The sequence below is a fragment of the Lepisma saccharinum genome, chromosome 15 (assembly GCF_977018435.1).
Source record: "Lepisma saccharinum chromosome 15, izLepSacc3.1, whole genome shotgun sequence".
Lineage (NCBI taxonomy): Eukaryota > Metazoa > Arthropoda > Insecta > Zygentoma > Lepismatidae > Lepisma > Lepisma saccharinum.
In genome coordinates, this window is record NC_139243.1 from 18,203,982 (window position 1) to 18,258,396 (window position 54,415).

The window sequence follows — 54,415 nt, forward strand, 5'->3', positions numbered from 1 at the left end:
CTTATATTTTTTTCGAAGGAGATACTTTGAGTGTCGTCGCAGAGCCGCAAAGGTATTGTGCGTGTGTTCACTCGGGAAGCCCTTCCAAAGTTGCCATGCTCGTGTCTTGTTGGCCAGTACATCCCGCACTTCGGAGTCGAACCAACACGGAAATCTACGAGAAGATATTTTCCCTGTAGGCACGTGGTCCGTCACTGCCGCTTGAATGACACCTGTAAATAGGTTAGCTGCCTCGTCGACGGTCCCGTCTTCCAAGATGCCCAAGGGGAAGAAGTCGAGGGAAAGTCTTATCTCCTCCCACGGCGCTCGGTTCCACAGGTAGCGTTTGTTCTGGATGGAGGGGCGATGACCTCTTCTAGGGGGTGGGGGGATGAGAATAGAAACATCCAAACTGTCGTGGTCGGAGGTCAGGAGGTTCTTACGTGGCGTGATACTAATATATTTTAGGGTGGACAGAACATAATCCAGGTTGCTGTCCTTCCTGGTGTTGAACAAATTATGTTGTTTCAGGTTTAAACCACAAATGAAAGTTTCAATAAACCATGCGTCGTTCGTACATTTTGCTGTTCCATTCACAGGGTCTTGCCAGTCAATTGAGAGGTTGAAGTCGCCGAAAAGCGCAACGTCTCCCAGGGCAACTGCCGCAAGCAAAGAATCTCGACATTCTTCGAGGAGGAACAAAGGACTGTTTTTATGTGGCCTATAGTAAGAGCCAAGGAGAAGCTTCTTGGCACCGGACACTGAAACTTCCACCCACAGTATTTCACAGTTCCGTTTTAAGTCGTGGCGTACTTTGCTTGGCCATTTTGAGTTAACACAGATCATAACGCCCCCACCACGAGTCGTACGATCGTTCCGATATATGGTGAAATGGCTTGCGAATGGCAGCTCACTGTCACAAACGTTTTTTGTCAACCACGTTTCAGTAAAAATTAGGCAGTCATATGCCATGAATTCACACGCAAAAATTGCACAGTCGCCAAGCTTATTCTTAATGCTCTGTGTATTTTGGTAATACACAGAGAAATTTGCCACCGTTTTCACAGGCTCCGGATTCACATGTATGTCCCCGCAGATCAAGGCCATGCACAGGAGGTGAAAGTACCGGACCGGGGTCCCCTTACCTGCCGAGCGTTGTTCCCTGCTGCTGGGCGAAGCCATGGCGGAGACACGCACACGTGTCGCCGCGAGTGCCGGAAAAGAAAATCTCCTCTGAGCACATCTCCACCGCAATAGTTCAGAATCCTTTGACACAGCGGATGGAATGCTACACTGAAGCCACGAGTACACTATGATTAAACACAAGCCGAGAAAAACCACTGAAAACTCTCGAAACACAGGACGACGATCAGCACCACTATTACAACTTGCCGCCATCTTATTGACGAAACAATTTTGTGTTCAATATGACGAGGCAAAAAGCTGATTTTAAACACGCCAAAATGTTTCTCAGTATAATGGTAATCATTTTGTCTGTCCAAAGCCAGGAAAAAGTGTGATGGGAATCAATTAACATAAATAATTATATGTTTGCAACATTGGCACATGCAGGTGTTGTCCGCTTATGTCGCTTGTTAAAATTTGAGTGACGTTTCGCTCTTTCCCCTGCGGCCCTATAGCGAAGCATTGTCCGCTTTTGTCGCGGAATTTCCTCTTGTCCGCATTTGTCGCGGCTCCAAAAATTTATTTACCAAGAGCAGCATTCCACGCGTATTTTTTCTCCCGTATTATTAATGAAAGTATAACGATAACAGGACGTGGTCGACTGTCTAGAATGTTCGTAAATATCTTCGCGGCCACTGTACCAAGTATCATATCAATTATCACATTCATAGAAATGCTTCATGTGAAAGAATCGGACGTTGCAGCGAAAACTCCATTTACTGCCATTATACGAATACCATGCACCGAGACCAACACCAGCGCCTCTAGCGGTATCATATTCGAGTGCTTAGAACCGTGCCGTTTTCCACACTACGTTATTCAAAGCGCTGTATTTCAAATAAATGTATATAAGAAATGGTGAATAAACGTTAGAATTCTGTAACAGACAACCGTCGTGTATTAACTAACTATATTTAAGAAAATGTAATAAAAAAATAATAAGGTAGTGTCTGTTGCCACGTTCTTTTTCTGCTGGAACCTCAAAAGAGATGAGCATGGCAGCAGACTCGGTCTTTGTTTTATCGTGATTTCATCATGATATGTATGCAATTACGTCTGTAACACATACTGTGAAATTGTAGCGATTACTTTCACAAAAATGTTTTAAGATTAGGTCCCTTCTTCTAATAATAAACATAAATTCTCTCGTAGTTAGGTTAGGTTCTGTTAGCATTAAAATAAGGTCGAGTCTGCTGCCACGCACGTGTCAGCAGTAAGAATAAGCGTCAAATTTGCTCCTGCCACGTAATTCGTCTGCTAAACGGATGTTACAAATCTTAAGAACAGATTAATACGAGAAAAATGCAAGTTTATGATTAGTGGGAATGAATGTACAGTGGGATCCATGAGTATTACCGTGCAAATTGTCCATCACCATGCTTGTGCACTTTATTTGACCCAACAAGAGCTTCAAGAATGAGAAGAAAACTCAAAACAAGCTTATGACAACTTCCGCACCAGCATACAAAAAATTCCATCGCTTAAAAACACACAGGATGCGAGAGAAAAATTAATGAAAATAGTCATGGACAATTTGCACGATAATACTCACGGATCCCACTGTACAGGTAATTTGGAACTACGAGAGCATTTAGGTTTATTATTAGAAGAATGCTAAGGGACCTAATCTTAAAACATTTATGTGAAAGTTATCGCTACAACTTCACAGTATGTGTTACAGACGTAATTGCATACATGGCATGATGAAATCACGATAAAAGAAAGACCGAGTTTGGTGCCACGTGCATCTCTTTTGAGGTTCCAGCAGAAAAAGAACGTGGCAGCAGACACTACACAAATATAAGTTCTAATCCGGGGTCTGGGACTAATCGCACAACCATTCAATGGTCACAGACTATAACAAATGAAAAAGAAATCGTTTTGATAACATGTAATTTCTTAGTTATCTATGAAGAAGAAATAAGTTTCTTATAAATGTGATTTGTGTGACATTTTCTGAAATGATGAGACTCAAACTACTGAATAAAAATATTCATCGTCAGACAGAAATCGGAGAGGACTATCATAATATATGTAGACTGTGTTTGACAAGAACTAGTTTGAAACTTCACTTGTATCTAGAAGAAGGACAGAGACGAGATATTCAAGGAAAAATATTAAATTGTTTATCCCTTATTGTGAGTGTATTATATTTTTCAACACTTGTTCATTCGTTACACCCTCCAGCTGTCCCGGTACAGTGGGATCCATGAGTATTACCGTGCAAATTGTCCATGACTATTTTCAAGAATTTTTCTCTTTCATCCTATGTGGTTTTAAGCTATGGATTTTTATGTATGCTAGTGCAGAAGATGTCTACAACTTGTTTTGAGTTTTATTTTAATTCTTGAAGTTCTTATTGGGTCAAATAAAGTGTACGAACATGGTGATGGACAATTTCCACGGCAATACTCATTTATCCCACTGTACCTGTTTTGGAGTTCACCATCTAAGGGTCCACCCCCCCCAACCCCCTGAATTTTTAGGACTTCTTTTTTATCTTCCCAGAAAAGTTTTGGGTAACAGTTTCATACAGCGGAGACACTTTTCTTCAATTTTCCACAAGAAACTACTTACGGAAATGAGTTTCTCCAAGGTTTACAACGTTCGTCAAGGTATTTTCTTTCATCGTGGAATATATTTGACCGGTAAATCATGTATTTTCAAGAGAAATATCTCACTGACGCACAATTGCCATTGCTTTCATTTGCTTGCCCTACAACAACCGGATGCTGCATACGTTTGATGATGTAAACCCCTGTCAGTGTTTCAACTCCTCCTTTTTTTTTTTACTATGCTTGCCTAACGTAACCAAACCTAACCTAACCTTGTTGGAAATAGTTCGTGAGGCTATCGGTCAGCTACCGTGCATAATGGTTCGTGGGGCTATCCGTAAATGGTTTGTGGGGCTATCCGTGTATGGTTCGTGAGGCTATCTGTCAGCTACCCATGCATGATGTATAATTTCCACCAGTGACGAACATGATAGTAGGTATTTTTCGGTGAAGAAGGTTGAAACACTGCATACCCACAACATGAGTCAAGATGTGCCTGCCATATTGTGTGTTCCGGAAGCGAAGAAAGGAATAAAAAAAAGCACTCAGAATGTGAATAATTGCATTTGTTTTCATGTAAAAAGCATAATTGCACCTTGAACTATGTTCCGCAATACACAATTTGTAAGTACGAACCATGCGAAACACAAAATATCCGATTTTAATGTGTTTCCAATCTCTGAAACTGGTACCAAGTTTTGGGGTCGAAGTCCCGAACGTTTAATTCTGAATGTCGAATGGCGCAGAGACATTTTGTTTTCCATTTTTTGTTTTCTAATTATGTCTGTTAACACATACTTCAAAGTCTTCATGATAACCTACTGCATGTTTTCTGGAGAACAACTTTTCCCTTCTATATACTTCTGCTATATATTATCCTTTGTTTGCAAGCAGCCATTTGTTTACTGTAGTCTTGGATATGGACTGCTGCTACCATCTACTTCATGTGTGTTGGGTGTGAAGGGGTAATTCATTGCTAAATGCTTTCATTGTTAGGTTAGGCACAATATCTTTAGAGCTCTTAACGTTAATAAAATATCCTTAATCCTTTCATTGTTAGGTTATGTGGTTCTGGTTTAGGGCTCTTAGCATTAAAATAATGTACCTAAATACTTTAAACACCTAATCATGTAATATTTGGTCTTGAGTATGAAACCCCCTTTGAGCCTCGCATGAAAATTTTGTACAAAGTGTCTTGAGTTTACCGGGAAAAAAGATTGCTTGCTTGCATAGGCTATATTTCAAATCATAATTTCTCTGGTAACAATAGTTAGTGAAGCTTTTAACTGTGCTAATTAATTTCTCTGAGCTTCAAACTTACTCCCACAATTTTTTCTACTATTCTAAAACACTTCCTAGTTCTACTATAAAACAAAGAAAAATCATTAAACATTAGGAACTGTTACCAGGTTTGGTTGTAAAGGCCTTATCAAAGTTTTTAGAACTCGGAAATATGTATTTATGCAGTTGCGATTCAGAAACAATCACCCCCCCCCCCTTCACAACTTAAGATTGTCGGAATTATCCCTTCATTGTCCTTACACTAAAAAAAAGTAAAGTGTTCCCCTGTGCTTAGCACCACTCCATGAAGGCATATATGGGGTGTGGGGGGTAACGTGCAACACTTTCTTGATCCGGTCGTGAGTGGGGGTGATGTGATCAGCACCACGCCCCTGACTGCCTTTACCCCCCAGGTTTCCCCAGGTACCCATGTTATTCGATGCTGGGTGGGCGCCGGGGCCGCTTCCAACGTTAGAAAAGTTCCCGGATTTGAACCGGCCGGGGATCGAACCCGGGACCTTTAGCATGGTAGTCAGATGCGTTACCGACTGAGCCACCTGCTGTGGTTTATGAATTATATCTACTAGTTACAGAAAATACTCCACAGTAAGGTAGGGACTAAAGAGTAACTTTTTTTCTTTTAGGTGTTGGCCCTCCTTGTAGCTTTTGAATTATACAGTAGCTATATTGTCAATGATTGATTTACTTTACTTAATGTTGCATTTCTGCCACCCTTGTCTAACTGTCTAAATATGGGTGAATTATGATAAGATTAAATGGATGAAGGGACAATGGGCCTGGTCAAAGCAAACTATTGTAGGTGGCAGCACCCCTGTTGTGTCCCCACTCTTTTGATGGGCAATTGTTCTCCCATTGAAATACATGGGGAATTTGATGCTGGGGGTGCTGCTATTACATTAAATTGCAAGTTTAATTTCATCTTAACCTCAGAAATTATGTCTGAACATGGTAGATAAATAATCATTGCTGTGAAACTAAACATTTTAGTAAGATGATCGTCAACAACAGAAAGAATATTGGAACTCAAGAAAACCTTAAAATTTGCACAGCACTTGTTTATGTCACTTGCAATTTTCACAATTTAAGTTCTTTATTCTTGTGAATCTGGTCAAGAATAATAGGCCTACATAATAATACCACACGACTGTACTTTTATTTTTATAGTTGTTATTAATAACTGACTCCTTTTTTACGTGATGTCATACTTTTCCTCATGGCTAGAAAATATAGTTCTCTATTTTATACATACACATTTATCGAGAAGAATAGTTATTACAAAAAATAATTTATATTCTGTTTTGTGTCTCGCAACCTCTAGAGCTTTCTTATTTACAGGAATTATAATTTTAAAATTTGCTGTAACCCAACACAAAAAGGACAAAAATACGAGGGGAAAGTGTCTGCTTAATACAAAAAATCATATGTTAATATTAAGTTATAGGATAGGGCATAGTGTTTAATAATAAATATCATGCACTTATTCACTTAATACATTTCTTTCTTTGTAATTTGGGGAGTTTTTCCTTCCGCTGTTCAATTACACATACTCGCAAGAAGAGGAAACATAGAAGCGTAGTGTAAAAATCTAAATGTTTGTATTATAGACCCATGACAGCTAGGGACGACCAAAATTACGTCAAGTTTGGTGCTCTTTGTGCATATATATACTAATTGTAATATATATATAGTCTATGGGCAACGTGGCCAAAATCAAGAATTCGGTATAATTTGGGGGGTACTAATTTTCCTTTATGCCACAATTATGTGGATGTGTAAGGATATCAAAAAAAACATGCTTGCCATCTCAAAGAGGTAGCTAATAGAATATACTATATTTAGCCCGTCTGAGCTACCCTGCCATTGCACTTTAATATATTAATTCTTAGGTTCAGGAGAATGTAATTTTCGGTAACTTATTACTTGCTATATAATCTTAAAGGTTTGCTAAACACATTTCTGTTATCGATTTACATGAGAAATTCTTACCTTCGTTGAAAATAACATTTGAATAGCCATCCTATCATGCTGCAATGTAAAGCTTATATAGTCTATGGGCCAAGTGGCCAAAATCAAGAATTCGGTATAATTTGGGGGTACTAATTTTCCTTTATGCCACAGTTATGTGGATGTGTAAGGATACCAAAAAAACATGCTTGCCATCTCAAAGTGGTAGCTAATAGAAATGGTGGCCAATCCAATATGGCAGATGTTGACATTTGAAAACTATATCTCAGAAACCAACGGCCCGATCTCAACGAGCTTTATTTTAAATGAAAGCTTAATATATGTTCTATATTTAATGTTATCTTAGGTTTTTCGATAGGAGCAACTGTTAAGTAGTTAATTTTTTACTATTAATTTTATATTTATCATTAATTTATTAATAATGTAGGCATCTGAGAAGAAAATGTTCCAAACAAACGTTACAGCGTAAACACCTTTAATTTGACATATTACGCTTGTTGGTTTTCACCATACAACCGGGTCCTCTTGATCACAAGGCGACGACTTTACACTAAGCCATCAGGGAGGCTACCTTTGTATGGTTGTATGTATGGTCTCCTGTGTATTGCTCATAGGAATATATGTGCTGAGTGCTCCAGTACCGCCTCGGTTTTCACCTTTGGTAAGGAGATTTTAGAGACACGCATGGTTATCTTTTATACATTGTAAGGGGCTTGGCCTCATATAATATGACGCGTGAAAATAGCCTAAGTGCTGATGCATACAAAATTTTAATTTCAATCAATCAATAACATTCTTCCATGAACATCGGTAACAATTAAACAAAATTAATGGCTAGTTAATACTACAACAACAAAAACAACTATTATTATTATGAATATTATTATTAATGATAATAATAACAATAGTAATGTCAATTATTATGATTATTATTAAATGTTATTGCATGTATATAACAATAATATACTCATGGGCGTTCGGAAGGAGGAGCAAGGGGAGGCCACAGCCCCCCCCCCTTGGAAAATGAAAGTCAACCAAAAAAATAAGTATTTCACACATATAATTTCATTTTAGCCACAATAATATGTGTTAATTATTGCATGAACACCATAAATTCAAATTTAAGCAATGTTTTTTAGGGAACAACACTATTTTTGGGGAAAATTTGCCTTCGTTTGCCCCCTCCCTGGAAAAATACCTTCGTTGCCCCTCCCTGGAAAAAATCCTGCGGACGTCCATGTATATACTGCTCAATAGTCAATGCCAGTTACAATACGTGTAAGTAAATAGGACTAAGGACACATGCTGCTAGAAGAATTCGATGCACACACTACATAATTCCTTTGTTTTATATGAATTCTATGGTAGAAACCAACAAGTGTAATATGTCAAATTAAAGATAAGTGTTTACGCTACAATGTTTGTTTGGAACATTTTCTTCTCAGATGCCTAGATTATTAATAAATTAATAGGGCTGAACGGATGCCGATACTCTCACCAATACCCACCGATACCAATGCCGATACCGATACTTGTTTGTATAATTCCAAATTTAAAATGACAGAAGGTTATATATATATATATATATGTGTGTGTGTGTGTGTGTATATATATACCGGGTTTTCGTAAATGATTGTCGGGGTTTCCTCATTGTTGTAATCGATCTGGGTGAATGACACGGTGAACACAAATGCACCATATTGTTGAGAAACTCAACAAGTTTCCGGATTCTGCCGCCAGGCGGCAGTTTTCTAAAATGGCGGATATTACTAGTGAGAAGGCGTTCTGTGTCCTTGAATATCACGCAACGAGGTCCGTTACAGTTGTGAAACGACATTTTTGTGCGCGATGTCGGAAAGATGCACCGTCAGACAATTCGATTAGAAGGTGGCATGCACAGTTCAAAGAAAGAGGTTGCATTTGCAAAGGCAAAAGCAGTGGTCGACCATCAGTGTCGGAACATGATGTGGAGCGAGTTCGTGAAACCTATCTACGGCACCCGTAGAAATCGATTCCTGCTGGATCCAAGGAACTCAACATTCTGAAGACAACATTATGGAGTGTTCTACGAAAACGGCTAAACATGAAACCATACCTCCTAAGTCTGCATCAAAAGCCAACACGTAACGACAGTTGTGTACGGGAAACTTTCGTCAGCGATATGCAAAATCTCATGGCTGACGATGACAATTTCATCGGGAATTTCGTTTCCACTGACGAGGCGACATTCCACCTAAGTGGAAAAGTAATCACACACAATGTGCGCATATGGGGAACGGAAAATCGTCATCAGTTTGTTGAGTTGGTTCGGGACTCGCCTAAAGTGAATGTTTTTTGTGCTGTGTCACGAGAAAGGTGCACGGCCCATTCTTCTTCATGGAGAAAACGGTTACGGGATTGACATTACTGGATATGTGGAATGAGTGGCTATCTTCAAGTGGAAGAAGATTCTAACACCTTCATCATGCAATTGGATGGAGCCTCACTTCACTTCCACTGTGAAGTGCGATCATTGCTCAACAGAACATTACCACAACGTTGGATTGGGCACGGGAGTGATGAGGATGAATACCTTTCATCATGGCCACCTCGTTCCCCTGACCTTTCTCCTTGCAATTTTTTTCTCTGGGGATATGTAAAAGATACAGTTTCCCATTACCCACTACCATTGAGGAACTGAAAACACGCATAACGAATTCCATCAACAGTGTTACACGTGATATGCTATCCCGAGTGTGGCAGGAAATGGACTATCGCTTAGATATCTGCAGGATATCGCGAGGCGAGCACATGGAACATTTGTGACTTTGTCATAAAAACTTGGTGAGTTTTCTAACATTTTGCAAAAAATTGCATGTATCTATCTTTATTATGTAAAATACAGTGCTTGTTTGTAACCCCGACAATCATTTACGAAAACCCTGTATATATATATATATATATATATATATATATATATATATATACATACACACACACACACACATATATATATAAATTATATGTGTGTGTCTGTGTAATTATTATTATTACATTATATCAGCCGATTGACTTCAATACAGTGGTATTCCGAAGTGACTTTGCTTTCAATATACTTTCGGCAAATGATTTCTAAGAAAAAATAAATGCATAGTTCTATCACTTGGCGTGGGAGGAAATCCAAACCCATCATTGCACTTTCCAGAAACTAACTGTCGTTCAAAGAAAATTATCCCCCTGCCACGTTCTTGTGCCGAAACACGCCTGCTGAAACCCAGTCGGGACAAACAAAAGTCTAAAGTTGGAAAGGAAAAGGGGGATTAGCCCAGGTATTTGAATTCCCAGGAAAATGCTATGTACTATGTCTGAGACACGTCCACCACTTTCATGGGCGATGACCTTTTTGACTGTGGGAGGTCTCTAAAGAAAGTGGAAGGATTACCAACAGGTGCATCGTTGACTTTCGGGACCTCATTGGTGTTATTGTTACAGGAGACCGCATCTGTACGAACAAAGCCTGGTAAACTTCGAACAGAACTAAACAGAAGCAGCGAACTCCTATTTGGATAATTTCTTGTTATGCTTGATTTGCAAGATACTTGACCACGAGTCTTATCTGCGTTCAGATCTTTGTATCACGCACTTGCTGTTCCTGGAAACTTGAGTACAGGTTCATTTAACAAATGCACAACTGTTTTTCATTCTTTTCAAAACCAAAGGTAAGTAGGAAAAGGTGAACAAAACTTTGAAATGGAAAAAGACAATTGGTTTTGGCCGCGCCTCTAGCAACTCAAGAAAATGGTATCTGCTAGTATTGGTGCAAAAATACCAACCGTCGATACCGATCGACTCAGCACTATAAATTAATGATAAATATAAAATTAATAGTAAAAAATTTGATTTTGTTTTACTAATCTGTGGTTAACTGCTTAACGGTTGCTCCTATCGAAAAACTAAAGATAACATTATATATAGAATATATATTAAGCTTTCATTTAAAAAAAAGTTCGTTGAGATCGGGCCGTTAGTTTCAGAGATTTAGTCATTTTTTCAAATGTCAACATCCTCCATCTTGGATTGGCCGCCATTTCTATTAGCTACCACTTTGAGATGGCAATCATGTTTTTTTGGCATCCATTCATAACCATGTAAGTGTGGTATAAAGGAAAATTTGTACCCCCAAATTATACCAACATCTTGGCTGGCCCATTGACTATTAGGGCAACCAGATGACGAACAAAATTATTTAGGGACACACCAGGAAAAGTTTGGCAATGAACAGCCCCATTACGAAGTTATATGGATGACAAAACAACAAGTGTTGTAGATGATTATACTGTGAGTCCAGGTGCTAGAGACTCTTGTTGCATTTACCATGGTGCTTTACATGGAAGTGAAGTTGGCATTTGGGTGTCATTGGAAAGGGTAACCCCTGTATATTGGCAACAATGAGCTTAGTCATTTCATTATCAATGCCCAGTCAAACCTTCTGTGCTGCTGCCAATAGTAATTCTTGTGGAACAGCAGTTGTGCATTATAGTTTTGTATATCCCAAGTTCACTTCTCTGAATTGTCATCTTACTACCTTGAAATTATGTACACGTACATACCCGTAAACTGGTCATTAAACCTGAAAGAACTGTTACGACATAGAGTTTATATTAGTTTGAGGTTGAGGAATAAATTGTACCAAGCACGAGTAAAGATAATTACCATATCATAGAAGATAATTGATAATAAAGTTCTTCACAATCATCCATGTTACCACATGCAATCAGTAATTTAATTTGTACAAATGAAATAACATACCTTATACTTGTTTGTATTGTCATCACTTGTTGATCCAAGTAGCCAACCTTAGTGGCAGAGTAGTTAGCACAGCAAGCTACAGTGCCAGGGGTCCTGGGTATGAATAGGTATGGGTGTTCTATGTAAGTGTCCATTCATCAATTTTATCATAACATCAGTCCTTATCTTTACGATCAGCCAAAAGTGGCTGAAAAAGTGAAGTAAAAGAGAACAAATGAATCAATTATTGATCCAATACAATAAACATGGTCTTCTTCTGGTAAAATCACATGTTTTAAAGGGTTAAATTGTTATAAGGAATATGCAGTGTGTCCAAGTTTTATCCTTTTTAATTTAACCTGTTATCGGTTGCGTTTGCTTGACTCACACCATAAGTCAGGCGTGAGTGTGGTGCTCACTCTTACTTTTAAGGCACATTTCACTGAATCTTATTTTTTTGAAGTTTATTTTTTGTACACTTCAAGTGATCTGTTTATTATATCCCTTCTTCTTTATTACACATTTGTTTGAAGATGTTTGTTTTCAAACAGCATAATACCGTATGTCATCTAAGTGCAAAAAAATACCACACGTTCCTCAAAGCTGCCATGAAGAACTCTGGGGCAGTTCCATCTGTGTTCCACAAATCTTATATAATATAAAATCACTTAGACATATATAATATAAAATCACTTAGACATGTTTCGTATTTTTCTATTAACATGTATCATCTCATTAGAATGTGATCATATTGCTTGTGACACATTAAAAGTCAGCTAGAGAGCACCACAGGTCAATATTTTAAATACTGTTAAAATGGCAATTCATTAAAATTGAAAGTGAGTGCGGCGACCACCTGCGACCGATCGTGGGTTGCTTTAAAGTCCACTTTATGCACAGTAATGCTAATGTTGACTGGATCCACAGTTTAAAGTGGGATCTGAACCACTATTTGCCTCCACTGGGTATCGAACCCGAGACCCGTTGATTACAAGGTGACGATATTACCGCTGCGCCATTGGGGAGGCCCTTAACAACACAAGGTTTTTCCTTTTAAAGTTCATACAATTTTCTGCTGAAAACCAATGTTTATTGGTTGAAACCATGAATAACTAGGGTGACCATAATATTTTGACACAAAAATGGGACATCCTAAAGAGATCAGTTTACCTCCCCCCCTTCCTGAAAAATCGGTTAGGCCTAATTATAAAATTATTGTTATTATTAACGTATTATTAATTAAAGGATGGATCTCATAAATGATACATCGCAAACAATGAATGAATTATGATCTCCCAATGTCCAAATGCATTAATTATTATAATCTCGGTATGACTTTCTCGTCCTTTCTGAACAACCTTTGATGTTAGTCCTATGCTGAAGTTTAGTAATGCCAGAAGTATTTAGCAGAAGAACCAATCTTATTAAGAGCAGCTTTATTTTTCATCAACAGTTTGTAAATCTCCCCGAAAACCTTACCCCTCATATCAGAGACACAACTCTAGATTTGTCTTTTGAGTATGAGTCAAGACAACTTTAAATTCTTGTTGCAATTCCGTAAAGAAACTTCATGCTTATTCACTGCTCTACAAATAACTGAAGACACGCATTACAATACACTTTTTTACATGAAATGTGTCTCAAATTAGACTTAATTTTCAAAATAACTCCTAGACTTTTATAAACTGGGACAAATAGTGGTTTTTTAATCATATGGATGGGACGACCGGACTGACTCTGAAACTGGACTGTCCCGGCCAAAACAGGACGTATGGTCACCCTATGAATAACTTAAACAAACCACTATAAAGCATGTTGTTTCATTTCCACAAAATAATTGATTATATGTTCACTAATGTTTTTAATTTGTTTTTCTAGATAACAGAAGATGACTGCTTACCAAAATTCATATGTCACTCATGCATAGGCAAATTAGAGAATTTCCAGGAATTCAGAGACATGTGCCACGAATCTGAAAATTTACTCATTGAGTATGTTTCTGCAGCACAAAGCAAACAACATATTAAATCAAATCTCGAGGTATGTATTTTTATTGGGTACTAAAATTATTACAAGATTGTAAAATTTTGCATGTAATAGTAGCAATATTGCCATTACCATAAGACCAAAAAGGAACTATAAGTAAAACTCATGTCCATGACCAACAGACTGAGATGTCACAACGCATGCTATTGAGAAAACAGTCCATGCAAGTGACGCACAAGCAACATGCAGCAAGTGCAGCTTGTCATGTCACTCCATTATGAAAGGTTGCATTTATTTCTGAAAGTCCAAGTTGGCTTCCATGGCAGAGTGGTTAACACAGCATAATCCTGGCCTGGGCATGTGTGTGTTCTTTGTGAGTGTTCCTCTATCACTTTCATCATATCATCACTCGTCGTCATCTTTGCGAGTAGCCAAAGTGGCAGAAAAGTAAAGTAAAATAAACAAAATCAATCACTCAATCAATCTGATATTTTACTGTTGAATTGTATTTTGTGACGAAGCTATCAACTTAGGCACATAAGTGATGCATTGGTTGTCAAAGGGTGTTGAAATATCAAAGTTATGTTTCTAAGCGTGATGCATGTGCGAATACATGGTTTTTACTGCCCTGAAAAATTGTATGAATGTTAGGGAAACCAACGTTTGAGTGAAGAATTCATGGTAAAGTTAGGGAATTTTGAAAATACATAAAATTTTGTGGAAAAGCAACGGTTTTTTGCACCTTGAACGATTTAGAAATGGGAAAAAATCCATTTTTTTCTTGAGTTTATTGTTATTCTTTTATTTCGATTGATTGAATTATATATTTTTTTAAAGTTCAATTTATGCACATAAAGGCTAGTCAGGACTGGACCTACAGTTTAAAGTGGGATCCGAACCAAAACCACTGTGCCATGTGCCTCCACCGGGTATCAAACCCGGGACTCCTTGATCAGAAGGAAACGATGTTACCACTACACCATCGGGGAGGCCCTTTTTTATTTTGAACAATGCTAGATAAACTTTATTCTCTGAAGAGCAAGAGCAGGATATTTGCTTATTAGCATGTTAAAGCAGAAGAGTCTGGAAATTTATTTTAAAATTTGCTGGGAAAATATGGGAAAATGAAGATGTTAATTTTTCCAAAATAACTGGGAATCCTCGTGCGTGCTTTTGCACCAGCTTGGTTTCTAAGAATATGCTTTTTAAAATTCTTTTCAAAGTATGATTGCCTCACTGAGGGGAGTAAGTTTTTATACAAAATGGAATTATACTGTAAATGATAAGAAATGAATGCATGCAGAGTTTTGTTTATACGATTCATTGGGACGAATGAATAAAATTGAGCACCTACTCATTTCTCAACTTATTACAGCATGTACTCTATTTTGTGTGACGAACAAGCTTGGAACCTGCTCACAGTTTGATGTGAAGCAATTCCTATTCATTGGATGCTTAAATTCACACACAAGTGTATATGAGTGTGTGCGTATGTATGTGTCTACATCTGTTGCAGGTGATAATAAATTTGATGTATGTATGAGAACTTCAATACAGTAAAACCATACATGTAATGTAAACAAGCATATATTTTTTGAATTTATGATGTTTCAATACACATTCATCATATTTATCATAAAAACACAATGAATATACGGGGTGTTTCATAAATAATTGAGGGGCTACAAAAATGTATTGCAAGTAAACTATTGAACTTACGTCCAGAACAAACAGTTTGTGCGTGTATGTTTTGTTAAGCTGAGAGTTCATATCTCTGCCACTAAGCGACACACTCAAATCACCCACATCACTTTCTGTGTTTTGTGTAATGTTTGGTTCCCAAGATCTCCAGACATTACACCTAGTGACTTCTTTTTGTGAGGTTTCATCAAAGACAGGGTATTCGTCTCACTGATACCGCATGATATCGCAGCCTTAAAGGAGCACATCATTGCAGCGATAGACACTATCGACAGGCCCATGTTGATGCAAGTGTGGCAAGAAGTAGACTATCGTGTCAATGTGTGCCGTGTCACCCATGGTGCACACATTCAACATTTGTACGTATAAAAAAAAAAAAAAAAAGGAGTTCCTTGTTAATTCTGAACTGGTTTCATTAACGAAAGTTCAATACTTGCAATAAATTTTTGAAACCCCTCAAGTATTTCTGAAACACTCTGTATTGAAACATTATTAATTAAAACGTAACATATTTGATTGTATTGTATTCTATCATAACTACAAGAAGCAGTGTGAACCATCAAGGCCACCCACAGGATTTTTTCTCGGGGGAGAGGAGGGGGGACAGCAGTGGGGAAAATGTAGGCTGATGCTTTTTCCAGTTAAGAGAATTCTCATACAGCACCCCTGGAACTAGGATAATTTGCATAGGCACATAATCTGCTGTCTTTCATGCCACCCCTCGTCCATGTTTTCAACCCCCAATTTCAAAATTTGAAGTATATGAAGCCTTTCCAGATATCTCAAGGGGGAAAGTCTGCGGGCATCCTTTCACACAATTAAGGAAATTTTGTGTGTGAGAAGTAGCTATTTGGAAACTATACAGGGTGGACTTTACTCCTATGACAATAGAGTACAGGATATGCTGTCACTTCCTGAACATCTACACCTTTTTATCTTTTATCGTCTTCCAGCATTCATCTCCTTTGTGGCCATTGGCGGAGTTCAAGGGTGGCATTGAGGAAAGTGTGTTACCAGAATCTCCAATTCCACAAGCAACTGCTGCCTCTATGTTTATTAAGACTGAGAATGAAGACAGTTTGTTTGTTTCTCCAGAAGAGACAGATCAGAATAGTGTTTGGCTGCAAGATCGAACAGTCACCAAGCACGAGGTTACTTGTGAACTACAAAGTAATGTCCTCGATCACAGCAAGTTGGAACAGCATTTTTCAGCTGAATTGAACTATGTGAACAGATCTCAAGATAATGCTTCTACTATTGTGAGTAGCAAGGTTGTTGGTGGGTCTGAATTTGTGTCCGGTTTTCGACAGAACATTTCGGAAAGTGACAAGTCTAAGTTAGATGACAGTGGTCATTTTCATGATGGTGATGTATCCATTAAGGAGGAGGAGGAGGATGATGATGATTTAGTGATATTGAGTGAGGATCTTGCAGAGTCATCTGTCGCTCATGCAAAAAGCAGTACAAATGAGGAGCAGTGTCAGGGAGCATCTTCACAACAGAGGTAAAATACCTTTCATTTGTTTGCACATGATAACCCCTTAACACGTTAACTGCCATGTGAGTTGTTATTTAACTCATGCTAGTTTTATGCCTGGGCCCTCATGAAGCATATTCAACTCGCATGTCTCTTTCCCTTGGGAGCCTCGTGGTGCATAGGCAACTCATGCTACCATGCTATAACATACATGTTACGTGAAGAGTGGCACCGTGGACAAAATTTTGCAGATGGTTCGTACAAATCTTATTTAGTGATGCTGTTATTATTACAATTAATATAAACAATTTACAAAGCGTGGATAACTTCTTTTATATTTATTTTTGCCTTTAAATGTAACTTAAATCTGGCAAGGAAACAAAAAACCATTTTCATTCATAAACTGCTTTAAAGTTTTTCCAATTGGACATTTGGCCTTGAATTATTGCTGGCCAGTTCCTCAAACGATATCAATACAATAGTATATGACAGAGTCATGTTACAAATAACAAAGGACTCAATGCTCAGAAAAAAAACAAAAAACAATATGCTGTGAGTCAAATATAACTCACGTGATGGTGCTCTGCATCAGTTACTTATGACTCATGCATATAAAATAATTAAAAATAAACAATTTTTCATCTTATCATCAAGAAACATATTGCTTTGAACGTTTTTATCATAGTCTCATAATAAAACATCGTCGCCCCAGAGATTTTTTTTATTGTGGCTGTCAACTTGTTAAGTGGGTAATTTGCAAATGCCAAATCTCTTCCATAGTGTGTAATATAAAAAATTAAAACTCCTTATTGTTATGCAAAAGTACATCTTCCATACTCAAAGCAGATAGAAAACTTGTTTTGCTGCTTTCAGCCATCGTGGTAAAATGCAAGACTTCAAAGTTCAAGAAGTCAGGGGTCCCAGGTTCGAATCCCAGCCTGGATATGGGTGTTCTTTTTAATTGTCCTTTCACCTATCAGTGTCATCACTAGAGCCTGGAAGTTCAGGCATTTATTTTAGTTAAAATAGGCAGGCAAAAAGGCATTTATAATGTGGTAAATAGGCACTAAAAATGGAAAAAAAGGCAAAATAAACCGAAAAAAGGCACATTTAGAAGTCGCTTACTTTTATCTATAATTTCTCGCAAAATGTTAAAATCTAAATTGGGAAGAGCATTTCAATTTTCTCCGTCTTGATTGCACATAACTACAAATTGCTTTTTAAGTTCTCAACATTCATTGATAGTCGTCTGTCAGAGAGAATGTTTTTCATAATAGAAAATGATCTTTCTACTTCGACAGAAGTTATTGGAGCATACATATAACAAGCTAATGTAGCTGGACTCATTTTGGTAACAGCATTTTCACCTTTTAGAATATCACAAATTGTTTTCAATTGTTTCAAGTCCTCATTTGCACTCACTACCCGTTAGCACTTTTCCGCAACAGCTCACCCCTTTTCTCCTGGCACTTCCATCATCTGCTGCATAGATTCCGCGAAGATTTTCATGGATGCTATAATTGTAATTGTCTCTGGCAATGCACCATAATGTGCAAAAGTAAACTTGAATAGCACAGGAGTTTTTTCACTTCACGAATTGAAGCCGCTTCATTTTCTGGAAGAGCATCGATCACCTCACTGATTTTTTGAAGGTTGTTAGCATAATATATAGCTGCTGATATCCAGGTTCCCTATCTTGTCAAGACTGGTTGCTGAGGTAAACTAAGCTCAATCGCAACTTCCTGAAATTTTCGGGTTCGAGAGGGAGATTTCAGAAATATTTTCTTTGTGTTCGAAATCAACCTGTCCACTTCAGCAATCAATCATGCACAAGAAATGTTAACCGAAAGGCAATATCCTGACTCAGCATGAAATACTTTTTTCTCACACTTTTCTCCTTCAGCAATGTTGAAACATGCGTGAGTTCAATATTACTTAAATAAGGTGAAAATTATTCACATAATAAACGGAAGAAAAATAAATGCCAACAACTTTTTTTTGGGAGAAAAATAATTTATATACACATTTTTTTTAAAAAAAATGTCAAATTTCATTGAAAAAGGCAAAAAAAGGCATTATAATTAAAAATAGGCAGTGGGGTCCCAAATAGGCAAAATAGGCAAAATGAAAAGGCTTCCAAAACATTCGAAACAACATAAGAAACGTATGTCTGGAAAAATTTTATCAATATATGCAGTAGATAAAAAGAGGCATTTTGCCAAACTTCCGGGCTCTAGTCATCACTATTCCTCATCGTCACGAGTAGAAGATTGATTGGTTGATTTGCTTTTTTTTACTTCACTTTTTGTGCCACGCCTGGCTAATTTGCGAAAAATGGGGATGAGTGATGATTTCATGAATAGATACTCACAAACATCCATGCCCAGGCTGGGATTCGAACCTGGGATCCCTGGTATCATGGCACGATGTGCTAACCACTCTGCAATATGTGTCTCACTGTCTTGCTGTTGAAGCATATGGAGACTGCAAGGGATACCTGCAGTGTTTACAGGCTAATGATGCTCTGGTGCCAATGTAATCCTCTGTGGTGTTTTTGTCAAACATGTATGTTTGTGATTGTCCCTTCGTCTGTATCATCTTATCACCGTTCATCCCCATCATTGCGAATTACCAAAAGTGGTGAAAATGTGATGTTAAATGACGTAAATCAATCAGTTGAAGCCTATGGAAACAAACCATTACTAACTCCTTATTTATGAAATGTTACTTCTTCATGTTATGTTTTACTTTAATGCAGCCATATGTTAAACCTCCATTTCTTCAAAAATCTCTGTCAAAAGTACACCCCATTACCTGGACTGATTGATCAATAATAGTGCCAGTACTTTTTCGGATTGCAGTACTGAAATATTTTAATAGTGTAACCCCTTAACACTTGGTGTGACATTTATATCACAGGCAGGTGTTGTCCTTAATGCTGGCTGTTACATATACTCTATGTGAACTGAAATATCCGAACACCCACCTGAAAATGAAGTACAAGTTTGGGCCGCCCTCCATCGGGAACACTGGCAGTCAATATGGTGTTGTCCCACCCTTATCTTTGATGACAGCCTTCACTCTCGCAGGCATACTTTCAATCAGGTGGCGGAAGGTTTCCTGGGGGATGGCAACCCATTCCTTGCAGAGCGCCGAAATGAGAAGAGGTATTGATGTGGGTCGGTGTGGTCTAGCACGGAGTCGGCATTCCGAAACATCCCAGAGATGTTGTATGGGATTCAAATCAGGACACTGCACAGGCCAGTCCATTAGTGGAACATTGTTGTCGTCAAACCACTCCCCCACAAGCCCTGCAGTATGGACAGGTGCTCGGTCATGTTGAAAGACACAATGGTCATCCCCGAACTGGTCTTCGATGGTAGGCAGCGTGGAAGCGGTTAAAATGTCAACGTAGGCTTGTGTCGTGACATTGCCATGTAAAGCAACAAGGGGGCCAAGCCCCCTCCAGGAGAAAAATGACCACACTGTAACCCTGCCACTCTCGAATTTCACTGTCTGCACTATACAGGCTGGTAGATGTCGTTCACCAGGCATTCGCCACACCCACACCCTACCATCGGATCACCACATTGTGTACCAGGATTCATCACTCCACACAAAAGTTTTTCCACTGTTCTATGGTACAGTTTCGATGCTCCTTGCACCATGCGAGGCACTGTTTGGCATTTGCATGTGTGATGTTTGGCTTATGGGCAACTGCTCGTCCATGGAAACCAACTTTTCACACCTTGCACTGAACAGTATGGTGCTTGTGATGGTGGTGATGGATGATTGATGATTACTCTGTACGACCCTCTTCAACGCACTATGGTCTCTGGAGGTCAACATGGGAGGTTGGCCTGCATGCTTTTGGGTTCTACATGTCCCTTCATGTTTCCACTTCACTATAACATCGAAACAGTGGACGTAGGGATGTTTAGGAGGGTGGAAATCTCGTGCATAGACTACTTCTTACACAAGTGACACCCAACCACCTGACCACGTTGAAAGTCCGTGTGTTTCTCAGACCGTCTCATGCTGCTGCCTTGCACTGTCTGCAGACTACTGAGATCGCTGACCATGTGTTCCATGCTGTAGATGGCAGTACTGTGTTGCACTCTATGATAAACACAAGTTTTGTGGTGTGTCCAGATACTTTTGATCACATAGAATATGTCACGTAGAGCATTTTCATGCATTAGCTGAATTTTGGAACATTTTGTGGCTCAAGTAATGTTCGGAGATACATGTTTTGAATTCTAATTGAGCCTTGAGGTATGCCATAAGTAATTATTGAAGTTTATTGTTTTCACATTATTCTTTTCTCAATTCTGGGGCTTGAAAACAAGGCTTACCAAGAAAATGGGTCCTGTAAGGGCCTTATGAGTTTCATTTTCAGAGAAGAGTGTTAATGGAACTGGGATCGTGCTTCCTGTAGAGAGCAATTGCCACTTCAATCTGTTGTGTTTCCACATGCACAGTGAATGTTTTGGTTTTGACTGAAGAGACTCATGTTGCTTGTCACTTGCCTTTTCGGTGCAAAATCTTCATGTCACGTGTCATTTTGGTCTGAGAGATACTGTAGATACGAATTCAGAAGATGGTACCCTGACATGGCTGCTAGATATTGTCAAGGTAAGATAGAAATGCATTTTTGTGCAGCTGTGATATTTTTTTTGTTTTACATTGAAATCTTTTTTTTCTCTCCGAAAATATGAGCAAAATGTGTGCAATTTTTGCCATGGGAATGGAACACTTATCAGGGAGCATGCAGGAACCATTTTGAACCTACACATCTCGGTGTTGCCTACATGGGACCTGACAAAATAATAATAAATAAAAAACTAACTTTTTCTTCTACTTCTACACAATATTGTTTTTTTTTTCAACCTTAGGCTTACAGACTAATCTGTACTGAATCAGTTTGATTCCCGGGATGGGTGATTTAAGGTCGGAATTATTCAGGCCTTGTCCCCTCCTAAAATGGCTCTGGGGCTCACCAGCCTCAGATCCTGGGGCAGATCAATGGGTGTGGTGCTGATCACATCACCTCCAAAATGGATGAAATTGAGAATGTATGGGTCCCTACCCGCACATTCTCTAAATGTGCCTTCATGGCACGGTGCTGTATACAGGAGGAACTTAACTTTTATTAATATTTTTATTTTTATTTACCAAGAAGTATGTAACTGTTTTAAACATGACTTACTTCGCATGATTGTTGGAACATTAAAGTAGCATATTAATTTCTTTCATTTACTTTGTGTGGGATGGCCATGGTGTCCTGCTGTAAAATTTCAAATTTATTCTTTCTTATAACTTTTGTTACTAAGAGGGAATATGAATAAAATACATTTCCGTTGAGAGGATTGTTATCCAGCACAAAAATAAAACAGGCTTCAGCTCTGTACGTCTACAGCAATTTTACTGCGAAGCAGACTTCAGTCAAGAATATTTTGTGTACATTTGCTGGTTAACTTGTTCCTGTTCGGAGGAACTCTGGTTTTGTATGGAAGAAGAATATGCATCAAGTCAGTAAAGTCAGGAGGTCCTCATTTTGCAAGATATATCAATATCTTCAATGAATACCGAGACTTTGACTTGTTTCCAGTGAAGACCTGTATGAATCTGAAGAAACACCAATGTACAATCTTCAGCCCAGAACACTCCTACCCATGGAAGAAGAGGATATATGCTAAGTGCAAATCCTTAAAACATTTCTTTAGAAACTATTGCATGTTACTCTGGCTGAAAAACTGTCAAGATATGTACAGTAGGGTGTTGAAAAATAATCTCTTGAATGTGCAAATGCCGTAGTTCTTAAAAGTCTTGTCGGCGGATGCATCCTCTGCTCCCCTATTTGACAAGTCCACCCCCTTACTGATCCATTAATACAAGTTCTGTCCCAAAAGTTATGAGACAATTTTCTTAGGGTCAGCCAGAAGAGTCGGGGGATGGATCTAATGGTCAGTATGGTTGGTGTGAGATGCCAGGTAAACAGTCTGATGCAACTCAGTTGTCTCTGAGCTGTTCCAGCGTTCGGATTGCCAATGAAGTGAGAACCTGTTTTAGTGTTGCATGACAGCCGAAAATGCGGCACGATAAAAGTTTGTGTCAAACTCACTAAATCCGCTAATGGCATGCTTGAAATGTTAAGACAAGCCTATGGGGACCAGACTTTGTCAAAGCACAAGTGTGTAGGTGGAACAAGATGTTCAGAAAGGAAGAGGAGATGTGGAGGATGAGCAACGGTCAGAGTGCCCATCAACATCCAGAACTGCTGACCATGTTACTCAAGTGAGGTCTATTTTGGACTCTGACCAACGTTTGAATGTGAGGTTAATCGTAGATAAGGTGAGACTGCCGAAATCGGTTGTGCATTATATCATTTCGGAAGATTTGAACATGAAGACGCATGGTTTCTCCACCACGACAACGTGCCATCTCACTCATCACTGCAAGTGAGAAAATTTCTGGCCAAGAAAAATGTGGCAGTGGGTCCTCACCCATCGTACATCCCAGACCTGGCCCCAGCCAACCTATTTTTGTTCCCGGGCCTCAAATTCAGCCTGAAAGACACCGTTTTGGGACGATTGAAAATGTTCAAGGACCCGCGACGAGTGCTCTGAAAGGCATATCAGGCAAAACTTCCTTCGTGGCTACAAAGAGTGACAGCAATGCTGGAACCACTGTATTGATACTCAAGGGTCTTACTTTGAGGAATATTAAGTGTATTTGAACCTATTTCATTATGACAGTTGTGCGAATTACTCACAATTATAATAAAAATATATTAAAAACTTACGTTTTGCAAGTATCTATGTTGCTTCTGTGACGTTTCGGGATGCAGCTGCTCCCTTCTTCAGGCTGTTCTTTTAGGTTATACTCAATTCATAACCACGTCGACCTTTTATTAGGTATAGGATATGGGATTTGTTAAGTGTGTGTGGTTAAAAACAGTAAAAACCTAACACCCATAACAGGTGCACGTCATATTACCATGCTGTTTTCCTGATTAAAAATGGCTCCTTGAAACGTTAAAACTTTAAAACTAAGTAGCCACGGCCCGCGAGTGCTGCAATTGCAATACTCCTCAAGTGAGAATTCCTCTTCCATTTGAGCTTGGCATGCTACTTCCAGGGTTACGTTAAAACCTATTTTTACGTATTCCTTCCCATCCCACTTCTTGAACATCTTCCCCCACATCTCGTCGATATTCCCATCGTCTCTGTTTAATTTATTCTCTCTTCCCTTACATATATACGACCCTTCATATACATTCCTTCTTATAGGTTTTTCCTCTTCCATAAGCACTTTCCGTTTGGTGATAACGTGGCCTTCGTCAAGGATATGTTCGGAGAGTCTTGGGAACTCCCTTCCTTATATCTTTGTCATGCTCTCCCCACCGAAAATTCATGCTTCTTCCTGTTTGACCCACATATTCCTTGCCACATTGGCAAACTATTCCATACACCCCCTTCATCCCTCCCTCATTTATTTCTTCCTTTTTTCCATCTTTCTTATACCCGGTGAAATGCTTTTCTTAAGTTTTTGGAGCTCGCATCCCACACCTTACGCCATACCTTCTTACAAGTCTTTCAATTTTCTCCGATATTCCGGGAAAGTATGGAATGCCTATATATTTATATTCCCCCTCCTCGTCTCTAACTACTTCTTCTTTTCCTTTTCTGTCTTCCTTCCTTTTATTCCTTTCTCTTTCTCTATTTATTGAACCTAGTTTCAATAAAACGATTTTTCCAGATCTAGTCTCGTTACTTTTGGGACAGATCTTGTAGACAATAAAAACTGCACTTAGAAGAGGTTTTACCAGTGTATGATTTTTCATGTGATATTTTAAGTATATAATTGCCGCCACCCCATTCTTAAAATATTCGTATCCCCACAATCACAGTCCTCCCCTTTTTTCTGATGATTCTACTGGCGAAATTGAGTAATGTCATAATTGTCAGGTTAATTTTTCTTTCCAGGCTTTTATCCAGAGGAACTAGACAGCACTTTCCATTCCAATCAAGAAATTTAAACACAGATTTTCAACATCCAAGATCATTAAGTATTTCAAATACTAGTAATTGTAGACAAGAGCAGATCACATCTGAAAACATATCCGAAAGTAGTTCAGTTAGTGTGAATCTGAGTGATATGGAAAGAAATATTTGTGAAGTATGTGGCAAATATTTAATGCATAATTCAAATCTAAAAAGACACATGAGAATCCACAGTGGAAGGAAACCTTACTCGTGTACATTGTGCGAGAAAAGTTTTAACGATGCAAGTAATTTCAAGAGACATATGAAACTTCATGGTGTTAACTACTACAAGAAATCTTTCACTGAAAAGTTTGATCGTTTCAAGCATATTTGTACTGATAATGTGTCAAGGAGATAACATTTTGTGATATTATTGGTTTTTCTTTTCATAACCAAGGTAATTATTATTCTGAGAATGTGCCAAAATGCTGAAATATGTATTTGATGGGTGACAGGAGTCAAATATGTAAACCAAAAAAAAATTGTAATATGAAAAATTATCACTCATTCTTTATTACAAGTATTTAAAAAATCCTTGCAGAAAAATAATGTTGATTTTAGCAATGTAATTGAAATGAACACAAAATTTCTTAAAAAGTTTACATTCACATTTTTTGTGAAACACTAAAGTGATGCTGTTTAGCAAGCAATGTTCTGTGGCACACGTATGGGATTCGCTTCTGGTTTGTCTTCAAGACAGTCACGGTAATAGTTACAATGCCGAGACTGGAATTTATGTAGCTCGTGTAGTGTCTTATATTATTAAAAAGTTAAATTTTTACAATTTTAAGTCCATATTTAACTCCATATTTTGGTGAAAATAACTAATTATGTATTTACATAATATCTACATATTTAGCACATTTTTACTACATATAAATCCATTTCCTGCTGATAGCACTGCTGATAATCATACTTCAAAATTGGAACATTTCAAGTACTTCAGAATATTTATAAAGTTTTAAATGTAAAGTTTCTGTTGATAATGTACCATAGAAATCTACCAGTTTTGCTTTAAAATGCTGGCCCCCATGGCAGAGTGGTTAGCACATATTCTTATTGAATGTGCCGACTTTGCTATCCTCAGACAGACTTTTAATCTTCCCAGCTGTTTGTCATCCCTGTTGGGTGATAACAACAGTGTTTTATCCAACATTTTTAGATTTTTGCGAAGAGCTGGTCTCTTCCACCATCTGTGAGGTAGCTTTTATTTTTTTCTGATCTTTTAATGTGTCGTTTTTGTCTTGTACAGGTCTTTTTACAACTTTTGCACTTTTCATTTTTTCCAAGGGGCTTTTTACACCCCTTGTTTTATTCTCTTAAGTCAGAATTTTAGGTAAGGGGATATTTCTCTGAATATATTGAAGGGTGCAGAATGGCCTGAAGTGCCGACGCACCCAAAAATATTTCATTCATTCATTCATGACTCATCCTCATCTTCACGATTAGCCAAAATAATTGAGTAAAATAAATCAGATCCACCACGAGGAAACATGTATTTGTCTGCTCGAGTAGATTGATATCCTTAAGAGACATGTCAGTTGATTCTAGGTGCTAATTGTTTTTCAATACCCGTATGAATTCCAAGTACAAGGTTGATATTAACTTACTGAAGCTAGTAAAAGTTGAGGCTCAATCAGTGATGAAACTTTGGTCTTTGATATCAATGCTCTATCACTGAGCTACTAAGCCAACTTCCGACTTTACCCCAAATACTACGAGGGTTGGGGAGTAAATCATGGCAACCCAGTAATATTTTAATTATGTGCAAAGGTGGACGGAAAATGGTGGCTGCGGGAGGAAACCTGACATGAGTACTTTACCCACTGGTCATTAGATGGCTCTGTGTGTTGTACTGGCTGAGCACGGGGCACTGGGAAAACAGTTGTGAGTCAGTCGTGGAGTAAGATGGAAGTGACCAGATTGGAACAGCAATCGTACATCAACATGGCCGTTCTCCGGGGGAGAAATGTGAGTGATTGTCACCAAGAATTGGTAGAAGCGTTAGCGAATAACGCTCTGCCATATCGAACTGTCGCAAGATGGATAGCAGTGTTTCAGAGAGGATGCCAATCAACCAGCAACATGGTTCATGATTCCTACCAACAAAATATCCATAATGGATACTCTTTCAGTTGTATATAACAATTTTTTAATACATCCTTCGGTTGTCAAATTATTACTGGGTTGCCATGACTTACTCCCCAACCCTTGTATATTTACATTTCTGTGCTTGCTCTTCCAATAACTCATTCAATTTAATCAAATATATTTACATTTGTCTCTTCATACATTCATCAGTCATCTTCAGAAATGACTTAGCAAAAGAAAAATGACTTATCTTCTGTGTTTGACAGCATCTATCAATAATATTCACTGTATGTTAGTATAACGTTATTTTTCATTATGCAACAAATATTGAAACATACTTACTTACTTATCCAGCACCACAGTTCTGGATGAACCTTGGACTTACTTACTTATCCGGCACTACAGTTCTGGATGAAACTTAGCCTCCCCAACTACAGCTCTCCATTCTTCTCTATCCTTTGCAGCATTTCTCCAATTTCTGACTCCTAGGGTTTGCAGATCGCTCTTCACTTCATCCTGGTCTCCCTCTTTTTCTTCTGCCTTCCATTTTACCACATGAGTAGCTCTTGGTATCCTTCCTTCCTGCATTCTCTCAATATGTGCAATCCATCTTAATCGATTTGATTTTACAAATCTCAATGTATCTTCCTTTTCTAATATATTGTCGATTTCCATGTTATTGCGTATTGTTTTATATATTTTCATTTTTGTTGATCTTGATATTAGTTGGAATGTTAATAGTGTGAGATGTGCAAAGTATGCTTGATTTCCTACCAATATTCTTTTTTGTATCTTTTTACTAACTTTATCATTATTATTAACTGGTGATAAAAGATAAACAAAACTTTTAAACCCTTCAAAGAATACTTGTCAAGATCTTGTATACGATTTCTTCCTTTTCTTATTATCATTTTGAGATATTTTGTTTTACTTTCATTAATTTTCAAACCCATTTTCTTTCCTTCTTGAATCAAATTCGTACCCATCTCTTTCAGGCTATTCACATTTCGTGATGTTTGAACTATGTCATCAGCGTATGCACAAATCTGTTTTGTTTTGTAGACAATATGCCCTTTTTCTTACAAGGATTCAACAACTCCCCGCAGAGGAATATTAAATAAAGTAGTTTGACGTATAGCTCTGTTGGTTCTCCGACTCTTCCACTTATTAATATTTTAATACATAGTCATTTTAACGAGGTTTACTATATTCACTGGAATACCTTTATTTTTCATGTAATTAAGTAATTTTTATTTGGATATGCTACTGAATGCTTGTTTAACATCCACAAATAGCCAGTGATCAGAACACTACATTTTAAAAGTAGCTCGCTACTACTCCTGTTCCCTACTCGCTAATTTGCTATTTTTGCGCTACTTATACATAAAAAAACTTAAAACAACCATGTGGATGTTCAGCAAGAGCCCTAGGGCCCTAGTGCGACAGTTGCACTTAATGGAAAATAGATTCTGTTATTTATTATCATGATTCCCATCATTCAATAATGTTGATAGCAGTGTTACTTTATTAACTTATTGTTTCTATAGGGTTTGAGAATAACGTACCTATGTAAGTGGGATATCAATTGAAATTTGATATCTGAGTATTGCAATTAGGGTGTTGCAAAAATTAATGATTTCAACTTTACACAAATAAAATTTGGTAGGATTATTTGTGTTAATATAACAACATATTTTTCTTGAAAATAAATATTTAATTTTTTAATAGACTGATATGAAGGCAGTATTTTGAACGAGAACTATATATCACTGACTCTTTCAAGGATGATAATTGTCATGAACATGATGGATAACAGATTTTCTGAGTAATAGATTTTGTCTTTATGAACCTGCTGCAAAAGTAAGCGTTAATGTCGAATTTTTTGACGCTGTTGCCACATTCAAAATTTACCCCAATATGCTGAGAGGAAATGTAGCTGTAGCGAAATTTTCACTACAACTGCAAGAATTTTGTAGCTTCGCTACAGCTACAGATACTATTAACAAAATAAAGGGTTGCTACAGCTACAAATTTTGTAGCTTGCTACAGTAGCGACGCTACAAAGTAGCAAGCTACTTCCAATTATGCAAATAGCATATGTAAAACTTTCATGTACTCATGAAATTTTTCCATTGCCTGTCACATTGAAACATACGAGGGACATTCCGAAAGTAAGTTTCATCAATTTTTTGCACAGGGAAGCTGTATTACAAAGTGAGAAAACACATTGCTATAACAAAAGAAATCTTTCCTGAATTGACGATGGGAGGAGCAAGAGCAGAGGAGTGATGGCGCATGCGCAGAGTGCCGAAGAATAGAGATAAGCAGCAGACCGACGTTCCCGAGTTCATTCAAGTGCACACCAGTATGGCAGAAAGATGTGTGCTGGAAACATGGTCACAAATGGAAGTGCGCCACGCTATTGCCACACACTAAGCAAACTGAAGTCCGCCATTTGACACAAGAGACCAGGGCTCTTGAGTCGAGGGGTTTTGTTCTTGGTCGACAAAGCAAGATTCCACACATCAAGGGTCACTGCAGAACACATTCGTCGTCTGGTTTGGGAGAGATTGATTCACCCAGCCTATCCCCGATCTTGTCCCATCAGACTTCCACCTTTTTTCTGCGTTGACGTCAACACTATCGGGACGTCTCTTCGGAAGCAACGAAGAGGTGCAACAGGCTGTGAAGAACTTTCTTAAATTGCTGGGCACGGATTTTTACCAGGAGGGTTTCTTCAAATTGATTTCACGGTACGACAAATGTATCAATGTCGGTGGCGATTATGTGGAAAAATAGCCAAAAGATTGTATTTTGTTATGACATTGTATTCTTCTGTTTGTAATAGAGCTTCCCTGTGAAAAAAATGACGAAACTTACTTTCGGAACGTCCCTCATAGAACCTCAAAATCCTCTGTGAAGGAGTGAGGTCATTATGTATAACAGCACAACTATTCAGTGTGTTAAAACATTCCCTTTGCAGAGTCAGGGTGGTGCAGTCAGAATGGCATCTGATTGCTCTGCATGATACCCAATCCAATTTGTTGGATGGGTACCCTCAGGGTAGAAATTTTTCCATCCAGAGCAGTAATTCTGCAACTGCATTGTTCTGAGTCGAGTGATGTCTGGAGAAGCTTCTTAGAGCTAACAACATCTTAAAAAGGGGCCTGCATGCAATTAGAAATGAGCTGCAAATTGCACTAAACATTGCAATTACAAACTTTCTGTCAGTGTTAATGCAAACAGATGATCCTAGATTATTAGCCATGTTAGATCGAATTTGTGTCCAGCATAAAAGAGCTGAAATAGCTTTCTTCTTCATTTCTTGGAGATGAGAACTAGACCACTGCTTAAAACAGGTAGAAACTCCAATCTAACATGGATAATCATCATCTGGGAACTTTTTTTTTTTTTTTAATATTTTGTTTTATGTCCACTTTATGCACAGAAAGGCTAATTGGGAGTGGGCCTACAGTTTAAAGTGTGATCCAAACCACTGTCCCATGAGTCTCCACTGGGCATTGAACCCGGGACCACCTTGATTACAAGGCGACGACCTTACCACTACGCCATCAGGGAGGCCCAGATTCATTTGAACTATATTTGCATTTGACAAATGTTTTACTTTGCCTTTACACATATGAAAGTTGAGAATATTGAAACGTAGATGAAAATGAAAGAAGAATTACCAATTTACACATTGTTTTCTCATTTCCAGGTTTCCATTTCCCAATTTCCACCAACCATTACAATCATCAATTAAAAAGATATCTACTGAAATCCCAAGAATTGGTGGCAACAAATCAGCTTTTGAAAGCATACCTCAGAATTGTGTACCTAAATATATCTGTAATCAGTGCAACAAGATTTTTCCATGCAGTAGAAACCTGAAGGGACACATGAGAGTCCACAGTGGAGAAAAACCCTACTCGTGTCCCATTTGCAAAAAAGATTTTTCCGATAAAAGTAATTGTAGACGACATATTTCAGGACATGAAAAAATCCATACCTATGCAACAAGTGCAAAAAGAATTTTAATTCAAGTTGTAAACTTACATTACACAAGGTGCTTTGTGAGTCAGAATGAAGTGCAAGAAATTTTCAGATTAATGTGTAGCATAGTGCACAAATTGTAATTGGCATTTGAGTTAGATTTTAACTAGGGCAGAGTTACATGCATTAACCAATGCCAAGTATCCGAATGTACTTAGTATTCTGAATTTAATTATTGATACCTACCAATACTTTTATAGAAATTGGGTATCTCACGAGGTGTGCAATAATCTTATTTATCATTAATTTTGTGCCGGCTTTGTGTAAAAAAATTGAGTTTTTGATTAAATAACATCCATTTTAATATTCTGATTATTTCATACTGAACCTTGTGAACAACTTTAATCTATTACATGGTTGAAGAATTGTTATAGGTATCTGTAAGAGTATAATTTCAAAGTGGTATCAAATCGCCTCTAATTTTATCTCTTTTTGTCTTCTACTTAGCAGCAGTAGTTAGTCACTCGATATACCTAACAAGTGATTATTAAAGTGGAAAACAGCAGAATGAAAAACGTTAAGTCAAGATCGGTTTAGTTGGTAGATCAGTGGTATTTTAGAGATGTAGGTTCAAGTCTTGGTCTCTTGCTGCAGCACCGACCTCTGTGGCAGAGTGGTTAGCACAGCACACTACAAAGCCAAGGGTCCGAGGTTATAATCCCGGCCTGGTCATGGGTGTGTTTGTGAGTGTCTCGTCATCAATTTCATATCATCATTCATCCTCATCGTCGAGATAAGCCAGAAGTGCAATGCTAATTAATATCAATCAAACCAAATCTTGGTGCAGCCTCTATTCTTTGAATTGAACAGGAATAAAAGTATTAAATAACTAATTTGTAATGGAAATGAAACAATAACCTTCTTCTTATTATACAAAGTGAGGATGTTCCTATTAATTGGTGATTGTTGGTTGATAGTTTTTCCACTGTCACTTCAGTGGCTGAACACATGGAGTGGTTGACATATGATCTTGCCATTCAAGGATCTTCATCCAAGAGTTGATCTAGCCATGGTGTATCTTTGTTAGTACCTCTTCACCTATTTCATGTGCACAAATTGTCAAGACTTTGAATCAGCTCTCCACTGGCTTCAGTTAGAAAATAACAGTCTGTGATGTATTCGAACATTATGTAACCAGATATAACCTTCGACCAGAGTGATAGAAATAGTCCTTGAATTATGCAGCATGAAGTGTGTAATTATGGGCTCACATACAGTCAAATCATTAGCACTCTTGTGTATGGTGTGAGAAAATGTGAGTTTGATAACTGGTAGAATCCCCAAAATTTCGGTGTTGGCCACACATCATGAAGACAATTAAGAAGTTATTTGAAGGGTAGAAGGAACAGGCTTCAATCTAGAAAATCAGAAAATAACAATAATGGTACCCAATGTGCTGTCCACATGTTGCAATGGAAAGCAGTTTCCCAAGCCTGGGTGATCAAAGGTCTGTTTATACAGGTCCACACACAGATCATAATTTTCATGCACAGAGTGACTTATCAGGACTATGTGGTCCTGAACATGAAATAAGTATGTCAGCCAGGTATCTAATTCTCGAATAAACCCACCACTTCACGATTCAACCTAATAATCAATGTTATGAATTGTAGATTGCACAGTACAGTTCACATAATCATGGACCAATTTGGACACGTTGACCCTGACCTGGGACTTTTTGCTGGCTACATAAAGTTTGAAGGGTTCCTATCTTCCAAATGACATCAGCAAATACCAAATTCAAAATTGTAAACTAACTAACTCTCTAGCCGCCTTAAACCTGAAGGTTCATGGCTGCAGCAACACAGGCCTTCCATCTGTCCCTATCTTGAGCAAGATCTATATACTCTTTTCCATCTCTACCGATTTCCTTTAGGTCCATCTCAACGTTGTTCCTCCACCTTCATCTTGGTCTTCCTACTGGTCTCTTACCATCAGGTTTCCCAACAAGAATCATGTGAACTCCTCTTTCCTCTCCCATTCGTGCCACATGGCCTGCCCACCTAAGTCTTCTTGATTTAAGGCGAGGAGGGACAATTTCCCCTATGTCTTTCTCGCTGGGGCAGCTGCTGATCACTGTTGCCAACTTCACTCTTTTGGAACCAGATCTGGCTCTTTCGTGCACTCGTTTGACTGTGAACTGTGGCACCCGCCCTCTGCCCCACTATGATGCCACCACTGGCTCCGGCCCATAAATACCAACTTTTGCCATGAGTGTACATTTTGCACGTGACGTGATATTCGTACAGCTATAGGCTGCGTCACCCACCTCTTCTTTCCTCCCCATGTATTTTTATATATAGCGCTGAGGCTAAGATAAAGATGACAATTTTGTTATCCGGGAACCCTTTATTTTCGATTTTATATTAACATCATTGGATTATTGAGATGGGTGATGCTGCCAAATCTAGGTGGTGAAAACTAAGAATAAATTGCCATCACTTTAAAGCTAACGGTAATAGCAGCACCCCCACCCCTCTGTCAACTAAAATTACCCTAGTGGGCACTTTATGCAGCCTTCGTTAATCTAGCTCCTTGAAAGTCCTCTTTAGCTATATTAATGGTGAAATTTAGCTCTATTATGCACATCAGGTTTGGTAACACTGCCAGGATGGCCGTAGGAGGCAAGGAGAAACGCACTAGGCTTATGGGACCATTATTTTATTCGTTCTCTCGGGAATATCAAACATCCGATGACGTAGAAAAGTACATGGACGGAAAAAGGACACGTTGAACTATGTCATAGTAGTAGGAAAAGTCGAAACTCCCTTTTGATGAGCCGTAACTTGAAGTTGAAGTTGATGTCCCATAAGGAATGCATGGGATTCGGTAAACACTAATTCATCATATTTTTCAAAAATCGTATAAGGCTTAATAATCAACTTAGGAAACCGCTTCCACTTACCACAGGGGGAGAAATTCATACTCTTCATTTCTGGCAGAGATCTTTTTAGAAGCATTGCTCATTCCGACGATATTGGAATAAATGCATGCCTGGTGCGTAATTGTCCCTCTTCGCCTTAATCATTCTAATAATATCTTGACATGAATACAAATTATGTAGTTCTAAATTATGTAACCTTATCCACTCACCTGTCTCCTAATCCCTTTTAGGTCCAAATATTTTCCTAAGGATCTTATTTTCAAATACTCTCAATTTGTGTTCCTCTTTCAATGTAAGGGACCAAGTTTTACACCCATATAATACTACAGGCAAAATTACTGTTTTGTATATTTTAACTTTTAGTTTCTTAGATATTAAACGAGAAGAGAAAAGTTTATGAAGAGAGAAGTAACATGCATTTCCTGAATTAAGCCTACTTTTTATTTCCTCTTTCATATAATTTTCATTTGTTAATATTACTCCTAAGTATTTGAATTTGGAAACTGGTTCAAATGAGTTGTAAAAACATTTTAATTCATTTTTTGTGCAAATGCTATTGTGGACTGGATGAATAGTTGCAGAATGGACTTAAAGCACAAAAGCTGTTCTACTGCACTCGGTGATGTGTTCTCCATGTTATCTGGTTTACTGCCGGTAAACTAACTTTTTTCATATATATGGAAATTGCCGGAAAATTTGAAGTTGTCAGACTTCTGTTTTTATTTTACTTGCACGCCTGCATTCGTGTTTTATTTCTATTATAGCTAATTAATATATACAATAAATAAGAGTTGTTGCAGTGAACCAGGTCAAACTTACAGAATACGCCACCACTGGGAATCCTTGAGCAAGTTGATAGGTTTAGCCAGCAGGGATAGTTTGGAAAACAAATTGGAATACTCATGCATACACAAGCAGTTTACTCTATTTTAGTTACTTTACTCCATAATGATTTTTATGTATACTGAAATATGAACACAGTAACACCTCCATACGTATGCCTTACAACCCCTAATTACTGAGAAGTTACATGTAAATTATAAGTCAGGTTATATCCAACATTTTGAAAGCTGGAATCTCTCTCTTTTTCATCTCAAGATTATTCATTTCTCAAAACAAACAGAAATCCCAGTCTGACGTTGGTGGTCATCCGGGAACATGTGTTTGAACTACAATTCCATTAGACAAATGTTTACTTTGTTTTTCATATGTGAATGTTGAGAATATTGAATCATATCCGAAGATAAAAAAAAAATTAACACTTTCTTTTCTCATTTCCAGGCTTCCATTCCGAAGATCTAATTTCCAAAAATCATCACAGTCATCATTTAAAAAAGTATCTGCTGAAATCCCAAGAATTGATGGTTACAGTGGGCAAAATAAATTAGTCTCGGAACACGTGCCTAAACTTTCAAGCCGAAAGAGATATGTCTGTAATCAGTGCGACAAGGTATTTCCAGGTTGTTGGAATTTGAGAAGACACCAGAGACTCCACAGTGGGGAAAAGCCATATACTTGCCCCATTTGCAAAAAAACTTTCAGTGACAAAAGCAATTTTAATCGACATGTTTGGACTCACAGAAGAAACCCATACTTTTGCAACAATTGCCAACAAGGTTTTAGTACAGGTGATGGACTTGCAATACACCAGCAGATTTGTGTACAAGAATAAGATATAAGAAATAGAGCACAAGTGCAAAAAGCATTTGATCTACAAAATTAGATCAGTATAATTACTTCAAACAGCCCCATTGATAATGGAAATAAAGAATAATAATTTTAAGGGTGACTGTTCGAAATCTTTCTAAAATGTGTAAATGAATGTCAGCACCTAGTAATTCAAATCCTATAAAATGTAGACAATCATGAAAATTCTGATGTATAAGTGTCACAGTTGTTTTGCTTTTATTCGTACCTTGAAAGTAGAGAATATTGCTAAAAATATGAATAGGTTGTTCATGTGACAAAGTAAGCAAAATGTGCAACAATCCATATTTTGTCAATGTTCCTTGCAGAACAGCAACTTTATAGTATGTAGCAGACACAGAAAACCTTGTGATGCCACCAATTCTATATTACTTTATGACTAAGCTTCAGTGTGAATTTCATCATATTATGTAGTAATAATAACTATACACTCTGTAGTACTTTGAAGATTATTTTTGAATGAATTTTTTTTCTTAAATATTATTTTGTTTAAGAGTAAACATTCCCCAGTCATTACTTCATTGTTGCGAACAAATCAATACAAATAATGACTTATTAATTAAACTCTCAGGGAAATCAATTAGTGCAATTTTTAATGTCTATTGTAATGTCCATAAATGAGTCACCTTTTTGTGAGATGTACAAGGAACTTTGTCTAAATGTTTGTCTAAAATGCAAATACAAATTATTTTTTATTACAATGATTGTTATTTTTGACTGTGAATTGTTGGAAATTTGAACTGAAAACCTGGAATTATACTTGAATTTATTTGAATCTTAGAGTAGCCAACTGATTATTTCTTAAGTGTTTGTTATAAAAACATTTTGTCTTCAGTATCATGGATACAATTAAAAAATAAACTAATTTACTGTCAAGAGTAATATGAAATTTTCGAGTCACCTTAAAAATTCACTGCTACGTAAACATCTATTTCATGGCAAAATGTTAAACTCCATGATGTAGGCAGCACACAGGAGACTTGGTTCAGTTTTAAGGGTGGGTGATTTCAATGATTTCTCTGGTGATGTCTCTAGTGTTTGAGTAACAATATGTTAATTACGATTGTAAATTGTGTTATGCAGATGCACACTGTAGTTTGTATACACACACACCTCCCACCCCCCCCACACACACACAAAAACACGAGATACTCTTTAGCTACTGACCAGAACTGACAACTACCATTAAGTTTATTAGCGTAGCAATATATTTCTTAAAGGGATTTTGTTTAAATGACCACGAAAAAACTACAGCATTTCTCATGGAGGAACTTTTCTTTTTTTCAACTGAACACCCACTTTGCTTAGACAATCTGAAGAAGGAAAAAGACACACGCAAGAGGAAGAGAGATAGTGATGTTTCTGTAGGCCCAGAAAAATTTAAAAAGCTAACTTTATTTAAATGGAACATTGGCAATACCAGTAGCGGAGTAACGCAAACAGCATTAGATCAGGCTGTAATGGATTTTGTGATCCAGGAAAAACAGCCTTTCAGGATTGTTGAGCAGTCTTCATTTATTTCTTTGGTGAAACCAGGGCTGCCAACAACCCTGAACGTCATGTGTTCCAAAACTTTAAAGGAAAAGCTAAACAAGTCGTATGGTGACATGAAGGAAAACATAATAGCAAAGCTTTGCAGAAGTTGAGACAGTAGCCACAACAGCTGACATGTGGAGCAAAGCATAAAGGTGAGTAAGATTTATTACTGTTATAGTTCAGCATATTTTACTTTTATTTTTTATATTATTTATTTATATATGCTTATACTTTTACACTTTGGTTTTCTTCTATTTAACAGTATTTTCTTTGTTAACAGGAACTTTTTAGGAGTGACTGCAATTCTTGTAAAAGGAGAATCAGCAGCACTTGCATGTAGGCAGATTACTGGCAGTTACTCCTATGATGTAATTGCATGGGAGCTTATATATATATATATACAGGGTGTCATTTTAATGGCGCCCACGGACCACAGATTCGTATAGAGAACATCAAGACAAACAACTTTTCTCAGTAACATTTTTCTCGTTGGTGCGTAGTTTCGGCGCTACAGTAGCTCAAAAAAGACCGTTTTGCCGCCTGGATGCTGGCAACCCAACACAACATATGATCGTATCTGTGACGTCATTTCCTGCAACGAAACAGCACACGGCAGGGTTGCAAGGAACACACAAATTTTGTGAAAAATGACAAACTACCAACCACATTATTTGCTGTAAAACGAAGCGAGAAACGCGTCCAGTAGATCGAACATCATAGCCTACCAGCTAGAAGATCAGCAGTCATCTCAGGGGAAGGGGGAAGTGAACCAACGATATGTGAGATGGTAAAAAACGTATTCAAAATGAAGTGTCAGTATCGGATTTTGTCTCAGTCTACATGCCAAATATCAAGAACAATTAATTTTATTTGACTTGCAGCTTTCATGTGGCTGTTTACGCCCAGCTACAGGTCACATATTTGCAAATCTCGTTGCAAGGTTGATATCTACAGGTTTGTGTCCAGATGCCTTTGTGGTACTTTTGTGCTGATAACGGAAATATCCGAGGTTCACGTTGTTACATTATGGCTAAAACACATACAACCATAGTAAAAATCTAATGATGAATCAGTAGCATATATACTGCCCTGTTCACAGTTGCAAACTATTACATGTGTATCCGGTGCGTAGATAAACACGGTCGTCGGAGAGTTTGTTTTACTACTACTTATATCCATGTATTTTCAACCATTTTCGTCACTTGTCTCATAATGCCCTGAATATACATGATAGAATGTATTACTTACCTTTTGAATTTTGAGCTCTTTCATTTCTATTTTGTCATCTGTTCAGTGTGCCACAGACAACTAGTATTAGAAGGACAAAGTGGATAGACTAAATTGTGGATGCCAACTTGGTAACTAGATTTGCAAATATTTGCCATGTAAGCTGAGACAAAATTTGATATGACCACTTCCACTTGAATTCTATTTTCTTTCCACCATTTTTTGTATAGTTTGTTTACTTCCTGTTAAGTTGCAGAACGTGTTTATTCGTTTTGTTTTACGGTACATAATGTGGCTGATTGTAGCTATGTCATTTTTCTCAGAATATGTGTGTTCCTGGCAACCCTGTAACGCATCGCTTCACGACGGGATATGACGTCACAAATGCTATCAAATGTTGTGTTGGGTTGCCAGCATTCAGGCGGGAAAACGGGCTTTTTTGAACGACTGTAGCGCCGAAACTACGATCCAACGAGAAAAATGTTACTGAGAAAATTTGTTTCTTTTGATGTTCTCTATATGTTTCCGTGGTCCGTGGGCGCCATTAAAATGACACCCTGTATATATATAATCACACCGATGATGCTATAAATTTTCCTACTGTCTGGTGAGTGTTACCTTATTTGATTTTTACTTAGCCCTTTTGGCCCTCCTTGCTTTTATCCATTATATATATATATATATATATATATATATATATATATATATATATATATATATATATATATATATATATATATATATTTCCATATCCAAATCAAAGTGTCACTGACTACAACAGATAAAGGATCAAATTTTTGCAAGGTTTTTAGGTAAAAAAAATACTCTCTGTTTCAAAGTTAATTACAGCAATATCAAATAATGTTGAACTGATGAAATTGTTAAAACTATTAGACAGCAAACCCAGTATTTGAATGCATAACTTCTTGCTTCATGGCATCTTACACCATTACATCCTTTTATTGCCATTTTCTAAGTGCATTGTCATTTAGGTGAAATTTTGAAGCAGACAAATGTCACAAACATTAAGTTAATCCAAACTCCAATCAGTTCAATGTTCTAGATTTCCAGGATGGTTTAACAAAGAACATGTTTTTCTCTCAGGATTTTTCACAAGGAAGCAGAGCCTGAGGAAGGGGAGGAATTAACATTCCACAACTTAGGTGAACTTCTTGAATAAAAGGATGCTACAGATGATGATGTTCTTCCACGTCACCAATGTTGTGCCACACATTAAATCTTTTTGTTAAAACATTAAAATAGCACACAAACAGCACGATAAAAAAACACTTAGGAGTTCTTCCAAGCTTTCGACTCCTTCACAAAGTCCTTAATGTCTACAGCCCCATTGTAATAGACCAGAACCTGCTAAAAGTGAAAGAAAGGAAAAAACCGGAAAATAACCAAAAACCACCTTCCCACAAACGAAGAAGAGGATCCACGACTATAGTTAGGGATACCATTTATACCAGACCAGGCCTTTCCACCAAACTCAGACGCATCCTGGAAAAACGAAACTACAGAATAGCATATAAAACCGGCAAATCCATAGGACAAAACTTAGCAGTCTTCAAAACGCATGACAAATAACCCTTAACAAACTCTGGTGTCTACAGCATCAAATGTGAATTCAACCGAAAATACATAGGACAATGCAAAAGACCCATCAAAGCCCGTTTCGCCGACCACCTAGGATACATACGCAGGAAATAAAGTTCTTCTGGTTTATCCAAACACATTATAGAAACCAACCACCAACTTCCACAGGATTGTGTTTCCTTCATTGCACAGGCGAAAGGAAAAATAGAATGGGATGTTAAGGAAGGGCCACACATGATCAAAAACACAAATAATCTCAATGACAATTTATGTGGAAATCTTTATTCTTCTTGGTACAACACAGAAAAACTCAAAAATCCATCTCCCCCAACCAACAAGCCAAACATATCAAGACTTACCAACACTGCAAGACTGCAACGATATCTGTCTGCAGACACATCAAGTAACGCCAGTGTAATGACAACCACGTCTACTCCCATCTTTCCTCGACCAGCTATGAAGATGACTCCGTGAAGGAGTCAAAAGCTTGGAAGAACTCCTAAGTGTTTTTTATCATGCTGTTTGTGTGCTATTTTAGTGTTTTAACAAATATGTTGCCGGCACGTGACGTAAGAAGTTTTCTACATTAAATCTTGTCGCATTAAAAGACAAGAAAGGTGCAAGAAAATCTTCCGAAGTACATATGTGAAATGTTCAAAACTGTGGGCAAAACAGAATCATTCAACATAAGTGGCAGATCAAATAAAACATTTGTGTGGAGTATATCTCAAGACACCTGCAATAACAAGGTAAAAATATTTTTCCATTTTCTTTCTTGTTTTACATTTGAGGTGTGTTGTATTACATTTGCATGCCCACCACTAACATATATTCCTATATTACCAGGTGGAACTCAACATATGATGCAATTAAACACCTCTGCCAGTTGCAGTTGCCCTAAGAAGACTGACCGCTGCTTTGATTCTGTTCTTAGTGGCCGCGGTGGCTCAGTCGGTAATGCGTCTGAATACCATGCTAAAGGTCCCGGGTTCGATCCCCGGCTGGTTCAAATCCGGGAACTTTTCTAACGTTGGAAGCGGCCCTGGCGCCCACCCAGCGTCGAATAACATGGGTACTTGGGGAAACCTGGGGGGTAAAGGTGGTCAGGGGCATGGTGCTGATCACATCACCCCCACTCACGACCGGATCAAGAAAGTGTGGGGTGTTACCCCCACACCCCCTATATGCCTTCATGGCGTGGTGCTAAGCACAGGGGAACACTTTACTTTTTTTTCTTTTGCATGCTTAACACCCCAAGAAATTAATTTTCTGAAAGAATACTGTGAGGTAAGGCATAGTTTAATAATTGTGGATAACAATGTGCATTCATAATCATTTTCACGTTAGGCAGAAAAATCAATTTTGCAGGAATAAATATAACTATGGTGAAGTTCCTTTCAGTTGTTCAAGAAAACCTATATTGTAATTATTCAGTAAAACTAACTGAAGTTCTCTGGAAGTATTTGGAATGATTTTTTAAAGATATTTTACTTTTCTCGTAGCTTTGTGTATTTCTCAATCTGTTATTGTGTGTATCTTGTTGTCTCAATATTCATGGGCAAGGTACTGTGCTTTCATCTTAAGCTCCCAAATGTCACACACATTGTAACGTTCTGCTTCGTTCTGCGATACTGGGCCCGAGGGAAAATCCATGGAAGTTAATATTAAAAGATCGCAGAACATACAAAATCTTTGTTTGAAGTATGCATTCCGAGGTTACGGTACACTTCAAGGTTCTACGGAACCTTCTTGACAATTCACTTGAGTTTGCCAGTACTCAGATTCAAAGGATATTACTTAAACAAGAATTCTTAGGAACCAGTATTCTAAAAAAGGTAACAGTAAGCCGATATTTTAGAATGCAGTTCACATACGTAAGGAAAGAAATTCTTAACTCTACAATCATGTACTGTAATTAACATGCAATATACACATCAAGCAATAACCAATCACATCAAGCCTACAATTTTAAATTTATAACCATGGTTTTGTTTTCTCTTAAAGTTTTCCACAACCGTATGTATTATTAATCAACAATTATTTTTACCAACATGCTACAACCATGTATCTTTTTCATCGTGTGCACACTTCTGGACATAATTAACATTTCAATGTCAAATGACGTCAGACAATGACTAGATTGAAATAATTAACAGGTAACTACTTTCATCAAATATTACTGGATTGCACCCTAGCTCATTAAGCTATATTTTCTCGTGCATTTTTTGACTAGACACAAATTTTAATAATTTAATAATTAGCATGAATATTTCGAACAGCAAAAATGCAATTTTACCGCAATCAAACAATTACGTAAACTTCCATCAAGGATAAAGCCATTATCAATTAATTTCACATACAATCATTTAACCCCAATCTTACTATTCAATCAAAAATCAATTTTAAATTGAATGTTGGGTATTAAGGAAGTGAGGGGAGATTTTCCAAGTAACGTTGCTCATTTTTTAATGTTATTAAATTCAAAAATGAATTCGAGTCACGATTTGCTTTGCCACAAAAGCCTGTCCTCAATTTTCAACTGTAACAGCTAACAATTTTAGTTACATCATATTTGGACTATGGATTGAAAGCAATTTGCATTTTAGGTTATGGCTCCTATGGCTCAGTCACTGGATATCCTGCAAGGAGAAAATGGCACATACAAGGCCTTTCTACTTTCTACCTTGAACTACCTTGAAATGTCTGCAAAAGAACTTGGAGAGACGAGCTGCACAAGGACTTTTGTATTGTCAACCACTTGTGGAGGCCATCAACAGAGGCTTGGCAGAAAGGTATAAATTTTGAATTTAAGGTCATCAATATGACATGATGCTTTAGTTCCATTACTATTCCTGACAGTAGATTATTTTTTTTACCCTCATGAAAAGTTCCAGTGTTTCAAGAAGTCACTTTCCGACTGCAGATATGAAACTACCAACTTCTCTCCTTTACCTTGCACCTAAACGACTACCTAGGTGACACATGTTTAACTACTGAAGTAAACCAGTGTTGAATGAGTGAGAAATTAAGATTTGTCATGAGGATAATCACAGTAAATTGAGTATATTTTTTATCATTTTGCATTTCTCTTAAGAGTCAATAATATCTACTTAAGACATTCTGGCAAGTTTTATTAAAATCACAGCACTCTTTCCTTTGTTAAAATTTTGTTAGGTACTTTATAATGAATATGAACTCTTCTTAATAGTAAATGGATTAAAATATACATATTAAGATACAGGGTGTCATTTTAATGGCACCCACGGACCACGGAAATGTGTAGAGGACATCAAAACAAACAACTTTTCTCAGTAACATTTTGATCATTGGTGCATCGTTTCTGTGCTACAGTCGTTCAAAAAAGCCCGTTTTGCCGCCTGAATGCTGGCCCACACACAACATTTGATTGCATGTGTGACATCATATCCCGCTGTGAAGCGATGCGTTTCAGGGTTGCCAGGAACACACATATTCTGTGAAAAAAGACATAGCTACAATCAGTCACATTATGTACTGTAAAACAAAATGAGAAAACACGTTCTTTAACCTAACAGGAAGTAAACAAACGATACGAAAAATGGTAGAATGAAAATCGAGTTCAAGTAAAAGTGCACATATCGAATTTTGTCTCAGCTTACGTCAAATATTTGCAAATATAGTTACCAAGTTGGCATCTACAATTTAGTCTTATCCACTTCGTCCACACTGAGCAGATGACAAAATAGAAATGAAAGAACTCAAAATTCCAAAGGTAAGCAACACGTAATATAATTTATATTCAGGGCATTATGAGGCAAGTGACAAAAATGGTACTAATACAAGCTCACCGACGACTGTGTTTATCTATGCACCGGATACACATGTAATAGTTTTCAACTGTAAACAGGACAGTATATTCGCTACTGATTCATCATTAGATTGTTACTGTGGTTGTACATGTTTTAGCCTTAATGTAACAACGTCAACCTCGGATACTTTCCTTATCAGCACAAGAGTACCACATGGCATCTGGACACAAACCTATAGATATCAACCTTGCAACGAGATTTGCAAATATTAATTTGACATGTAGCTGGGCGTAAACAGCCACATGTAAGCTGTAAGTCCAATTAAATTTATTGTTGTTGATATTTGATATGTAAGCTGAGACAAAATCCGATATTGACACTAAATTTTGAATATGTTTTTTTACCATTCTCATATCGTTGGTTCCCTTCTCCCTTCCCTGGAGATGACTGCTGATCTTCTGGCTGGTAGGCTATGATATTCGGTCTTCTGGACGCGTTTCTCGCTTCGTTTTACAGCTAATTATGTGGTTGGTAGTTTGTCATTTTTTCACAAAATTTGTGTGTTACTTGCAACCCTGTCATGTGCTGTTTCGCCGCAGGAATTGACGTCACAGATAGGATTAAATGTTGTGTTGAGTTGCCAGCATCCAGGCAGCAAAACGGTCTTTTTTGAACGGCTGTAGTGTCGAATCGACGCACCAATGAGAAAAATGTTACTGAGAAAAGTTGTTTGTTTTGATGTCCTCTATACGAATCTGTGGACCGTGGGTACCATTAAAATGACACCCTGTATATTTTTTTAAATTTTTCTGCCTTTGTAGATTTGGAACTACTTTTACAAACCAGGATCTGGTAGTAGCCAGCTGCTTGCATCCAAGGTTCAAGTTGAACTGGCTGGAATGTGCAGGAGAAATCACAGCAGAAACTAGTTTGAGATAACTTCTAGGAGTTCCAACCATGGAGGAGCAGAACTCAACACTTGAAGAAAATGATGAAGACAGTGATTTCTTTTGCTTCTCTAAGATGGATTCAAAAGGAAGCAATGAAGATGAATTGGAGGAGTTTCTGAAATCGAACAGTACATCTCGATCCATTTTGGAAAATTTCCAAAATCTGAAATTTTTTTTATAAAATACAACACTGGCATGCCCACCAGTGTTTCAGTGGAAAGGGTATTTAGTGCAGGGGAAATTATACTTTCCAGTGAAAATTTTGAACTGCAGTTGCTGCTTAAGCTCAACAGGAACTTCATGTGATATACACTGGGGTACAGTAGTATCATCCAATCCAAATGTGTTTCTTTGATACATTTTTTTATCCATATATCAAATACATGTTCATTAAAAAGTTGATTGTGGTTTTATTAATGAGAAATTTAATACCTATTATGTGGAATTATTTATTTTGCATGTATGTGCATGTAAAATTTGTTTTACCATTAATATTTTAATATTATACTTACTTTTCTAACAAAAAATGTTTCTTATAAGTAGGGCTTGGAATTTTATGTAATTACATGTTTTTTCCTTTGTATGTAGCCTAGTAAAAATTACAAATATCAGCAAATTACGATGTTTGGAACCATATATGTCAATTTCATGTTAAATATTCTGGAGTTTATTGCATATTTCAAGTTTCCATTACATATTTTTACATAAAATGCAATATTTTTTGTAGTTTTCCATTGAGTAAGGAGCTATAAATGTGGGACAAACATTAATACTTTGATTTATCTAAAATTAAAAAAAAAAACAGAAATAAAAGAAAATCACTGAAAATATATTTAGTGGTTCACTGTGCATCACATTAATATATTTTGTACTGAAACAGAAGCACTTTTTATTTCATTAGCTATCATGTATTTTTACATTAAATGTGCTTTTAAATTTTTTGGCTGGAAAACCATTTTTTTTATTCAGTGAGAATATACTTCTACATTGTAGAAATGTGAATGTATCTCTCGCAGTGAAAAAAATTGACTATACTGTACTCAAAACTGTTGTCATTCACATTATCATTTTATCACATTATGAATTTTCAAATGTAATTTAGTACATTACAATTCTATTATTTCAATATACTTAAAATATAATAATATTGAGACATTAATCTAGTAAAGTTACATTTTTTACTGCTAGGAAATGTAAAGATGAGATTTCAGAGAACATGTTGATGCAAAGGAAAAAGTAAAGAATAACTGGAGTAAGGAAATCATGCATTTTTAAAGAAATTCAAGCCATTCCAGTTTCGAAGTTCAAATCCCAAGATGAAAACAGTCACAATCTATTGGCTGTGGTTCTGTGTCAGATGTCAGCTAGGAGCATTTGCTTTATTCGATTTCTTACTCCACTTACTCTTTACCTTATCTTCTGTAATTCACGTGTAATATATATATACGTATTATCTGAAATCTCATCTTTACATTGACATACAATACACATCACAATTTTGGCCAGCCCCCATGATGGAGTGGTTAGCACATCATGCTATGATGCCAGGGGTCCTGGGTTCGAATTCTGGCCTGGGCATGGATGTTCGTGAGTATCCATTCATCAATTTCATCACATCATCACTCATCCTCATCTTTGCAAATTAGCCGAAAGTGGCACAAAAAGAGAAGTAAAGTAAAGCAATTCAATCAAACATCACAATTTTGTTTCATGATTGTTGTCATAACCCTTAAAGCTGCCCCTTGTGATGGAAAATCCAATGCTATTGCACGGGAAAACCAGGTGCGGTTCTACCCTTAGGTCAAGTAGTCACATGCCCCTTCATCCATTATGAATCTAAAAATAACTACAATTATAACAATTTATACTTGTTTGAAATGCTTGTATATGCTGTGCCACAAGCAGTCTTCATCGTAGCTAAGATGACTTTGGACAAGACTTGGCAACATAGCAATGGTCACATTCTGGCTGTGGACTTCCTGCCTCTCTGCTTTAACATCATCCCTACATTGTGAGCTGCGGGAGAGGTCAGGGGCAGGGGCGGCCGCTCATAAGGACGATACGGACGACGCACTGCCGTGTGTAATCACAAGTGAACAAACATTACTTTAACATTTATATATTATCTTTTACATTGTCTGAATTACAAATATTCCGTTGCTTATAGATCATTGGTTAGTCGGTTCTGTATTAATTCTTCCGCGACAATTGCGAAGTTTGCAGGCCACCGTGCGGGGGAATACGGAACTTCGAGAGAAATCTGGCGGGGCGGCGTCCTCCCACCTTACGAGACGTAGAGCATTTTCAGGCGCTGCCTCGAGGGGTAAGAGGCGAGGGAACTGGCGGAATAACACGCGCGGGATTTGTGGCTGGGAATGGGCTGGGAGGACGGAGGATTTGTCGTCTGAAACCAACCCCCTAGGCGAAACTGGCCCTGTCTCTGGAGAACGGTAAACAATGAAGAGTTGCCAGAAGCAATGAAGTTAACGTAAGAAAGAAAATTATCAACCGTCGAATGAAATCATTCTGTATTCCATAGAGCAATAAATAATGCAATTTCCAATGAGGAAAGAAAATATCGGTAACTGAAAAAGTACTGACAGGTGCTTGATATTTGTTATTTACCGTCGCTTTCTGCTACTTTTCGGTAATCACGACGATGAGGATAAGTGATAATTAAATGATGGAAGGGCACTCACAAAGAACACCCATGTCCAGGCCGGGATTCGAACCCAGGATCCATGGCTTTTTATAGCCACGGAAGTCGGCTACAGCTTCGTGTTACTCACAAAATTAGATTTAGTTACATGTTTTGATTAGCATGTTTTGAAAAAACCCTGATAGTGTGACAAAGTTTCACAATTTCTTTTCAAGCCGGCTGTTAAATAAATTAGAAACTAGTCATCTAAACTCACCAAGAGCCGCTACAGGAACCTGTGTACTACGAATTTCTGAAAATTTGGCAAAATTGTTTGGCAACCCCGAGGCAATAAAATGACTGCATGGGAAGACGATAGCATTGACACTTGTTGCAAAGAGAATACTCGATTCTCTTTGCTTGTTGTTTCTTCATTTTCCATGGAAAAGTGAAGCTTTTTCGGTAGTGTGCTGTAGTTGTGCGTTTGTTGCGATGAGCTATGTGGAGAACTTGTTGGTGCAAAGTTTTTCTCCCAGAAGTCTAGATGAATAAAATAAACATAAGAAACCTAGGCTGGCCTAGACCGAATTTGAATCTAGAACAAGCATGTCTGAAGAAGATTTCTGGTGAATAAGCATGTCTGAAGAAGATTTCTGGCAAGTTTGAAGTTTTTACTGTAGAGCTTGAGCTTCTGGTAACGCAGATATCACCTTTCCAGTGAGATATTTACTCTGCTGCCCTATTTCATATATCAATTAGTCATGTTGGTCAGGAAACGTTTTTTGTGTAACATTATTACTAGAAATTTTCACGTTCAATGCACGTAAATATTCGTCATTTTGCTTATCAATTTTCCCCTCTGTTAAGTTAAAAAACAAACAACTAAATCTGTTAGAACTCTATTTCTTCTTCCATCTTTCGTAATCTTCGCATTACTGTTAAATAATTATTAATTTATCGTAATATGTGCAAACGTGCAATGCATGATATTCGGTAAAGACAAATATATCAATTTCTTATCATGTTGGCTGTTATATACGAAATTAATCAATTAAACTCACAGTACAAGTAGAGCAAATTTATGAGCTGTCGCCCCTCCACTTTGGTTCACCACGAGCTGCCACTGGTCAGGGCGTAATGGATGTTTTCATTGCAAATGATCACAAAATTGCTGAGATCCAACACGTGGGGCACTGTTTTTCGGTTTCCCGCTATATGGTGGTGGGGTCCATTTGCTGTACCTTACCGAACAAAAGGAAGGGAAGGAATTTGGGAAGAAGGAGGTGGATAAGTCTTGTCGAGGTTCGATGTGTTTTGAAAAGTTTATATAATGTTATTTAGTGAGTTCTTTACTGATGAGTTACCGTGCGCGTGAAAATAAAGCGAAATGAACCGGGAAATTTAATAAAAATATATACGAAAAGTGGGAATGGATATGCAGGTGCCCTGTAGCTAATCCTTTTTTTTTGTATATCGTGCATTTGATTCAACGGAAAAGACATATTTATTGAGAAATTTGCTACAGCCAAAAATAGGAAAATAGAACTGATACACAAGAAATGAAATAACAAGGTAAACTTTTCTAAGTATTACATATTTTTAATATGATATATATTAAATACTGCTGGTATGATCTCTATTAGTTCTAAGATATAGGCTATATTTTGAATGTGCCCTGCCCCTTGCAGACCCCACGAACTGCCATTGAGGGAAACAAGACTCAATCTTGCTCCTTGACATCACCCTAATATGGTCCATTTTAGCACCCCTTTTTTTTCTGCATTTAATCAGAATTTGGAATTTGGAGGTGTGGGAGGGATTTTTTCCTTAAAATTCATATATGTAAAAATTTACACAATGCTTCAATATGTGCTTTGTGGGAATCTGGATATATATTTCCTTAGTAATTTATTTTCCAATCACTTTTAATATTAGATGCAGCATGTTTAATCCATTAGAAGATAAAAAGCAAGAATGGGAGCTGATCACATAAAGTGTTCAGTTAAGCTCAAAAAGTGACTTTCAGTAATAAAATAGTAGTAGGCATGTTGTAATTAAATATTTTATGGAGATTATGACATGATCTTGGGGGGCATCCTGTAAAGTGTCAATAAAGCGTAACAATTGACTTTCAATAATAGAATAGTAATAGGCATGAAAGTACAGGGTGGCTCAATAAGTCACTTAACACCCTCAGTACAAGGCCACTGCAGCGCGCAACATGGAAATGGTGATGACCAATCGTTATCAGGCCAAGGGGGAACCACATTGACGACACCCGCAGGGTCGGCGGCCATCTTGATGTCCGCCATCTTGAATTCAACTTCAGAATTTTAAATGGGAAGGGGGTCGTGCGACATATCAAAATGGGCTAGAATTTCACGAGAAATGCAATGGTGAAGGTTTTTTCGACGTATCTTTAACCAGTAAAAAGTTATGACTGAATTCTTGTACCAATTTGCTCCTTTTGGAGGTGTTAGAAAAATGCCTTAAAATTTGTTTAACGCATCGGTAATGCATCGAGATCAAAGTGACGTCTAGGGAGAGACGTTCGCATGCCATTGCACATTATTTTAATCGGATACATCCATGAAGAGCTGTTCATTATGAATGGTTGTCGCGAACAATTTACAGTGTGACGCTTCCATTAAATTAAAAGTCCTTCACAGTGACAAGGCTAATGTTTATGTTCAGAAGGAAGTTCATAAACAGAATATGTCACCCTTGTCATCTGATAACTAACTTTGGACAAAAACTGGTTCATAACGTTCCCATAAGTGTTCTGGTGTTCTTCCCTATGGAAAAAACTCTGTAAAAAGTACCTTCTTCCATAAGCAAGCATGAAAAAAAACGGTTTATTCAACAAATCCAAGTAGCCCTAAGCATTTAAGGTTCCGTTGATGGAAAATTGACTAACCAATCGTGTTCCACACAGCACGTCAGACCATTAACTTACCAACACTAACCATTCAGCTTTGATCTGTCAAAAATGGGTTATCAGATAAAAAGCATCGAATATTCTGTTTATGAACTTCCTTCTGAACATAAACATTAGTCTTGTCACTGTGAAGGACTTTTAATTCAATGGAAGCATCACACTGTAAATTGTTCGTGACAACCATTCATAATGAGCAGCTCTTCATGGATGTATCCGATTAAAATAATGTGCAATGGCATGCGAACGTCTCTCCCTAGACGTCACTTTGATCTCGATGCATTACCGATGCACTAAACAAATTTTAAGGCATTTTTCTAACACCTCGAAAAGGAGCTAATTGGTACAAGAATTCAGTCATAACTTTTTACTGGTTAAAGATACGTCGAAAAAACCTTCACCATTGCATTCTCGTGAAATTCTAGCCCATTTTGATATGTCGCACGATCCCCTTCCCATTTAAAATTCTGAAGTTGAATTCAAGATGGCGGACATCAAGATGGCCGCCGACCGTGTGGGTGGCGTCAATGAGGTTCCCCCTTGGCCTGATAAAGATTGGTCATCACCATTTCCATGTTGCGCGCTGCAGTGGCCTTGTACCGGGGGTGTTAAGTGACTTATTGAGCCACCCTGTATATACTTTATGGAGACTATGACATGATCTAGGGGGATGGACACCCCTACTGCAACCTAACTAGTGTGATGCGAGTCAAAATGACGAACAGAAATGAGAGCAACATAAATATACAATGCAGAAGCTGCATAAATATTGGCAAGATCTGGTGAACTACCAGGGATTAGATATGTGAAAAAGTCAATACTATATAACAAAAAGTTTGAATGTAATGACGTTATGACCTGTACTACGCTAGTTCAGGGTTAAAACTGTTTGCCAAAATGAATGGGCATATGCTTTATGACTTGTGGAGGATGTCCTAAGATTATTTTGTTGCACACAGGATTTGATTTGATTTGCTGGCTAGACTCCTTCTCTAATTATAATTTCTCCTCATTGTCTCATTGTCTTATGATAACTCAAAAGCAGTGTAAAATAAGAAGTAAATAAGAACAATATATGCATAAAGAAAGTGATAAACATATTTGATTGATATACTTTATTGCAAGAAGATATACCCAATAAATTAGACAAGCATTTCCTCAATTCTGGAATACGACACAAGAAACAGCTACAATCCTCTGTCTTGTCTTGTGCGTGTCATATAAGAAATCATCATCATCATCATCAAAATTTCCAAACTCAAGAAACTTATTGATATACACAAACATATATTATTCCAAAGATAAATCATAAATTACACAAAAACTGACATTTTACTAAATGTGGGGCAGGAAGTTGACACACACTACAGTATCAAAATACAGCATGTTTTGCATCATATCAACATATCACAAAACACCTCTTCACTCTTAAGGAAGACTTGGAAAGCTTTGCAATGAAGTTCAAGGAATGTACAATATCAACTTAAAGATATTTGCATATGATGTAATAAACATTAACAAACCAAGACTTCATGAGATAAGTTAAAGGTTCTTGCAGCATGCTAGTTACAAGAGGAAACTTGTTTTCTTATGATTTTCACAAGGTTGCTCAGTGTTGTACATTGGAGGCCATTTCTCTTGTGAACAATTTACATAAATCCAGTCATCATAACAGGATGTATGTAGAATTGATACAGATAGATATCATTGCTGCACCAGAAGCATTTTTGTTGAGTGGGATCCTCACATATGTGGCAAATTTGCCCATCCTCATGTGTGGCTGTGTCTAAAAGGTGCAAGACTGTACTTGAAGCAAACATCCTCCGAGAATGAGGTCTTGAACTGGAAGTGAAAGTCTTTCAAATTGCACTTCGACTGCAGCGCCAAACACGATCAGTATATAAAACTGAAGACACATTGTTCTTCCCACATTTTAAACACTTGTTTGTTACTATAGAAATCCCATAACATTTTAAAATGTTCTCATACATACATTTCCATACACTAGAAGAACTTCAACCAACAACTTGCTGACTTTCTACGTCTGCGATTTCAAACAAATGAACAACGAGTTCACAGGTGAAGTACTCAAGCCTGCAACAATGTGTTCCATGCTTTGGTCTCGATTGCTTGTTTAATTGGTACTTTCAAACTTCAGTAGGACATGTCACTTCCAACAAGATGATACTTCAAGTTTGCTCTTTTTACGTTTCAGACACAGCCATAATACAAGGTACAAGAATTGAAACAATCTGCCAAACTGTGCACCAGTAAACAGTATATTTCTATTCATTAGAAACAAAACATAAATTAGAAAAGCAAATGAAAATAACAATGGACAATTTTCCACCTAATATTTAAGTATCTCACTGTATAGTTCTGTGTTGTGAAGTTGAACATGTAACTCTCAATGATTATAACCACATGAAGAAGGAGGATTAATTATTTGTCATAACTTTGCACCCAGTGGTGCAGAAGAAGAGAATACAAGATACATCACACTCAATTTTTTATGGAGGAGGGGAGAGTATAGCATGCCTTAAAATCGTCTATCCAAACTCCATTGTTATTACACTCCTATCTTGATTTACTTAATCGGTACAAAAAGGGATTAGTTGGAAGAATCCCATTTTTAGTGAACACCAAATGTTTGTTTACCTTCATATTATCTCTATCAGGATATGATTCAGTTATTACGAACATATGTAACATTGTAATGCACATTAGATGTGTTGATCTATTGTTATTGATTGGAAGTGGACATATATATCTTCAAATGAGCATACATAGAAGATACAATAAAAATATAGTATATGTAACTTGCACTCCTTCAGATTTCTATTAAATTTGCAGAAACTGAATGCATCCATTAAAAGCAGTATTCAAATGGTCGATCGTGATTTTCGAAATGTTCAGTAATCTTGCAAGATTTGAAGGAGCTCAATGGAGAGAATAGGACTCGAACGCACCTTAAATTGGTACTCCTGGTGGCAGAAAGGATCAGAAAATTATACGAGTTTATCAGCTGTTACAAGTGTGTATAAATTTTTCGGCACACCCTGTGTGTTAAAGTGCAGCGGCAGTGTAGTTTAAACTTGTTGAATACCATATACAAACGCACAAAGTACTTGGTGTCACTTGTTTCGTTCCTAGTTGCCGTCCATAGGCGTAACTTGGTGGGGGCAATGGAGCACTCCCCCCCAAATCACACTGTTGTAAGACCCGAGGAGCAAAGAAATAAAGAATAGTATTTGTGATTTTGTAAATGTCACAGTTATGAAGCAAATAATCCTGGACACTATTTTTATGATGTGGAAAACTTTTCGATTCTTCCAAACCCAAGTTAAGCACAAAGTTCGATCCACATCCACTCCCCCCCCCTAAAAAAAATAGGCGCTAAGTAATTCCCATGCTGGCGTCGATGGACAGTATAAAAATTTTGATTCCACGCTACAATATGTTCTTTTCTGATTTGAATAATGATGGGTGTCGGAAAAGGAGATGTTTCCAGAAAAAATGTAACCAGTGTCACTTGCGTATGACATTTATTAATTTACTATATTCCTTCTCCAATGATTTGATGTTAAAATGTGCTTTTTTTGGAGAGGTGAAATAGATTATTTTAAAAATAGCTACTCTTCTCTATAATTTTAATCGTGTCTACTAACTATGTAGAAAAATGTTTGTATTTTTGTTATTTAGTGACGCTTTCTTTCCGCTATTAACTAATCGCGACGATGAGTTGGATCGATGATGTGCTGAATGGTACAGGGTCACTCACAAGGAACGTCCATGCACGTGCAGGGATTTGAACCAGGGGACGGACTTTGGTGGCGATCGGACGAACGCTCAGTCAGCGTGTCGAAAAGTCTACGTTTATTTTGTTTGGTAGTCAGTCATAATTTTGCCATCTTTCTTGCCTTTGGCGTTATTATTAATATATTTTTTTTAGGAATAACGTGCCAAAGGGGGGGATGACCTCTCCCCCCTTAGGCACGCCATTGAGCACAGTTGTACGGAATTATTTTATATTATTCTCTAC

The 54,415-nt window shown here is 37.5% G+C and overlaps 1 protein-coding gene across 3 annotated transcripts; it reads left to right on the top strand.

Moving 5' to 3' along the window:
- Positions 1 to 3,070: 3,070 nt before the first annotated feature.
- LOC145999407 (uncharacterized) lies at positions 3,071 to 36,401 on the top strand. Of its 3 annotated transcripts, XM_083136360.1 has the most exons (5): positions 3,071 to 3,302; positions 13,632 to 13,793; positions 16,394 to 16,944; positions 24,906 to 25,362; positions 35,275 to 35,407. In XM_083136360.1, the coding sequence occupies exons 1-4, from the start codon at positions 3,126 to 3,128 to the stop codon at positions 25,321 to 25,323; spliced, it is 1,308 nt and encodes a 435-aa protein (XP_082992486.1). In that variant the 5' UTR covers positions 3,071 to 3,125; the 3' UTR covers positions 25,324 to 25,362; positions 35,275 to 35,407. The 3 variants fall into 3 exon arrangements, with proteins under 3 accessions (XP_082992486.1, XP_082992487.1, XP_082992485.1); XM_083136361.1 differs by lacking the exon at positions 24,906 to 25,362 and having other exon boundaries at positions 35,275 to 36,401; XM_083136359.1 differs by lacking the exon at positions 35,275 to 35,407 and having other exon boundaries at positions 24,906 to 25,415.
- Positions 36,402 to 54,415: the final 18,014 nt, after the last annotated feature.

Bases quoted from the DNA above. Each gene is read 5' to 3' on its own strand.
- LOC145999407 (XM_083136360.1), top strand. From the start codon at position 3,126: ATGATGAGACTCAAACTACTGAATAAAAATATTCATCGTCAGACAGAA. The intron at 3,303-13,631 runs GTGAGTGTATTA...TTGTTTTTCTAG, and splicing joins TAAATTGTTTATCCCTTATT to ATAACAGAAGATGACTGCTT. The intron at 16,945-24,905 runs GTAAAATACCTT...TTTTCTTTCCAG, and splicing joins GGAGCATCTTCACAACAGAG to GCTTTTATCCAGAGGAACTA.